Raw genomic sequence first — 72089 nt, forward strand, 5'->3', positions numbered from 1 at the left:
ACCATCATAATATTGGCAAGAATAATCAGGAGCACACGGAGAAAACCATCATAATATTGACCAGATTAATCAGAAGTACTCGGAGAAAACCACCACATGTTTTCCTTGATATCATAAAATTACAGGAAAAAAATATTTAAAAATAAAAATAAATTAATAAAAAAATAAAAAAATAAAAAAATTGCATAAACAGTTTCTGCTAGCTTGTAAACTTATCATTGTTGAGCAAAGATAGAGTTCTTGTACAAGCCAGAAATTTATGCAATTTTTTAATTTTAGCAAATTTCCAACAAAATTTCTTGGTAAAATTTCCAAAACAACATAAATTGAAAACTACAACTTTTTTGAAGTGAAACTTCTTTAGGCGCGATAAGAGTAAAACCTTGAGGCCGAATTTTAATGCAGCGATTTCGTGAAATATTGTTGTGAAACTTTTATGACGTGAAAATAACAGAATAGTTACTTGAACAAAGATATATAAAGAGAACACTATGCTATATACGTTGTTGAGAGTAGTATATGAATCTTCCTCCGAGCGCAGGGTTCAGTGTGTAGAGCCGACAGCCGGTCCGCCATCTTGGATTGTGACGTCACGGCGGCCATCTTGTATGGTTGTGACCTTGACCTTTGACCTTGACCTTGAAATTTGACCCTCAAAACTTGCCAAAATTGTCTAAAATTGGGCAAAATTTTCCCAAAATTCCTTAAAATTCGGCAAAATTTCCATTTCTGTGGAAAAAAATTCCGTCAAAAATTCTCAAAAAATTCCACAAATAATAATTAGGATTTCAAAAATACTCAAAAGTCGTTTTCCCCTAGAAAGAACCCAAATTCCTAAAAGCGGCTTAAAACTCCTAAGAGCTAGCCGCTTTAAGCCGCCGAGGTAATGACCTTGAAAAAAGGATTCCATGGCAACCATTTTGAAATATGACGTCACCGTTGCAATTTCCGTTACGGCCGCCATTTTTAATATTTTTATTTATTATCCGATTTTAATGAATTTTCTTTTAAAAAATTATAAAACAATTCACTAAAAAATTAATAATTTTTTATAAAAAAACGTACATTTACGACACTGAGCTCAGAGTCCTCAGTCCGAACCCGGCGAGGGCAAAAAAAAAATGGCGACCAATCCTTTCCTCTCTGTGGCTGCAGGCAGACTGACCCCCACCACTTATGTCAAAGTATATATATCTTCACCTAGTATGACGTTATGTCCACCATCTTGAAAATGGCGGTACCACGTATGTTAAAGTCTCCTCCAGTGTTGACGTCAGGGTTCCAGTTGTAGATGGTTCAACATCCATAGAGTTCGACGTTAAAGACGGTAAAGATGCCATCAAGGTCTCAAGAACAGGTAATTACGCGACTTATGCACCAGAAGAAACAAACTAGGTGATCCTTACACCGCCGACGTCAGTAACAAACTGAGCGTTGCTGTCTAGGACTCGCTTATATACATGCACCGTATGGAATAATACGCTAGTCAAATCAAGAACCATTTACTATAATACTAGAGTCAAAACAACAATTAAAAAAGAGGATCATATGATCTAAAAAAATTCGATGAGGTGTTATACGTTCTCGTCTCATGAATTCGATCTCACCAATATACGATAGGCTCCAATATACGCTAGGCTCCAAGAGCTACGATTCGCACCATCAGATCCAAATGCGGCCATAGCTACAATTCGCACCATCAGATCCAAATCTCCAACACGCAATGTACGCAATGTACGTGCAATACACGCAATTTACACGCAATAAATGTAATGAACACACAGTACACACAGGAAACGAAATTAAGAAATAGTACACACACAGGAAAAAAAACGGAATGTACACACACTACACACAGAAATTTTTTAAGTGAATTTTTTTTATATTTTTAAAAAAAAATCCTTAAAATCGGATAATAAAAAATATATTAAAGATGGCGGCCGTAACGGAAATTGCAACGGTGACGTCATATTTAAAATGGCTGCCATGGCATCCTTATTTTCAAGGTCATTACCTCGGCGTCTTAAAGCGGCTAGCTCTTAGGAGTTTTAAGCCGCTTTTAGGAATTTGGGTTCTTTCTAGGGCAAAACGACTTTTGAGGATTTTCAAAATTCTAATTTTTGAATTGTGAAATTTTTTGAGAATTTTTGACGGAATTTTTTTCCACAGAAATGGAAATTTGGCTAATTTTAAGAAATTTTGGGCAAATTTTGCCCAATTTTGGACAATTTTGGCACTATAAAGGTTCAAATTTCAAGATCAAAGGTCAAGGTCACAACCATCAAATATGGCCGCCGTGACGTCACAATCCAAGATTGCGGACCGGCTCTCAGTTCCACACCCTGAACCCTGCGCTCGGAGGAACATTCATATACTACTGTTGAGCTCATTTTGTTCTTCTTTTTGAGCAATAATTAGAACCCTGCCCCAAAAAAAATTAAAACCAGATATAAGTATAGCTGAATGAAAGAATATGACAGAAAGTGTGCGCATGAGCTTGTTACAGAAAATAGATCGAGGTATCCTATACAGTAAGTTGTGAATTCCTTTTATATTAGCAATCAGTGCGCGCGCGTTCCTCCTTGTTCAACCAGCAGCGTAGAGAGCGCTGTTGAGACAGTCCCTGCATTTCCCGCATTGTTAGCGCTACCTGTTATGAATTTCATATTTCGTTCAGAGATTTGGCGTGTTCCAAATGGCAGAATTGTTTGAAGAAACAGTAACACTCACAATTTTTCTTAATGGTGTAAGTATTTCAACAGTGAGTAAAATTTACTGTTAATTAATCGTTATTAGAAAATATTCTTCTCTCTCTCTCTCTCTCTGTGCAGTTTTACCTCTTACGCTGTTCTTACTTACTTGTCAAGGATTTAAATGATAAAATTTGTTTAACTTCTCTCATGTGTACTGTGTTACACGTGCTCTTTTAGGTAGATTTCAAATAAATACTACATATTGTAGCCGTTACTATGGTGCCACTTCCGGGAAAAAATTTGATATAGTTTTCCGTTTCATGGTCCTTAAACGCCAAAACCATTGTCAACTCAAAAAATTATGTCGGTATACATACACATATATCACACTATTATGGACACGTGAACTGCCGCAATTTTTCACAAATTAACTGATACATAAAATCTAGTCGTGGAAAATCTAGGTCGAGTTTGTTAATGGGCAATATCCGAACAAAGGGGTAGAAATATTTGAAAATATTTTTTTTAAGAAATCACTGTATCTACCGTAATATGGAAAATATCACATTCATTTGAATGTTTTGGAACTCGTAGGAGTAATACCAAAACTTTGGCTCAATGAATTTTTATACGACCAATCATAACTGCAGGCAGTTGAAAAAACAAGGGTTGGAGGACAAAAAAAAAATCTTAACTCCCTTCGTAGGCACAAAGTCAAATTCGTACAAATTATTTCTTAATCTGGTAATTTTTATCCAAAACGTTTGACTTAAACAATGTTTGATTAAACGAATCATTTCTGCAAGGGGTTAAGAAAAAGGGGGTGAAATTAAAAATAAATCCCAACTCCCATGGAACATTATCAAATCCGTTAGAATTGTATGTAGACCAGAAAATTTTTTTTTATCTAAAACTTTGTTTTGATAAAATTTTTGATAAGACGAGCCATTTTTGCAGGTGGATAAAAAATTAAGATTAATTTAAAAATAATATCATATATTTTGTAACATGTACACTCGTAAATCCGTTATGTTTTTTTTTTTAATATAAAACCTTCAATTTTTGTCTTTAACCTTTCGTCTGAAATATTTTATATACTAGCAACCATTACTGCATAGGGTGGAATAAACGAGGGTTAAATAGCAAATAAATTATTAATTCCCTTAGTAGGCATACCACCATATCCGTTCAAATTATTTGTAAATATTATAACTTTTATCTAAAACGTTTGTCTGAAACAAATTTTTATAATATGTACTGTTACGATTTAATGATGTTGTGCGAGAGAACTATATTCGTAGTGGATAGTCGAATTAAGTTTTATTACACAGTTTTATTGATTAAATAACATTTATACTAAACACAAATCACTGACACTTAAAAATGTTTATCAAGTCACTCGATGTTCACCAGTTCCGCAGTTTTCACTCCTCACGGCACTCACTGCCGCGCGACTCGGTCACCAAAAGTCCGTCGCCACTCTCAGGGGAGGGGGGAGGGGGGAAGGGGTCTCTCGCCCTCTTCCCTGCTGTCGCACTTCCCTTCTCTTGGAATCCGCTAGGTACAGCCACTCTCTGCCGTGGTACCCTCGCCGCTCCAAGAACTCACGCGCCCTCAGAAAAACTGTCGCGGAGGCCGGCGTCACTCCATAAGTACCTCGGGGCTGCCCTTCCCGAACCGACGAGAGCGGCTGTGACGAGTCGCGTCATCCCGGGACCGACCCGACGTCCGAACAGTCCAGAAGAGCAGCGTCAATTCGCGCTGCTCCGCGCGGCGGCCCGCGGAATTCCCCAGGCCGCTCAGCGATAGATGACGGCGCCGAGGCAGGACGATGCCTGGCGTGCGGAGGAGAGAGAGAGAGAGAGAGAGAAGAAGGGTATCGACGACCCATGTAATCCGGCCAGGAACGCGAGGCATGCCTCGCGTCAGTGGAGGCCACGTGACACGCACCTGACGCCAGCCATCTCCGGACCCCGGGATTGCGGTCTGGTCTCTCGCGTTCGTAACAATACGAATCAGTACTGCAATGAATACGTCGTTAAATTTGCTTCCATAGTGAGAGGCAATTAAAAAAAAACGAACGATAACAAAATCTGGGGATACAGTTTAATATTGCAGTTACATATCTATCATATCCATCCAAAATTTAATTGCACCACTGGATAGCTAAAGAATCAAAGAATTCGTTACGCTAAGTGTGGACATTTGAGACGCATCGCGCGCGGTGGAAGGGGGAAGCGCCGCCTTTTTGAGGTCATTTCGCTGCGTTTCGAGAATTCCATTTAGTATAACTTTTGACTCGGAGAAGCTACGACGTTTGCTTGAGTTTCAATCGTCAGCTCTCACCGAAATCTATAAAATGCATGTATAAAAAGTTAGTGTAAAATAGTTACAGTGAATATATATATGGCGTTAAAATAAAAATTAGCGTATTTTATATTTTGTATAGAAAATATTACCTGTATCGTACACGTATTCACGTACAACACACGGCCGTGTCCATGACACAGCCACACCCCATTTTTTTTTTTTTACATCGAACACATAATCCAACGTAATTTATAAAAATTACACAGTTATCTGACATTTTGAAGAGATTTTGCGTTTATTTTTGTAGTGAATTCTTCGTTGGATAGTCATTAAATTTAGTGTAATTTACGACGGTGTGTACTATCTGTGTATCTTTCGCACCACGTGGGCAACGAAAGGCGCGATCAGTGGTTGTATCACAGACGAACGAGAATAAAGAAATTGCATGGAAGTTGTGGGGGAAGGCAAGAGGGAGTGTTGTCGTGAAGACTACCACAGGCCGCCGCAGTGACGTCTCTGATGGTTGCCGAGTTGACTCCACTTGACGGCCGAAACCCCCCTTTCTGCAAGACGGCTCGCTCCAGACATGCGTCCACTCTGGCCCCTTGTGGACAACCCCCCTCCTCCCCCCACAAACTCAAAAATAAGCTCAAAATAAACCCCCCTCCCTGGCGCTAGGCCCATGCGTCAAGCTCATTCTCTTACAAGGCCGAGTGGGACTGCGCCATAGTATGCCGACAGCGACTGGACAGAAAAACCCATTACATTGATCTCTCTGGTGAAATGCCTTAACTCTGACAACAGGTGAAATACAGACGGTCGTTTGACCAACAGCGATTTCAATGAAAACCTGAATCTTAAAGAAAAAATATATATTTACTCCGGAAAAAGGTAGTTAAACGACAAGCAGTATGACAATCGTTTAACCAACAGAAATTTTAAAGAAAAACCTGAAAACCTGAAAATCTGTGAGAAAGTTAACTCTGGCAAAAAAGGCAATTGATCGACAGGCCGTAACACTACAGCCATTTTTCACCGAAACGTCATATGATCGAATGCGATTTGGAAAAGACTGTCGTTTCTCCGGCATTTCGGTTGAATGACTTTTTGGTCTGCTGACTGCTACCCCGCCTGACTAGTGATTTTGATTTTCTTTGATATTGGGCTTCATGTCTCACAACTACATTGACCGAGGATATTGGATAGCAAAAAAGTAACGGTAAGTTTACTGATCCAGCATTGCGATATTTGCGCCTGGGGGGAGTGGGGCAGAGAGAACCATGGAAAATAGAGATCAGGCTGACAGTTACGGGGATTTGAACTGTGGTTCTCAGGAATTCAAGTCAACTGTATTTTTACTTATTTTTATGATTAATGTTGATGAGGTGATTAGCACAATGACTGGCTAAAATAACTAGTGTATCAAAAGGAAGACTTGGGGCGGTATTCCAAGATGTTCAGGTAAGGTAGCGTATAAGCACTAACGTGTTGGGATACAACCGTAAATCGTGGGCCGTATTTCAGAACCTGTCAAAACCAAATCCCAGAATTGAATAATCGGCAACAGTTTTTGTAAACGGTGCCCTGCGCGAGACTAAAAAAAGATTTCAACTCATTCCAGCCGACGTTTCGCAACCATCGATACAATTGTTTCAGCATGAATACTTTAGGTGGCAGCACCATCACACGAAAATAGAACCGCCTGATTTTCTCGAGAATTTTTTAAGATGCTATTATTTCTTGTAATGACCATTTAATTGTACAATTTGTACAACAGATAGGTCATGGATAGGACACCAAAACCCTTTCCCTGAAAATAAAGGACTAACCGTGACCTATCGTGAACTCGGAATACGATCAGGAAACAGATGTAGCATATTGAACACCTAAACCCTTATTTTTGTGTCTTGGAAGACCGACCTAGGACCACCCGAGAAAAATCAGCAAGTAAAGGGCAAAAGAATGGTACTGGAATGGGTTAGCAAAGTTGCAGTACCCAACCGGAATTCACTACCACTAATTACCAGCATTATAAATTATATTTTAAAAACGTTTGCAGGATCTCGTGGCCATTGCCTAAAGTATTTTGACTTGCGGGTTTTAGCCGTGTCAAAGGCGAAACGTTCACTAATGTTTCGGTTGACACCGCAGTCGCCATCAAGAGGGTAACAGTTTCCTACCAAGTCTCATTCTACACATGGGGCGTATATTGAAGAGGAGACCTGAAACTGAAGTTTAAGTGACTCACTCAGTGGACTGTATTTCATGTTGCATCCCCCAGTTTTATCAGCGTTTCCTTATGGTACCTGTGGCCAAATAAGAAGCTTATTTCCTTCTGGCTGGCTCGGTACATGGGGTTTCTGTGATTAGTTGGAGTTGCTGGCCAATCAGTGGCCTCTTCTCTTCTGGTTGGCTGGACAAACTGGCCATTCAGAGCTGCATGCAGAGCTTGGTTTTGAAGGTTTCTTACGAGAGGTTCCCAGATCATATTCAGTTTTTATCCATTCTACCTGTTAATGTTTGGTAGATTTTAAAATATTTCTATTGCTTATCGTATGTATAGTTTCCCGATATTTGGGGGATATTGGCTATTATGTTGCACTGGTCGAGTTCAATTTGTGTCTGGTTTGCATGAAGTGTTATGCTATGAATGCTCGTAGGTTTTCGTGTTTGTAGTCACTGTTATGTTACGTAATCAATCCTGGTGATGTTTCGCTGCCAGTTAGTTCTTATGTATGCACTTTGCCACCTGAACATTGAATTTTGTAAACTCTGGCTGGTGTCCTGTGTTTTACTGGTTTCAGGGACTTCTCAGCTGCAGTCAATCAGGAAACGCCTACATCTCAGGCGAAAGTATTTAAAGGCAGGAGACATACCAAGACTATCAGTAGGCGACTGTTACCCTGATGATGGTGACTGCAATGTCAACCGTAACGTTTGTAAACTCTTCACTTTTGATGTGGTAAAAATACAAAGTCCAAGAAACTTCATTATAAATAACACCTTTTAGCCGTTACATGTGTTGCATGATCAGGCATATTGCACATTCAGCTCTAGTTGTTCTTACATAAACAATCTGGAATTTTCGTGGGCAGAGATTTTAATTCCTCAAAAGCACATTTTTATTAGCATGGGGAAAGATTGTCAAATGATCCTGTGGTGTTTATTGTGTAGTAATGAAGAAAATAAACACAGGCTCATTTAGCACCAGACTAGCAATTTATGTAATCAAAAAATATTTTTGTGTATTGTTTGTGTATATTCAGCTGTCAAAGTGCAGTTTGCTGAAACTCCTGACAAAAAAAAATGGGGTGTGGCTGTGTCATGGACACGGCCGTGTGTTGTATATGAAAACGTGTACGTAACAGGTAATATTTTCTATACGCTATTTTTTTTATTTGAGCACCATATATTTTCACTGTTACTATTTTACACTAATGTTTGATACATGCAATCGATAGATTTTGACTATATCTGATGACTGAAACACAAACGTTCATCCTAGCTTCTCCGAGTCAAAAGTTATACTAAATGGAAATCTCGAAACGCAGCAAAATGACCTCCACCGCGCGCGATGCGTCACAGTCCTCACTTAGCGTAACGAGTTATTTGATCCTTTAGCTATCCAGTGGTGTAATTAAATTTTTGGATGGAGATGATAGTTATGTAGCTGCAACAACAAACTTTATCCCCTGATTTTGTTATCATTCGTTTTTTTTTAATTGCCTCCCACTATGGAAGCAATTTTAAATATGTATTCACTTCAAAAGTAACAACTTTACAAAATCGATTAATCGATTATTTACATCGATTGTGTCCATCACCACCAGGGAAGAAGCAACTCCTCTGGAGGCGCCAGTAGTTGCTGCCTACGCCGCCACTCAGCGCCACTTGAACTCTAGCCCCTACGTCAAACAACAGTCGCGGGTTTTAAACTCACTCGCTCACTCTCTCCTCTCTTTCTCTCTCTCATATTCTCTCTCTCTCTCTCTCTCTCTCTAACCGTCACGTTTCGCATCCCCAATTCCAATCTTGCGGGGAGCCGCGCTAATGTAGTCTTCTGCGTGTGAGCAATTTGCTCGTTAGGGCAATTTGTCCGTGAGCATTCCTCCTACGCCGTCCCGGACTGCGCGTTTCCTGATGTGTGGCATCTTATCTCTCGGTATAGGGCATTCGGTGGGAGCAATTCCGTGAGTGGAACGGAAGTCCGTTGCAAAGGAAATTTGTAACCTCGGTGCTGCCATCTGTGGTGGATGTCACGAACCAAAGTTTGCAAAACCAAAGGGAAACTTTATAGTATTAACCGTCTACTGAATTATAACAACATGTAAATTATTCTAATAAAATCCCTCATCGAAAGTCACGTTGCAAAGCCGGAGTTGAAATTATTTTTTTCAAGTTTTTTTCCCGCTGATTTCCGGTGCTATTTCATTATATAGTTTGAAATAAAACTATTCCATATTCGACGTAGTTGCTCCGTCAACGAATTCTATTGGCGAATGCGGAAACTACGTGTGATTCGAGTCAATACAGTTGCAAAAAAAAATTTCGTACATTTATCATGCTCGACAAATAATTTAAGTATTTCTGCGTCACATTTTGTGTCACGAGTTTCGTATTATAAGTTTATTTTCAACATGAGAACAGATGAATTTGCTCGTTACCGAGGTAAGTTGTAACACATCTCTCGCGAGAACTGAATGACTAACTCACATTTTTGACGTGACAGCGTCTAATAAATCGATGAACGCTGGCTGCACGTACGAAAAAGTGTCCCGTTACGCTGTGTCCCGTTACGCTCATTGTACGCTTGCGCCGCATCTATCTCTCTTCCACTAAATCGGATCTACCATCGATTTGACTTTTTCGAGGCACATTAAACTTGAAACACTCCCATTCGTTTCCTACTTTTCCTATCATCGTCCTATCCTTAACAGAATAACACAGATTGGAAGAAGTTAAATAGCAAACATGTATAAAAGTTATAGTTAAAATACCCTGTTCGTTAAAGTAATAAACATATTTGAGTTAATGAGTTCAAATAAGATTAAATTTATCAATTAAATTGTAGATTTTTTTCACTCATTCTTTGTATCCATACAAAAAAGTGATAATTCAATAAAAATGAATAAATTTTATTCATAAAAGTATGCAATCATTTATCAATGTTTTTTTATGACGTTGTCACGTTAAACTATCGTCCGTAAACCGACTTTATAGACAACCATTTTTTTTTAAATTTTAGAAATGAATTTTTTCATCCTATAACATGGTCCATTTGAGTCCAGTTAATTCCTCGTCATCTATGAGCATTATTTCGTTTATCGGTGGCTACAATTTACAAAATATTTACATTTTCGCTAAGAGAGATTACGTGAGTTCAAATTTTTTGGCTTCAGCGAACAGCGAAATTCGTTACAATTAACTGTTATATGTATTGGGAGTCAATCGAATGTTTTCTTTTAATAACCGATACATTAATTTTAAAAATCGTTTCCCGCACGTCACTATATAGCAGTAGAGAAGATACTGTAAAAACATCGCTACTTCCAGTGTTGCCATGTCGTATGAATGTCCCCATTTCGTGAGAATTGTCGTGAAGCATAATATTAGAAATTCGAAAAAGGAATATTTGTTTTAGTTTCAAATGCTTTAGATATGAGCAATTCATATTTGTGAGATTTTTTATTTTAATACTAAATTAGTCTTGACTTTGTACGTTAGATGTAACAAAATACAACATTAGGCATATACAGCTTATCAAAACCAGCTGTTAGACACCATAACACTTAAAATGAAATAAACTTTCCAGACATACTGCATCTTGGAAATTAATCAACGTTTTATAGTAAATATCCAACCTTCTACGTTCTTTAAAAATCACTTTCAATGTTCAATATAACATTATTCAGGGATTCATTAAAGTCCCATGCTAAGGTACAACTGTGCTGTCGCTAATGTATGCTTGAATATATGTGAATGTGTGTGAATTATTATTAGTGATTATGGTAATCTTTTTAGGATGCATAGTATGATGTTGGTAATTTTATTATATTTACTATTTCAAACCTTTATTTTAACATAGTAAAGTTTACAGCATTAAGTAGTTTTTAATTTTTTTGTCCTTTATAAATCTTGTATAATATTTTTCTATTTCAGTTTTTTATATATTAAAAAGTGTTTTGTTTTACTCCTGGTAGTGTATGTAGTTCATATCGTACTATTTTCGTAAAAAAAAAAAATACTCAGTATTATCTCATAAACCGTATTTCATATATGTAAAAATAACCAAAGTTGTAATATATTTATTGTAGTATTAGAAATTATTTCTTGGCAACTGGTTTCCAAAGGAATGTCCAAAGGAAGGTCCAAAGGGAGTCGATTCGAAGCCTTTCGGGATCTTGGGCGTGATTGCTAACTGCGAGAGATTTCATACCACATGCGCAGTTGCCAAACTTCTCCGCGATTACAGTGTTGCCAACATCCGAGCCATTCAACGTCGCTCAACTGAGGATCGTCCGAGGTCCTCCTAAGTGCCCGCCGCCTGCCTGGACAGAATGGATGATCAACTGCCTAAATTGCCGGCTAAATTGCCGTTCTAAATGGCGGCGCCCACGCGGGATTCTCTTGCGCCAACTGCGGCCGTCTTCCATCTTCCGTCCGGGCGGGGCCTGACCTTTCCCATGCGGTGGCTCGCCACGCTAAACCCTGGCCCAAGGTCAGTTCCTCGAGGCCCCATCCAGGCCCGCACCACAATCACACAGGACACGGAGACGGATCACGTAAACGGAGACGGATGAAGTAAACGGAGACGGATCACGTAAACGGAGACGGATGAAGTAAACGGAGACGAATCACGTAAACGGAGACGGATAACGTAAACGGAGGCGGATCACGTAAACGCAGACGAATCACGTAAACGGAGACGGATGACGTAAACGGAGACGGATGACGTAAACGGAGACGGATGAAGTAAACGGAGACGGATCACGTAAACGGAGACGGATGAAGTAAACGGAGACGGATCACGTAAACGGAGACGGATGAAGTAAACGGAGACGGATGAAGTAAACGGAGACAGATCACGTAAACGGAGACGGATGAAGTAAACGGAGATGAATCACGTAAACGGAGACGGATAACGTAAACGGAGGCGGATCATGTAAACGGAGACGGATGAAGTAAACGGAGACGGATCACGTAAACGGAGACGGATGAAGTAAACGGAGACGAATCACGTAAACGGAGACGGATAACGTAAACGGAGGCGGATCATGTAAACGCAGACGAATCACGTAAACGGAGACGGATGAAGTAAACGGAGACGGATAACGTAAACGGAGACGGATGAAGTAAACGGAGACGGATCACGTAAACGGAGACGGATGAAGTAAACGGAGACGAATCACGTAAACGGAGACGGATAACGTAAACGGAGGCGGATAAAGTAAACGGAGACGGATAACGTAAACGGAGATGGATAACGTAAACGGAGACGGATAACGTAAACGGAGGCGGATCACGTAAACGCAGACGAATCACGTAAACGGAGACGGATGAAGTAAACGGAGACGGATCACGTAAACGGAGATGGATGGGGTACCAGGCACAAGACCGAAAGTCATAAGACCGAAATTTCGGTCTTATACCTTTCGGTTTTGTGCCTTTCGGTCTAGTGCCTGTCGCCAGAGTTAAGACATTTTTCCAACGAGATATTTTACAAGTGTTCGATATAATTCATGTTGGGTGCTTGGAATTGAAACACAGGCAATCGAGTTTGGTTGACTTGTTCGTTTTGTCACACGCAGATGGTGCTCGTGAAGCTTTTAGGTGATATAATACTTGTTCCGAAAACATTGCTTATTGAGATCACTTAAAAATAAGTCCTTAGAAGTAATTTAATATTTAAGTAATTATTGTTATAATGTAATATTATAATGTTTATTTATTTTCTTTTGTTGTTGGTGATTTTCAGTAGTTAGTTACAGTTTAACTGTTTTTAAATAAATATAATAGACGCATCTATTAATAACTAGCTAATAACCCGCGACTTCGCTCGCGCATTTTCTGAGTTTTAATAAAATCTTGCCTTTAAAACACTTACATCTAACAATATTTGCTATTGAGATATAACGTTTTATGATTAAACACAAATTAATATTTTTTCTTACGCTTAAAAGACGAACCAGAAAATAAATTAATTAAAATTTGTAATTCTATGTGCTTGTTTTCATTCTTAACTTTTTTTTCTTAAATCCAGAAGATTATAAATTATGTAGTTTTTTACACTAAACCTTAGGTCTAACATTCTTTAGGGGTGAATCTGAAAATAAACTGAAATAAAAAAATTTAGTTTATTTTTTCTATAAATTTAAATCTTATTTATGTAGTTTCAGAGATTATTTTTTTTAAAAATAAAAGCAATAACTGTCCCATTTCAAACCCATTAAAAGGAGAATTTTAAAATATCTAAAATAAACTTAATCTAAATTTAAATGCAAGCTATTTATTATCTTTCTTCTAGTTCAAATTGATTTGGAACTGTAACAATTCGAAATTAAAAACATTTATTTTTAAACTTGGTTCAACAGTTTTTCACGCATTTGGTCTGAAATATCACGAAATAATGCAATCAGAGTTGGTAGTATATGTTTGTCTATTTTTTCCTCCAATAATATTTTAAAATGTTGGGTTTCTTTCTGAAATGTAACTAAAAACCTTTAAACCACAATTATCTTACTTTTCGCCCTTAGTATTTGATCTTTACAAAATATAAAATTTTTGTCGATAATTTTGTATTTTTCTTATAGCTTCAAACAACTGTCATAATGTTTAATTAAATTCACAGATATTATCTATACTAATATTTAAAACAAACAAAACAGTTTCAATCTTAGAGGTAAAGTTTCACAAGAAAATAATAATTAATGAAGTAAGATTTTGTATGTTTATGGTTGATACCAAAAAATCATTCAATACTATTAATTTAATTCGGAGATATAATTATTCAAACAGCATAATTTGATATATCTTTAAACAACACAACCTTATTTCCATTTATTAGGTGTTGAATTTCGCAAAACATTAAAATTATTGATGTTCGTTCCATATCATTATTATTGTTAACCGAATTCATTTTTTGCTCTGCATTTAATCCATACATATAATTATGAATATTTATAACTTACTTGCCCCTTTTTCACCCATTATGAGATGAAATTCGCAAAAAATAAATATTGTTGTTCATAGATTTAATATTTGCATTATTGTTACAAAAATCACTCAAAACATTAAAATTAATTCGGATATATAATATTTTTTTAAAATCATTCTTATCCACTTCGAGATAGTTTTTCGGTCTTGTGCCTTTCGGTCTTGTGACTTTCGGTCTGGTGCCTTTCGGTCTTGTGACTTTCGCTCTTGTACCTTTCGGTCTAGTGATTTTCGGTCTACTGCCGCGTCCCCGATGGATCACGGAAAACGGACACGAATCACGTAAACTGAGATGGATCACGAAAACGTAGAAGAATCACGTAAACGGAGACGAATCACGTAAACGTATCACGCAAATGGAGACGAATCACGTAAAAGGAAACAGTTCACGTAAACGGAGATGGATCACGTAAATGGAAACGAATCACGTACGAGGAATCAGTTCACGTAAACGGAGATGGATCACGTAAATGGAGACGAATCACGTACGAGGAATCAGTTCACGTAATCGGAGATGGATCACGTAATTGGAGACGGATCATGTAAACGGAGACGGATCACGTAAACGGGGACAGATCACGTAAACGGAGACGGACCACGTAAACGGAGACGGGTCTCAGTGAACTTTTCCCTTTTGCGTCTGCCACTTACACAATGCACAGAAATGTCACAAATGGTAACCAATGAGATTCCATTTCCATTTTACGAAATATTAATTTAATAAAAAAAATCATGCTTTGAGCACGGGTAAATTTACGTTCATAATAAAAATAACCGACAAATTAGTAATGGAACACTTGAATTTTTTGTGCGTGAAACAGATTTTAATGTATTTACAACATAAACAAACATGGCTACCGCCGCAGCCAAGTAACGGTTCATATTGCTCATCATTGCCGAGCTGATCCGTAGGGTCCGTATCCGCCTGCGTGCTGTTGTAGAAACGCTGCTCCGTGAGATCCGACTACCGTTTTCTTGCCATTGTAGAAAGGGCCTTATAGGCTACGCAAGAAACGCAACACGTAAAATGTTCGACAACGATTTTATTTGAATACCCGTTTCGTTTACAAACCACGCAAGACGGAAAAAAACGTAAGTCTTCGTTATGATAATAATCAGTTGAGCGACTTTTTACACCACTGATTTAACATTTAGTGAACTCTGTTAAAAAAACTTTTGGCAAAAAAAAACATATTCAGGGTAAGTATCGAGTTAATATTTTAGAAACAGGCCTTAATAATAAGTAATGATGAAAAATAAAAAAGAGCATGGCGTGTGATACCAAGCCTTAAAAGAGAGGGACTGAAACCGAGAACTCCTTCTTGGTTTTAACAGTTTTTGGAACTTTACAATTTTCAGTCACTTGATTTTCTAAATTGGTCTGCGTCGAAACATAATATTATAATTAAGTGGAAAAGCTGATGTTTTAAGTGTTTGGATGATACAATATATTTTCCCTGTTAAGTAATTGGTGACTAGTAAAAAAAATTTCAGTTTTAATTATGACTACAACTGTGTTAGAATTATTGTGAATGGTCACTATGATTTTTTCTCTGTATGTGCCTATTTTTATTTATTTTTTTGTTTTGAGAAATCATTCAGCCCTGTTTGTAAAAAAAGTAGTATGTAACCTCAATTATTTCAACATAATATTAATACATTTTAAAAATTACCAGAATTATGTTTTAACTACACAGAACAAATTTTCTGTACTTTTACAGAAGATTACTTTGGAAACCAGTTGCCAAGAAATAGTTACTAATACTACAATCGAGACTTTGTAACTTTATACATCGCATGGATATGGTTATTTTTGCATATAAGTTATAAAATACGTCTTTTTCGAGATTAATACTGAGTATTTCTTACGCAAACTGGTGCATAACGTTTTATTTTAATTGACGTTTCATTCAAGCATAATATTTTTAGACCATGGAAAATATAATCAATTATTGAATGATTGGCTATTATTTGGCTTTATTATGCCTTTTTAATGTGCGCAGTTAATACTGGAAAGACATTTAGGAAACGTTTTACACTAAAAACTATTAAAGGTACTGGGACAACACAAATCGTAAATGCCTAATAATTAAAGACCAGATAAATTCGCGGCTTCATTTTGCGATAGGTTAGAATCCAAATGTGTTTAACCTTTTGTTGCTTCAGTGATTAGACCACATGTTTTCTGAAGGACTCTGTGCCAATGAATAGTCCTCAACAAAAGATGTATCGAATCAAAAGCATTCTAGTTAATAGTTGTTACGAGTCAGTAGCCAATGAGCAGATGTTATTTTTCCGAGTGCATAGAGGATCTTGGTGTCTATCCTGTAGGTCATTGAATTCGCAAATTTTTCCGGTCCCTACTAATAATCCGACCCAGGATTACAATGAACACGTTTTATAGTGACAAAATTATTTTCATGTAAACGTGCAAATATATATATAGGCCCTATATACCTATATATGATATTTTACATTAATTCATCTGTTCCATTTACAAAAAAGAATTACCGTGTAAGTTTAATGGGTTGTGTAATAATATTAAACAACGTATGAACTAAATTTTGTTAGAAAATAACTGTTTGTATAAAAAAATTGACTGTTTCTTGGCTTTTGTGTTGAGGCTATGTATGTGGAAACGGTAATGCGCCAAACTTTTGAGCGTGCCTTAACCACTGTTGCCTGATTCTCCTGAAGATGGCCGCGACAAAACATGCCGAATCGTTGGACACACCATCATTCACACGAACGTAATATCAACCCCAGAAGACAAGATGTATCTGGTAACTGTGTCCACGAAAGTTTACAAGGAAAAAAAAGTTATTTATTGAAACAGTTTTAAGTACTTAAAGCATTTGAATTATTGGTTTCCAATTTTAAATAAATCCAAAAATTTTAGCATTCAAAAATTTAATATAATTAATATATGAAGGGAAAAAAATCAAGATGGCGTTTGAACATCCCGTGGCCTAGTTTGAAACAGGGTGAAAAAGGACGGCTGGCTGGGTTCGTTAAAGGGATGCTGGATGTCGTATTCTCCGGAGATAAGGGGAAGTGGTTGGCCCACTGACCCACTTAACAGCTGTGCCGTTTATCACTCGCCTCTTCTGGCCACTCGACTGAAAAGAAGAAAAAAAAACAAGAAGAACGCACATTTTTTTGTAAATAGAACATTAACATTCATGTAAAAATACATATATTTGAACATTTGTACATTTACATGAAAACAACTGTGTCACTACAAAAAAAAATTTTTTTCGCAGTAAAACTGGGTTAGGATTCTTACCTTGTGTTGTCCTAGTAGATATTAGTTCAAGTTATTCGTAAATCGCTCCCTGAATAGTTTTCCAATATTAATTGCGGACGTTAACAAGCATAAAATAAAATTAAAATTTACTCCAATTGCTGAATATTCTATTCTATTTGCCACGGTTTGAATAAATTACGCTATAATGAAATATCAATCAAAATAAAAAATATTGCGCCAATTTTCGTAAGAAATATTCAGTATTATTTTCAAAACGCGCTTCATTTATTCGAAAATAATCATAGCCATGTTTTGTAAAAAAAAAGCTACCGTACCTTTCTTGTAGTATTACAATCTGTTTCTTGGCAACCAAAAGAATCTTTTGTAAAATCTTTTTGTCTGTGGGGATTATCAACGTTTATTTTTTTCTGACCAAATGCTGATCTCTGAAATATTCCACCATCAAGATTTCGCGGCTTTTGTCAGCATAGGAGTGTCACACGGCACTGCGAATACAGGCAACGTGTCCCAGATCACATGCATTGGCACATAAGAATTACATAATGCATCCAAGCGCGGCTTCAGAAGGGGGGTGGTGGGGGCGATAGCCCCTCCCGAGACCAATTATATTTATTAGTGTACATTTTAGTTTACTTAAATATTTAATTTCATATGTTAAACTTTTATCTCATCAAAGGTTGCATGGAGCTACTAAGGTTCTGTATTAGAAACCTGTAATTTGTAAATAATATTCCAAGGCCAATATCTGACCACTTTCATTTTTTGCAACTACGACCTTTCTTTGTGCGATATAGCCCCTCCCGAAAAGTCATCCTGAAGCCGCCATTGAATGCATAAAAATAAATACCTAAATACAAACCTTAAACCAATACAGCACGGCGATCGCATGCATGCATCGCGACTCATGCAAAGGTCACGTGAACACCACGCTTCAGCCGTTGTACCACACGGGAGTGTAGTTTGTTCAGGTGATGCCCGTTTGCTGCATCACCTATGTCAACCTGCGCTCCGCAGAGAATTACATCACTCCGAACCCAAAATATACAGCATGAGTCCGGATTTCCACATACAAACTTAGTCTGCTGTTTCATTACGACAAAATAAGTTGAAAAACATCTGTATGACATATGGTCTAGATCTGTTTCCCAACGTCTTTGAATAATTAGCTAAACAACATTTTTTTTGTAAATAATAAAGAAAGTATTTAAACTGGAACACTTAGAGTATGAATTATGTTTAATTGAATGAAGTTCTTCCACCACTGAAAGTTTTGGAGCTGTCACAAAATTATTTTAGTAAAATAAAAAGCATATTTCAAAATTGGTTGTCTGTAAAGTCGGTTTACGGACGATAGTTTTACGTGACAACGTCATAACAAAACATTGATGAAATGATTGTACACATTTATGAATAAAATTGAATCATTTTTATTGAATTATCACTATTTTTTATGGATACAAAGAAGGACTGAAATGAAATCTACAATTTAATTGATAAATTTACTTTTATTTTCACTCATTAATTCAAATATGTTTATTACTTTAACGAACAGATTATTTTAACTATAACTTTTATACATGTTTTCTATTTAACTTCTTCCAATCTGTGTTATTCTGTTAAGTATAGGACGATGATAGGAAAAGTAGGAAACGAATGGGAGTATTTCAAGTTGAATGTGCCTCGAAAAAGTCAAATCGATGGTTTTTCCAATCGAGTGGAAGAGAGATAGATGTGGCGCAAGCGTACAATGAGCGTAACGGAACAAAGCGTAACGGGACAATGACTGTAATGGGACAATGAGGCATCCTTTTCCGGCGTTCATCTATATATTAGACGTTGTCACGTCAAAAGTATGTGAAAATAAAGGTGTTACCCACAGTTATTCCAATAATATAATTTTACTACAGCGACAAAATTCGCCGTGGTTGTAGAACTTCATTCGCCGACTTTCAATCTTCCAACTTTAATAATTTCTCTGTTATTTACAATAAAATTGTTTGTTCAGCTCCATCTTCACCAGCCTGGGGAAGAAATTTAGACCGTTAGTCATTATTAGAGACCGGAAAAATTCGCGGGTTGAATGACCTCCAGGATAGACTCCAATATCCTCTACACACTCGGGCAAATACCAACTGTTCATTGGCTGCTGACTTATGAGTCGTCTCGACCGAGTGGCCTGTTATTCGACAATTCTATGAGTGAGGGTCTCTAATTGGCCCTCAGTCCCCCCCATTAACAGTGAACCAATGACAAGCAGCACTAAGGTATAATTATTTGAATTTTAGCATAACACGAAATGAACCCGCAAATTTTTAAGGTCTCTATCTTTAACTCTCAACTCCGAGTTTAGATCCGGTGTTAGCATTAGAACTGTGACAATTTCAATATAAATTTCTAGGGGCTGGCATTTTTCGCGAATAAAGCTGAACGCTTACTAGACTGCAACAAGGTATACGCGCACCAGCGGTTTCTTCCTTGTGATTGGCGGCCGTCTGCGAGAGAAGTCGTTGCCTTGTTTGCACGAGCCACTAAGGACGAGTTTGCTTCCACACTGAATTAGTGTGATTGGCTGTTGTAACAATCGACATGCACCTCAAAGTAACTCACCCAATCACGAAACACAGACGATGCTACAGTGTTTTAACTTTCAACTAGTCTCGGAATCTATTCGCGAAATGTTCATGGCCCTAGTGATAACACTTTTTTTCTTATCCCTCTTATCTGAGAAGTTTCACTCCTAACGCGCGTGTTGGCCACACATTTTATGTTTGTATAATTTTTTTCATACCCCCTCGAATCAATTCCTGTACCCGCCACTGACGACACAGAACGACACAGAGACTGGGGCTGGCGCAGGGACAATCCCCCCCCCCCCCCCCCCAGAGGGATCTAGAGCGAGAGCCGTGAAACATGCAGCGCGGTGCTAAAAGCGCGCTAAATTGAGCTGTATTGTGTCCAGTGTTGTTAACTCCTACAGTGTTTTCCCCCTAGGACCAACTTCAAATCCCCCTAGATGTCGATTAAAAACCCCTAAAGTTTTCATTGCACACCCTGTTTGAGAGCCAAAATTATTTTCTCTTGAACCTCATTTTGCACTTTCACTATAGATTATGCGTGTTTACATTTTCTTATTTTTCTGCCCAAACAGAGCGTAATAATTTTGAAAAATAATAATCAGTATCTACAATTTTATATATGTACGAATATAATTTCGTTTTAAAGAATACATATTGAAGTTCCGGATCGGTCTCCCAACATTTCGTATATTTTGGCTTTTTTTTTTTGCCTTCTGAAAAAGATTTGAACACGAATAATTAATTATTTTTTGTTTTTTTTTCTTCCATTCCTTGGCATCACAGAAAAATATAAACGACTTACTTTGCAATCCAATAAAACTCGCGAGCACACAACAAACTACCAGACACAACCTCAGGGTGACAACTTAGGTACAACGTGAAAACGTTGAGCGGTAAAAGTAAAAACGGAATTCTCTTGATCAGCTAGTTGTTGTTGGTCGTAGTGCGAAATTCAGCCACCAGCGCCACTTGTGTTGTTGTTCTTTTTTTTTACTTTTGTTTTCAAGATACACACTTTAATTTCACGGCCTCAAAAAATTTTCTTAAATAATGTACCCGCAAAAATTCCCCCTAAAGCATCCCCCTGAATAAATGTACCCCATTGAAAAAACCTTTATATCTTGGTCCCCCTTTAATTTGAGGGGGAAACCCCCCAAGTTGGCATCCCTGATTGTGCTTTCCCGCGAAGGGAAGCCTTCTTTTCACAGACGAGAGAGCCAAACTCCCGATCGTGCATCTTCGAAGGAAGGGGGGGGGGGGGTATTTTTTTGTTCATTGTAAATGTGTTGATAAAAGGATACTAATGGTTAGAGACCTGCAAAATTCGCGGATTCATTGACCTCTAGGATAGACTCCACAGTCCTTTAAATACTCGCGGAAATGACACCTGTTCATTGGCTACTGACGCGTGAGACGTCTCAACTAGGCTGTCAGTAATTCGGCACTTTCTTGATTTAGTGTTTCCCATTGGCTCACAGTTCCCCGGATAAAATGTGGGCCAATCGCAGAAGCGGTACGAAGGTATAGTTGTTTTGATGCTAGCCTATCGCGAAATGAATCCGCGAATTTTGCATCTCTCTACTAATGGTTAGAGACCTGCAAAATTCGCGGTTTCGATGGCCTTCAGTATAGGCTGCACATACCCCTGTACACTCGGGCAAATAACGCAAGTTCATTGGCTGCCGACTTGTGAGTCGTCTCAGATGGTTTGTCTGTGATTCGATCCTTCTTTGGTTGAGATTCGTCCAGATGATCAGTAAGCCAATAGCAAAATTACTTAAGAGGTATATGTGTTTGAATTCTAGCCTATCACCAAATGAATCCACGAATTTTGCAGGTCTCCCCTAATGGTCAATTAGGTTAGGTTAGCTACATTATAAATACTTTAAAACATTGTGGACTGTTTATTTGGTTAGGATAGCTTCATTAAAGATACGGGGGAAAACAGCTAGCATGATGAACTTCGGGGAACTTCGGGTTTTGGCTCTCTCGTCAGTGAAAAGAAGGCTTCCCTTCTGCTAACGTCAGCAGCCCGCTGGCGGCGAAGGAGGGGGAGATGGCTGTAAAGGGGGGGGGAGGAGAAGTGGTGGGGGTAGCAAGGCTGGGCACCGCTACTGCTGGCTCGACTGCAACACGATCTAGCGGTCGGGCGGGGAGGCTCCCAGCTGACGCGACCAGGCTCTTAAACTAATTTGACGCCCGTGCAACGCACGACGTGTATCACGTACCTCTCTTCCCCCACCCCCCTCCACCTCCCTCACTGACACTTCCTTCCAGACACCTTCATCCAGTACCTTGCATGTGGACGCAGACATTTTAACACCGTTAGAACGTATGTTTTAAATTTGTGAAACAAATCAATTCTCAATGATAATGATAAGTAGGGGCAGGCATTTTTCGCGAATAAATCTGAACGCCTACTAGACTGCAACAAGGTATACGCCCACCAGCGGTTTCTTCCTTGTGATTGGCGGCCGTCTGCGAGAGAATTCGTTGCATTATTTGGCTGAGCCACTCAGGACGCAATTAGGTTCCGCAATGAATTACTGTGACTGGTGTTTTAACAATCGTCATGTACCTTAAAGAATCTCATCACCTAGGATCACGAAACACAGACGATGATACAGTGTTTTAACTTTCAGTTTGTCTCGAAATCTTTTCGCGAAATATGCTTGGCCCTAAAGATAAGTAGACACCTGAAAAATTCGTGGGTTCTTTTCGTGTTATGCTAAAATTCAAATAATTATATCTTAGTGCTGCTACTGCCATTGGTTCACTGTTAATCTGGAGGACTGATAGCCAATTAGAGACCCTCACTCAATAGAAGTGTCGAATCACAGGCCACCCAGTCGAGACGACTCACAAGTCAGCAGCCAATGAACAGTTGGTATTTGCCCGAGTGTGTAGAGGATATTGGAGTCTATATTGGAGGTCATCGAACCAGCGAATTTTTCCGGTCTTTAATGATAAGTCGCGTCTGTCATAAAATTTTTGCACTTTTATGCTGCCAACTGACTAGAAACCTTGTATTTTTGAGAAATTTTATGTTGAAAAAGTTTATTAGTTTGAAGATAATGCACACTAGACACATATTAATCATTGAGCTACGTTTTTTTAAATCTAATTTTTATTTCGAATATATTTTTCGCTTTTCCGTGCGTTATTAATTGCACTTTTGTGTCTCGGTCAATTTTTGTTTCAAATACCAAACTTTAATGCGTGTTGAAACGCAAGTTAACATTATGTAGAAGCACCTAAGCAAATAAACAAACTAAAAAAAAACATACTTTCAGATAGATTCTGTCCGTTTGTCGAAAGTTAAAGCTTTTTGAGGTATTGATAGACTGACGGATGGGATTTTTTAGGCCATCTAATTTGCTGAAGGTCACGTGACGGGTGACGTACATATGCGACGGTTTATTGTGAGACCAGCTTAATAAGACCCACTTAAACCTATATTTTAATTCCCAGTAAGAAAAACTTTACAAAAAAAACACAATACAAAGGTAAGATTTTTTTTCTCGAAACTGTTATTCGTTAAAATAACTTTCTTTACAAATTACAAATTTTAAAACAAAGTTTTTTTTTAACAAGATAGGGAAAAAATTATTTAATACATTTTTAATTTGGAAAAATAAACAATTGCTTATACGGTTATACGTTATACAATAGTAATATTTTCTAAACCTCTGCATTTTGTTTTGTTCGACAAATATTTACTTAAAATGATGTGATTACTAGTTATTTATTTATGTTTTAAATTATATTTTAAGAGTTCTTAAAACAAATCAACATTTTCTAACGAAATTTCAGAAAAAAAATTATCATAATAAATCTCCCCATGAACTTAAAATTTTGGTGGGACAAGTGTTTGTATAGGTACATATTTGTTTATTTATATATATTTAAATAAAAAAATTCTTGAACCGATTTAATGAATAGTCTAAACACCTTAAACTATATATGTGTGTAGGTAGGTGTGTGTGTGTATGTGTGTGTGTGCGCGCGCGCTTGTGAAAAAATTCCTCAGACAATTTTAATGAAAGTCTAAACTTTAATAAACACTCATCAATAGTGATTATAGACTTGCAAAATGCGTGTTATTTTATGGCAACAGGATGAACTCCACTATAGTGTAGTGTATATTGTCAATTGACTGCTGCCAAATTTTAACCTGCCAGCCGGATCGCACGCGATTGGGTTATTTGTATTTAGAAATGTTTATATTAACCTTCAGAGCGTTTCGTCCAGCCTCCAATAACACTATGCGACATTTTAAATTTTCTGAAACGATGTTTTGAGATTGTAGAAGTATTTTTTAAGCTGGTGTCAAATATGATTTTACTTTTCCTGTATCACGTAAGGTTTTTATACATTTCAAATTTGAGTTGTTTTTTTTAAGGGGTAGTAGGACACCCCGGTCCTGAAAGCGTTTTCGATGCTAAATTGCGCATAACGTCTTTAATACTTTGTTTATAATGATGATTGTGGCACATAACTTCGATAATGTAAATGAATTATTAAAACTTAAACCATTATAAATGTTACGTTTCAAAAGAGATAATTGCTGAAAACTGAAAATTAAGTTGGTATTGCACCAATTTTCTCTCTTGCAACGTAATATTTTTGTTGGTTTCACTTTTAATAATTCATTTACATTATTACCTAAATTATTTGCTTCAATCTTAATTATAAACCTAGTATTAAAGATGTTATGCGCTATTTAGCATCCGAAAACGCTTGTTCAGACCAGTGGTAAATAAAACCCCTTAAGTAAATGACATTTTAGGGCAGTGAATAATTTATTTGAGTTTCATTTAAAATCATATATTTTATAACCCAGTATGAAATTTCAATGCACTTGCATTACAGTGAACAATAATACAATATATTATAAACGGTTTAAAATTCTATGACCGTTACGAAAACACAACGGTATCTGTCAATTTAATTCATCGTCTTCGCTGATTTCACATCAAGATCTGTTTGACGTGGGTTGAAACTTCACAATTTTTCCACAGTCCTTGTGCGGTTCCCAGTTTATGTCTTATTCTCCAAGTTTTATGCCGAAGTAAGCGCAATAGACATTTCTCACAAAACTACTGATGTCTTGTCTTTGCTAAGCAGTTACATAACTACCACAAATATAACAGAACATGTTTAGGTTATTCAAACAATAAAAGGAACTCATTTCTCAAATATAACCTTACACTACAGCATGTAAACAATGAATTACTGTTTCCCTCCTAAAGCCAGCTGGATGTAACAAGTGTTGCCAACTATTCATTTAAACCAAAATAAAATTTCCCTTCACATTTAAAATTGCCTTCGTAAAATTTTCGTTTCCTCAATTTGCCAGAAGAAAAAAAAAACAACTGCGCGTGATAGGGAAAAATGTATTGCACATCAAGAATCAGCGCAAACTAATACTTTATCTACACCTAAGATCAGAGAGTCATAAAAAATCACGTTGCCTAGTGTAATGAAAGTGATGTTTGTATTTCTCTACTTATTTATTTGTAATTATAGTTTATACTATTATTAAATTAGTCCGAAATTTTTTTGTCATTCTTACTTACTACACATAAAAATATTTGTCATATAGATGTAATTTATTTATTAAATTTTCCGTCTGCGATGGGACGAAGGGAGATACGCTGTATATGATAATGTGATTACCACCAGCGTCAAGGGAAAATACAACGATAACTTGTACAGTATTAGGCCAAATTGTTTACTAGTTTTGAAACCTAAAATTTAAATATATATATATTTATAGTGAGTCAGCATCGCCTTTAGCCCTACCCTAGTCTCGTTATATGTTTACTCTGGAACATACTCGTATTAAGAATTTTACCTTATGGAATTAGTTTGTATCTTATCAGGGATTATTAAAGCCTAACCAACCCCCTCACACACACACACGTGAACGGTTATCAGTTGACTCTGGTCCAGATGGCAAACGTTCACTCGTCAGAAAGGACAGTAAAATTTTTAAATGGTAATGTCAACGTAGTCTTTCGTTGACTTCACTCGATAAATTTATTATTAAGGATCGGTAAAACTTGAACTGTCATTGATAATAATTAAGGCGATTTCGTTTTTTTATAGGCTAGCTCTCTTGCATTTGCTGTCGATTCGCAAATTTTCTTAAGAGATAAATCTGCTGAAAGTTATTTGCGAGCTGTAAAAGGTCACCCAAGTGATCGTAATTATTATCACTTGCATGTTTGTTTTTTTACCTTCATTATAAGATATTTATTAGCTATAGATCTGTTGAAAAAATTTGAGACTATTCAAAAAATGTAAGAGACAAAAAAATGAAATGAATGAGTGCGTCGCTCATTTATGGTCAAATACCAGCAAGAAACTGGATTTATGCTGTAGTAAGGAATATCTACACAGAAAAAAGTTTTTGTACATTTACAAAAAAATATTCCTTTTGAAGACACAGTTACCAAGAACTAGTGTGTAACACTACAAAAAAGACATTGTATCTTTGTAAAACATAAGTCTGTGGTTTTCGAGATAAGTCGTAAGTATTTTTCATGAAAATTGGCTCATAATTTTATATTTTTATTAATTTTCTATTAAAGAAAATTTATTTAAACCTTGGAAAAGATAATCGAATATTCAACAGTTTGACATTATTTTGTTTCATCATTCTTATAAACCGACTTAAAAAAAATAGGAGAAATTTCTCAATTCTTCTGTATATTGTTTCTTATATATTGTTACGAACGTGAGCAAAGCCGGAACACGTGCAGCTGCAGAGTTGGCTGGCGGCTGCGCGCCCGGTAGATAACAAGGATTCTCGCTTTCCCCCCCTCCTTCCCCCCACTCCCGCGCGGCGCCCAGCCTTTGACAATAACTGAAACCTGACAGCTGCGGAGTTACTCGAGCCACCGACACGTGTTTCGAGATATTTCTGCCGTCGTGTCGGCGCGAAATGACGCGACTGGCTCCAGCCGCGCTCGTGAGTTCCAGAAATTACGGCTGATATATAAAATAGGACCTCAGCCTCAGGAGAGAAGAGTTCAGAGAGAGAGTTGAGAGTCAGAGTTCAGGCGGGAGCTTTCCCGCGGTGGAGTTGCCGGGGCAATAATGTCGCGGGCGCGGCGGAGTACCGAGCGAAGTCCCGAGCGAGGTGTCGAGTGGGATCTCGGCGAAGGCAAGTGCATCGGCGGCGGCGGAGTGCGGCGACGGAGACCGACGAGGGGCACTGCGGCGAGAGTTGCGCCAGAGGTGCGGCCCAGCGAGGTGTGTGGATTGTAAGAAGCGAGTGACTGGTGAAGCAACTTTTTTAAGTGCAATTGATTATTTGGAAATTTTATAAGATTAATTGTAAGTAACATAAGTAGTGGCCATCAATAAAACTGTGTAGTGTAATAAATTCTTTAATTGGGCTATCCTTTACGAACCTGCGGTAAATCGTAACAATATGTTTGGGTATAGCTTTTTTGTTTATGAACAGATTTTAATGATTTTTTTTTGTGTTGGGTTTAGTATAGCTCCAAGGTGGTGCCATTTTAATTTCATTTTTATTGGACCTTGTACTTCAAAGATACACAATGGAACTTCTTAAATAAAATATGAAATGAATAGTGATTGAGGTATTGCTAGGTTTGTGACAATCTTATACAATATATGTACCTAACTATGGCCAAGGACGTATTTGACTGGACTGGACTACAAAGGTTAACGACAAACAGAACGAATTTTTAGACTAAGATATTATGGATATTATGACAATACTATAGGTAGGTACCTTACTATATAACTAATCAGAAACACATAGAAACTCTTTAGCAAATAGCATCGGTGAACTGATTTATTGTGATGAATTAAACTATTTTTAAATATGTGTATAAGTAAAAAATAATTTGTTAGTATAAAATCTAAATTACAGGACGAAGTTAGAATAAGCAATCGTACATATCATATCTGATAATGCTATTTCGTCATGTGGCCTACTCAATGATTTATTTGATTCTAAATCGGACAATGTTATTCCTTCTAAAGTTTTCACACGACTAAGAGATACATACACCTGGTCTTTAGCGAATTTTTTTTTTCCTAGGTCAATAACAGTTTTATCAAGTGCAGTGCCCTGTAACTCGTGCACCGTGACTGCCCAGCTTAGAATCGAAGGTAACTTTCGGCGCTCGACGTCTACGTATCCTTAAATAGCCTGAAATGTTGCAACAACAAGAGTTATCGCAACCAAGCCATCTACATCATTCATTATTAGAGACCGGAAAAATTCGCGGATTCATTTCATGACAGCCTGAAATTCAAATAGTTATACCTCATTGCTGCCTCTGCTATTGGCTCACAACTCACCTGGACGACTCTAGGCCAATGAGGAACACTCAACCGAAGCTGTATCGAATCACAGGCCGCTACGTTGGGACACCTTCACAAGACAGCAGCCAATGAGAGGGTGACATTTGACCGAAGTGTACGTAGAAATATAATTTTCATCATATAGGTAATTGAACCCACGAATTTTTCCGGTCCCTATTCATTATGCTTCCAGTCGTATCATCATCAAATGTCATTAACACACGTTCAGGTAATTCGCCTTCTTCAATTTGTTCTCTCCGAAGATCAGGACACTTTAATTTCTTTACAATTCCTATTGCTTTATTAACAAGCCGATCTGAGACCGATATATTTCGCCTTAGCGTGACCCTGATCTCTTCAGCCAACTTCAGTGTTGATAACAAACTTCCGCAGTTATTGACATATTTTGGAACTACAATGTTTGGTGGCGTCTTTGCATAGGTGGCTATTTCACGAGACTCATCTACAGCTTTTATGGTGTAAACTCTACATGTTTTCGTATTTGCTGCTGTCATGGTATCGTTGTAAGCATTCACTTGTTCCACAGTGGGCTGGATTCGAACTGCAACTCCGTCAGGAAACTCCCCTGTTAAAGATATTCTGCGACATTCACATAGCAATGGCATCTGATTGGCAGTTAATTCACCAAATCGCAAATTAATTAACAGATCGATGAATTCACTATCATTTAGTTGGCGCATATTTATTGTCATCTCAGAAAATGAAAACTGTTGCGACAAATTATTTTCTGTTGCAAAACAATATGGTTGTAAAAAAACACCAGTGACCTTTGACAGGAGGCAGTGGCATAGTGTCACCAAAGAGTAAGATGTCAACTCCGTCAAACAATTTCTCGTTGTATTTGAAATTCCTGTAGATGTAAATGAATAATTCTCAAATTCTGGTAGGAGAACACTGAAATTTCGTCTATGACTGATCAATTTATATGGCGCCACTTGCGTCTCTCTTGTTGAAACTTCTGTCTAGCCAGACTTTTAACTGTAATGGTTTTGTCTTTTTCGATAGGAAGTAAAAATACTGGTTGAAGAGTCTTGTCAAATATATGTCAGGCAGCATCTCTATTTAAGGTTGTAACTTCCACAAATTTTGGTTTGAGTAACACGTGTGGCTAATTCATGTGGTACAATAGAAATTCCAGTCTTATTCAAATAAGCTTGAGGCAGAAATTAAAGTTTTTAATAGTATTTGAAAATCGAGAATACGTCACTATCCTAATGATCGAAACTAATTCTGGAGGCAAATTAACACGCTGTCGCAGGTTAAGTAATTTTTTCATACGACACGTGGTACATCTGCAAAACCGTTAATGGGTGTTCAAAATTGTTCAACACCTAATATATTTCTCGAACGGTATGCTGTTGCTCTTAAATAATTTAATCGACTGTCCCTTTCTTCTGAAGTCTCATTAATCACGCTCTGTGAGGAATAATTATGTAATGCGCTTAATTGCTGTGATTGTGGTTTTTTCAGATTCATTTTCTAGCCGCTCACGAAACGATGAGCGTGTTCTTCCTCTGATTCATTAGAAAATCGGTCGCGAATTCGACTAAGTCAATGAGCAAAGTCTTCCTCTGTTTCACTGGCCAATTGGCTGCTAATTAAACTAAGTTGATGAGCACGGTGTTCAACATCTGCATTTGTTAAATTATTAATATATCACGGGGAAAGCGATCTTGAATTTCGTTGTTTCTTAATTTATTTAATTCAATAACTCTCACACCCGACAATCAATTTTCCTTCTGCTGTGTACTTTAATTCTTTTATCTTTTAATATTTCTGTTTCTATTCTTTTCTAAGTGTTTCCGTCTTTTATCTTTTGTTTCAACTATCCGTCGTTTCTTCATTAGATAGGTGTATTTACAAGGACCACCCATAACTAAAAATATGACAATAACAAATTTAAAAAAAACTATTTCAAAATTTACAAAAGTAACATAAGTTCACTATAAAGTAAAAAATAATAATTGTTTTATACACCAAATTAATACTTAATTGATTTTTTTTGTTTATTGAAATTAGTTTATTGTTTATTATGTAATTATAAATATCATTGGTTTTGTAATTTTGAAGTTGGTCCCTAGTATAATATAAAAATTAAATACCATTTGTATAAAATATTATGTATAGCATTCATTATTTTTATCGCACACACACAATGACTACAGAACTAAAAACCGGACACTGTCTGATAACCATGGCAACCACTGCCCGCGCTCCTAGCGACAGTTGTTTACTAACTGGCATTAATCTGGTTTTAAACAGTCGTTGAAATTTAGTGACCATAAATAAATATTATAGTGTACTTACGAATTTAGTTTTCTTTATGCGCGATGAGATTAAATTTTCAATGCCAATATTTGATGCAACATTTTCGTGAAATATTTTTGGGAAAGCGAACAGGGCAGAGAACAGGTATTTGATTTGGCCAAAGAGATAAAAATAGCACTAGTATATGTAAGAAGTTGAGGTTTGAAATGCCACGGAGGTTTCACTTCTTATCACGTGAACAGAGTAACACGCATCCTGTTATTTTACATTTCACCGACTTCAAAATTTTAAAACAGTTAATGATAACATAGTAAACAATAAATTCATGATTAAAAAAACGAAAAAAAATAAAGTCATAATTTGAGTATAAAACATTTATTTTTTTGCGTTTTAGTGTACTTATGTTTCTTTTGTGTATAGTGAAGTCAGTTTTATTTAACTTTTACTATGTGTGCAGTTAATACTGGAAAAATATCCTTGGAACGGTTTAAAATAACTTTAACTACTTATTAGACGTACTGGGAAAACAAAGCATAAATGCCCGGGAAATAATCTGAACCCAGTGTTACTGCGAACACTATTTTGAATTGATACAGTTGTTTTCATGTAAATGTACAAATTTACAAAAATCATTAGTTTAACATGACTATATCTGATCCATTAACAAAAAATAAAAGGTACCTACAGTTTGCACATGCATTCGAGTTTGTTTACTTACAATTTTCCTCTTCCTAGGCAGAGAAAGTATCATCGAACAAATAACTAGGGGAATAATAATATTAAGATCCAATCTTCACACCTTTTTCTAGATTTAACAAGAAAACTACAACGCGTTAAACATACAATGGTGGAGTAGTAATGCCAATTCAAGAGAAATGATTTACTTATGGAGCATTAACGCCCAATTTTATCTCATTTCGCTTGGGTTTCTATGTACAGTAGGTCAATAAAGCAATAACCACTTACACTGTAACTAACGCACAACGTTTACACAAATTTTCAAAAGTCAAAAGAAAAAAAAAATTGAAAAAAAAAATTGGTCCTCTGTAAAGTCGTTTTACGGATGATAGTTTAACGTAACAACGTCATAACAAAACATTGATGAAATAATTGCATACTTTTATGAATATAATTGAATCATTTTTATTTTAATAATAAAAGAATAAATACTTGAAATTATACCTACTAGTAATCAGATTTTTAAAATGCAAGAATAATTAACCTTTTTTTTGCCGAAATTGTTGTTGTAATAATCAATAAAAACCACATTAACTTTTCACTTCACTTTATAAACAGTCGACGAAACAGTTCACGTGTAGATGACTTGTAATTAATTTTAAAAACTGGCGTTTAGCTATAAAGTTTAAATATAATTATGAACACGTTTTCATATAAATAAACTATAATCAAATATCTATCATCAATTATATGAATCACCATAATTTTTTAGTCAATTGTAACATAAACTATTATTACTGCACTCGCCGACAGCGTAACGGAACACAGCGTAACGGAACACAGCGTAACGGAACACAGCGTAACGGAACAATGAGCGTAACGGGACACAGCGTAACGGAACAATGAGCGTAACGGGACACAGCGTAACGGAACAATGTACGTAACGGGACACTTTTTCGTGTGTGCAGCCGGCGTTCATTGATTTATTAGACGTTTTCACGTCAAAAAACTTTTATTCCAGTGTATAACATGACGAAACAATATAGCTACAGATGCAGAGTGAAGAGCCTACTACGCAGCATAGAGGCAGAATCCGAAAAGCATATTCTTAGTATACGCTGGGATATCTAGAAGTCTGTCAGTATTTCATCTCTGTTTGTTTTTCTTAAATTTTCATTTTTAGTTATCTACTCCTCGCTGTGAATGAAGCCACGCGATCACGCGCGTTGTTTGTTTAGATCTCCAGGCCTCGTGTTGTTTTTTCCTTGACCTGAAAATAAATTTCAGGTCTCCATCCTTCGAAATCGCTCCATTTCCACACTACGAATAAAGAAAGAAAACCTTACTGCGCATTATCCACGCAGTAAAATCGGTTAATTTACAGCAAAAAAAAAACCATAACTTTTTTTCTTCAGAATAACTTCTTCAAGGACTATCTCAGCGAATGTTAGTGAGGTGGAATGATAAATGCGATGCCTGCTGGTGCTTCTAGAGCGATATCACCTCTATGCGCAAGCCTCTGAACAGACGCGCAGTCTTTGCGTCGTGCATGGCATAGAAATAATATTTTGAGAGGTGGCCCAAATATTTTATTGCACTCTAGCAGGTAAAAATTAAACTAATATGGCAGCAGCGCACTCTTGCAGAAGGAAATAATATTTTGAATTCACAATGGCAGACTCCATTAGAAGAAAACAAGAAGGCCGTTGTGACCTCATAATGGCTGATGTAACATCTGCTGTGGAATTAGTGGTGGGAAGTCAGTCTGGCAGGAGCTTCCGTGGAGGAAGAATACGTCGCCATTTTTAATCAAAAATGACATCGCCGGGTCCGAACCTAAAATCTTTTTATAAATATTATTACAATTTATCAAGATGATGGAAATTTTTGAAATGGCCAATGTTATTTTTATTAAAATTGTATTATTTAAATGTTTATAAATTTAAAAAGTTTCCTTTAAAAATCGAGTAGTTACTCATTTTAAAGATGGCGGCCGTAACGAAAAATTACAACATTTGGGGGTTAGGGCCTTCGATTCCAATATGGCGGAAATTTATAGAAACCAAACTGGCGGAAACCAAGATGGCGGGTCCAAAATGAATGCCGGGATCGAGTTCAAGGTCAGGGTCATCCAAGATGGACGCCGTGATGTCATTAATTCAAGATGGTGACACTTACGAAAAGTGCAGTGATGACATCATCGTTCAAGATGTCCGCCATGACGTCATATTCAAGATGGCGGTCGGCTCCGGCTCCTTACCCTGCCTGCACTCTGCCGCACTACTGAAATTAGTTATTTGAGACTATTATATTATATTATATTTAAATTGAAGTTTCATGCAAGCATATTTTTCGACGTGACAACGTCTAATAAATCGATGAACGCCGGCTGCACGCACGAAAAAGTGTCCCGTTACGCACATTGGTCCGTTACGCTGTGTCCTGTTACGCTCATTGTACGCATGCGCCGCATCTATCTCCCTTCCACTCGACTGTTTATAAAGTGAAGTGAAAAGTTAATGGGGTTTTCATTGCTTATTACAACAACAATTTCGGCAATAAAGGTAAATTATTCTTTCATTTTAAAAATCTAATTACTAGTTTAATTTCAAGTATTTATTCTTTCATTATAAAATAAAAATGATTTGATTTTATTCATAAAGTATGCAATCATTTCATCAATGTTTTGTTATGCCTTTGTCACGTTAAACTATCGTCCCTAAACCGACTTTACAGACAACCAATTTTTTAAACCATGGAAAAGATAATCACATACATAAAAATTAGTCTTTACTTTGTTGTGGCATGCTTATTATGTGCGCATTTAATATTGGAAAGCTAATCAGGAAAGGTTTACAAATAACTTTCATATATAACGGTACTGGGATAACACAATGCATAAAAGCCCGGGTAAAAATCCGAACCCAGTATTACTGCGAACCCATTTTGTATTGATACAGTTGTGTTCATGTACATGCACAATGTACAGAAATCTGTAATTTTAAATTAATAATTCTGTTCCGTTTACAAACAAAATTACTATGTACAAACTATGTCATGTATGTGTTATTTGGGATGTAGTCTTCGTATGTTACGATGCTGGTAAGCTATGTATTTTCAAAAAGATTTTTTTAAGGCTAAATTGCATACCTGATGGTGCCTCGCAGTACCGATCTGAAAAAAAAAATACAATTTGCAGAGTTTTCGGGTGATTGTGTAGACAATTTGTCTTTGGCGTTGATGAATCCTCAATTGTGTTGTGACTATGGCGGTGTTAATATGAAGCGAAAAAAATGGATGGTTGTGGATTTCTATGAAAATATAATATTTTCTGATCGGTAGTAAAAATAAAGGACATAGGTCGGGGGAATGTCAGGGAATGGTTTTGGTGGTTTTTGCTGGACAAATGTGTATCTACTTCCCTTTATTGCAGAACTTTAATTTATTTGTAAGACTGAAAATCATCTTGTGAGCACGCTGGGAAATAATTGTTTTAAATTTTGACGTTTAATGTAACATTGAAATTGGGGTAGAGCACGAATAATAAATAAAACAGTGTGCCAGAATGAACGAACGAAATGATGAATGCATTTATGAATTTAACTTATCGTCTTTTCAATACCGAGGCCATTTAGAGACATAGATAAATATGCAGGTAGCCTTTGCTACACTGTAAGAACCAACCTTTAACCTCCCTTCTTCAAGACGACCTAACCACTAAATCAAGATGGCTGACTACTTTTCTAAAAACCAAGTTTGTTAATACAACGTCTACGTTAATTTAGAGAGTATATGAGCTTGTGATGCTTGTAAATAATTTTAATTTATCATTATGAGCGTGTACGAATAGTACTGTTGCATATTTTAACATTTTAAATATTTCCAAGTGTTAGACCACTAGAGCATCTGTCTCAGAAATTGAACGAATGGTTTAGAATACCAATTTGAAATGTAGCTAACAAAACCTAACCAAATTTTTATTCAATTTCAAACTTTTTAATAACGCTGACTTTGTGCAAACTACTATTCACAGTATTTTTAATGTAGGTGACCTAAACCAAAATAACCAACTGTTCTAAGATTTGACTGTACTTACCCTACTTTATCACTCTTAAAATCATTAAACTGCTGGTAAATTATTTGAAGTAGGTATCACAAAGCCCTCTTAAGCGAATGATTCAAACACACGTCAGGAAGTAAAAAAAAAAAAAAGTATATTCGAATGTTTATTGTAATTAATACTTTTTTATGAACTACAGTATCTTATTTGTAGGAACTACTGGTAATTTAATAAGGTTTGAGTGAGGCTTGGGTCTTTTTTTTTACTTAATGCTTTAATAATGATACACTTGCCTACATAACGTTTTGCATAGTTGATAATAACACCCTTAAAATGTTCAATAAATTAGATATTTATAAACAAAAACTGGTGTTATCTTAGGCCTATCTGTAGCAACATATAACTGAACATTGCTTACTTTTTAAATGAGTGTAAATTTGGAAATGATTTTTGAAGTAAAACTTTTTTGGGCACAATGAGAGTAAAATTTCAAGGCCAAATTTTAATGTAATTCTTTTTGAGAAAAATTGTTATGAAATGTTTCTGGCGCGAAAAGAACAGAGAATAGGTACTTGGCCAAAGATATTTAAAGAGAGCACTATGCCATATACATTGCTGGGCTTGTTTTCGTTCTCCTCTTTCTACGATGATTCGTCCCCCGCCAAAAAAAACTGAGAGATATATATTAACAAAAGAATAAGGCAAAGAGTGTCCTCATGCGCTTATTTCAGAAAATAGATATAGGTATCCTATACAGTTAGCTGTGAATGTCTTGACTTTTATATTTGCTACCAGCACGCTTGTATTCCTCCGTGTCCAACCAGCAGCGTAGAGAGTGCTGTTGAGACAGTCACTGTATTTTCCGCATAGATAACTATACATATTATGAATTTCATATTTCGTTCAGAGATTTGGCGTGTTTCATATGGAATAATTGTTTGAAGAAACAGTAACACGCACAGTTTTTCTTGATGGTGTATTTCAACAGCGAGTATATTTATTGTTAACTCATCAATATTTTTTGATCAATAATTATTGATATCCTGAGCATTTAATTTGAAGTGAGTAATTAAGTTGTTCATTCATGTGAATTTGTTAATTTTCTTTTTAATCATTTTTCTAATATATACAAAAAAGTTAGTATTCTTAAATACTTGAAAAAGATATGAAAACCAAAAAACCCCACGCTGTGATATTTTTATAAAATTGTCTTCTTTCTCTTTTCTCTCTTTTCACACACACACACCTACACACACACACTCTCTCTCTATCTATATCTCTCTCTATCTATATATCTCTCTCTCTTTGCCATTTTACCCCTTACGATATACTTACAAGTCGAAGTTTAAATTTCCAAAGAAGTTTCACTTCTATCGCGTGTACTGAATTACACGCGCTATTTTTTGTTTACATTATATATTATATTCAGGTTACATACACATACTAGTAATTAATTAAACAGGTTACTATCAAATCCTTGAGATATTATATGAATTTGTTCCATGTGAAATAAAATTCATTTCAAGTGGTAGGCTTATCTGTAGAAACTGCTCTGTATGAGAACAAGAAATAAATTTGAGAAAAAAATTATTTTTAATATGGTTTCTTGAGGCAAATACAATGGAAACTGTGGTGTTGAGTCAGTAACAGGTTAAAAACACGTATTTTGACTAGGTCTCAATAAAAATAATAATTATGAACATCGAATTTTCGTTTTTTACAATTCTCAATTATTCATCAACTGCTTTTTTCTTTTAATCAGACTATCTCCTTCCTTGGTCCACTCCTGTTTTAATAGAAAATCTCTATTAGACTGATTTTCGTAGCAAAGTAGAGAGGATAAAATTTTAATTTTATTAACATAATTAAGTAAATTAATGCTGCAGGTAGACGAGTATGCCCTCTACAGTTTGAATTCATCACCCTCAAGCATAACAGCTCGATCTTAAAATGAGGAAATAGAGGTAAGGGATGGATCTGTATCTTAAAATATGATATTTTAAATTTTTAAAGAAATAAATGTTTATCTAAAAAAAATCTCCATCAATTAAAAATGACTATTTCCGTGAAGAACAGTGGATAATATTTTTAATGTTGAATATATAATTAACGTACTTTCAACACATCACCAGTATTGACTAATTTTCTTTGCTTACAAGTACACCTTTTAATGACCAACGAATCGAGCAGAAAAAAAATATATTGTAGTAAAACTAAACCCTCTTGAGACAATTCAACTCGTGACATTTTTCCCTGTAAGATAGCGTGCCAACTTAAAAAAAAAAAATTAATTCAATGATTTCTTTATTGAAATCGCTAATATATACGTCGTACATGCATAACTGAAGATGTGAATATGAAATGCCGACGTAACGTGGCTATTACTTTTTTTTGTAATTTATTCAGTACGTTTAGAAGGAATAAAACGATGTTTAGAAAGTACGAAAATATTGTAGTAGTATATGAATGGGGATCCGAGCCCAGGCTTCAGGCTGTGGATTGTGATTGTCGGTCCGCCATCTAGGATTGTGACGTCACGGCGGGCATCTTAAATGTGCGTAACGGGACACAGCGTAACGGGACAAGTAGATCATGGCTGTCATCTTGGATCCGCCATAATTAAATCGAGCGCCCCACTCATTATGATGAAATTTTCGTCTCTGTCGCCATATAGATTTTTTCTGTTCCGCTGGAGGCCGTCATCTTGGATACCGTCGAGTTTGTTTCTGTTGTTTGTTCCTAGATAGCGCCAGCGGCGCTCTTGATTTTTTTCTGTTCCACTGGAGACCGCCATCTTGGATACCGTCGACTTTGTTTCTGTTGTTTGTTCCTAGATAGCGCCAGCGGCGCTCTTGATTTTTTTCTGTTCCACTGGAGGCCGCCATCTTGGATACCGTCGACTTTGTTTCTGTTGTTTGTTCCTTGATAGCGCCAAGTTAGCTCTGTCACATCACAAAAGGTCGATGTTCCATTACCTACCAGAGTTATTATGGTCCTTATCGACATATTAAATTTATTTTTTTATGAAAAATATATTGGAAGCGCTGTGATTCGAACCAGCTCAGCTCTGATCTCTAGGTTGGAAAACATACATCGTTAACTGGTCGGCAATCGAGACATTTACCAGACTGAGAATTAAATAAGGTATATACACAAATAACATGCATATTCGGACTTGAAATTTTGTTTTAATTTTAAGTAACAATAGCACTTCCTGTTCGAGACAGAACCACCATCTTGGATTATGAGGTCACCGTTGCAATTATCGTTACGCCCGCAATCATTAAAATCCGCAATTTTATGTTAGAAAATCGGGAAAAAATTTAAAAATCATAAAAAAATTATTAATCGAATTAAATAATAAAAATCTTAAGAACCAATGTTTCAGTTATCGTTACGGTCGCCATATTGGATTATATAAATGTTGCATGTTTCGTTTCGTCCAGCCATCTCGGTTGAGTACGATGCCATCCTTACTTACACTTTATGTTACGACTGCCATATTGGATCCTATTAATGTTGCAATTATCGTTATGGTCGCCATCTTGAAATTTAGATGCTGTAGCCTCGTGGCTACGGACTGTGATCGGGACGAGTAGGATCGCATTTCAATGAAACACAGTATAGTTGGAGGCGTCCTTTATTGGCGGCAGCGAGAACGCGTACAAAATGCTATGACCAACCCTGTGCGCGTGGCTGTGTTCCGAGCCGGACTGGCCCGCCTCTCGGGTCTTCCTCTCGCTGCGTGCCAGACCCCCCAGGGCGGGGGTGGCCTGCCAGCCTAACGGTACTCCTGGGGGGGGGGGGCGCGCATCCTGCCAGCTGTACGCTCGCCCGCAGGGAACCCGTGAAGCCGGAGGGCTCCGGTCATCGCTGCAGGCAGCAGCGACCACGGCCGCTACAGCACCCCCGTGCCAGTGATGTGCCACATCACGAAAAACCGCCCTGCAGGCGGTCGGGGAAGCGAACACGACGCCCGGCCCGCGTCACGGGAGGCGCAGGGGCAGTCGTGGTGGGCCCCCGATGTTGCTGGGGAGGTGTTTCCCCCACAGGAGGGGGGGCGACTGTGGCTGGTGGCTCCTGGTCGGCCAAGATGTAGGCAGGCTTGAGTCGATCGATGGAGACCGTGGTGCGCCGGCCATGCATCAGGAGAGTTGCAGTTTTCGGAGTTCTGCCGAGTACCGGGAAGGGGCCCTCGTAGGGCGCGTGTAGGGACCCCTTTTGCCCCTCGCAGCGGACGAAGACCTCAGTGGCCGTCGGAAGGTCCCTGGAGACAAACGGCCTTGTCCCACCATGCCGCGAGCCGTTAACTGGCCGCAGGTCTCGGAAGTGCAGGCGGAGGTCCGTCACCAGGCCGGGGGCATCGAACTGAGGGGCGTCCGGATGTTCTCCGAGAAATTCCCCCGGTAGGCGCAGGGGCTGGCCGTAGACCAACTCCGCAGCGGAGGCACGAAGGTCGTCCCGCCAGGCGGCTCGAATGCCGAACAAGACAGTAGGTAGGACATCTACCCAGTGCTCGGTAGCATGGCACCGGATGGCTGCCTTGAGCGAACGGTGCAACCTCTCCACCATCCCGTTGGAGGCCGGGTGGTAGGCGGTGGTCTGTAGGTGAGTCATGCCTACCAAGGCGGCGAGGGCCGCGAACAGGGAGGACATAAATTGTCGGCCTTGATCGGTGGTAGCTCTCAGGGGGGTGCCAAAACGTGCCACCCATGTGGTGTAGAAGGCTCTGGCGACTGTAGCTGCCTCGATGTTCTCGACAGGCACGGCCTCTGGCCAGCGGGAGAAGCAGTCAACCATGGTGAGGCAGTAGCGGAAGCCTCGGGAACATGGGAGAGGGCCGACCAGGTCTAGATGGACATGGTCGAACCTGGAGGAAGGAGGTATGAAAGATCCTACTGGCGAGGAGGTGTGCCGTGCGATCTTCGACCGCTGGCACGGTATGCAAGATCGGGCCCACAGTCGACAATCTGCTTGCATGGATGGCCAGACGAACCGTTGTGAGATCAACTTCCCTGTGGCCTTAATGCCCGGGTGCGCCAGCCGGTGCACCATGTCAAATGCCGCTCGGCGGAATTGTGGGGTCAGGAAAGGTCGAGCTGTCGGTGTGGACACATCGCAGTAGACTTCCAGTGGCGAGTCCGGGATCTTGACCTTCGTCAGCCGCAGGCTGGAGTCGCACTGCAGGAACTGCCGCAACTCCTCATCCGCTGCTTGAGCCTGCGCCAGAGCATGATAGTCGACCGGAGCTGTGACCGATTCCACCCGGGACAAGGGGTCCGCCACGGTATTGGCCGAGCCGGGAATATGGCGAATGTCTGTCGTGAATTGTCCAATGAAGTCGAGGTGCCTGGCTCGGCGTGGAGAGCACTTGTCAGAGTTTTGGGCGAAGGCGAATACTAGAGGCTTATGGTCCGTAAGGATGGCAAAATCCCTGCCCTCGACCATATGGCGAAATTGCCGAACAGCTAGGTAGATGGCGAGGAGCTCCTTGTCATAGGCTCCATACATCTGCTGTGCCGGATCCATCTTCGCAGAGAAGAACGCCAAGGGTTGCCAGTGGTTGCGTACCTGTTGCTGGAGTACCGCTCCTACTGCAAAGTCCGAAGCGTCCGTCACGAGAGCCAGGGGGGCGTCGGGGATAGGGTGGGCCAGCAGGGTCGCCGAGGCGAGCCTGGCCTTACAATCTTCGAACGCTGTGCTGCTTGCGGCCGTCCAGACGATGGTATCTTTGCCTTTGGCTGCCCCTCGTAAGAGCTCATGCAGGGGGGCCTGCGCTGCCGCAGCCCTAGGAATGAACCGTCGATAGAAGTTCACCATGCCAGTGAACTGGCGCAGCTGCTTTGCTGTGGTAGGCTTGGGGAAGTCCAGGATAGCACGGACTTTCTCTTGCAGAGGTTGGGAGCCGTTGGCTGTGATGGTGTGTCCCAAAAATGTGACGCAGGACTTGCCGAAGACGCACTTGCTAGGGTTGATGAGAAGCCCATAGTTCGTGAGGCGGTCAAAGAGCTCAGTCAGATGCTGCAAATGCTCAGTCTCGTCCTGGGAAGCCACCAAAATGTCATCCAGGTACGACACACAAAAGTCGAGGCCTCGGAGGACCTCGTCCATGAACCGCTGGAAAGTTTGTGCAGCATTGCGGAGGCCAAAAGACATGAACGGGAATTCAAACAATCCGAATGGAGTGGTTATGGCAGTTTTGGGGATATCCACCGTGGCGACTGGGATCTGACTGTACGCTCGGACTAAATCGATGGTGGAGAAGATGGTCTTGCCATGCAATGAGTGCGAGAAGTCCTGAATGTGCGGGATGGGGTACCTGTCCGGGATGGTGCGGGCGTTCAGCAGTCTGTAGTCCCCACAAGGTCGCCACTCTTCTCCTCTCTTGGGCACCATGTGGAGGGGAGAAGACCAAGGGCTGTCAGATGGTCGGGCTGTGCCCTGCTTGATCATAGCCTCGAATTCCCCCCTGGCCACGCGCAACCGGTCTGGAGCCAAGCGGCGCGGTCTGCTGTGCACCGGCTGTCCTGGCGTGGTGTTGATATGGTGCACGGTGGAGTGCTGCCCTGGCTGGGGGAAGCCTGCAGGCCGTGTGAGGCTGGCGAACTTGTGTAGTAGCTCGGGTACGGCGGAGGGGGTGCAGGCGTTTTGACACTACAGACTTGACTTGAGGTAATGGTACAAACCGAGGTGAGAGAAGTAGTGCTGTCCACTAGGTGTCGATTCCGGATATCAACTAGCAAGCCAAAGTGGTAGAGAAAATCTGCCCCAAGGATGGGCTTAGTTACTTCGGCCACCACAAACCGCCAGACCAAGTCCCTTCGAAGTCCTAAGTTGAGGGTGAGTGTGACAAAGCCATAGGTTGCGATCTGCGAGCCGTTGGCGGCCACCAGGGAGTAGTCGGACTGAGGGCGCCTGCCTGGCATGAGGGTACACGGGTAGACACAGATATCGGAGCCAGTATCGATGAGGTACTGTACCTTGGTAACCCGCTCTGTGATGAACAGGCGGCGGCCGGTAGGCAGGGAAGAGTTGCCGGCCGCCATCAACGCGTCCCCTTGTCGTTTCCCGTCTGGTACGTACAGGGCGTGGTGCACCTGTGGGCTGCGTCCCCGAAACGGCGATGGTACCAGCAGGCTCCTGGCGGGCCCTTACTGCGGGAGCGGGAGCGGTATCCCGCGGGCGGCGAGCTGTCCGAGCGACTCCTGCGCTGCGCACTGCTGGTGGCAACTGCTGCGATCTCTTGCCGCAATATCGCGGCCATTTCCCCGATCTTCGCGGACATCAGGGCCGCCATCTTGTCCACCATCGCCTCCATGGAGGACACTGCAGCCGCCTGCGGCTGGGGGTTGGTATCTGCAATGGCATCGGCCAGGTCGGCCAACGCATCCAATGATGCGTTAGTCTGCGTGGCCAGAATCGCTTGGGTAGGCGATGGGAGCCGACCCAGCCATAAGGATCGCAGGAGGTCATCTGGGATAGCTGTCCCTGCCAGGCCGCGGAGGTGTCGGAGGAACTGGGATGGACGCCGATCGCCCATCTCTTCGGTCTCCAGCAGCTGCTTAGTTTTCCTCGCTTGCGAAGCACTTAGCCTCTTGACCAGCTCCGTTCTCAGTTTCTCATATTTGCCCGTGGCTGGCGGTTGCGTGAGGATGTCGCGCACCTTGGTAGCATAACGGGAGTCCAGGTTGCCCGCCACGTAATGAAATTTCGTACTGTCTGCGGTTATTCCTGCAATCGCGAACTGGTTTTCGACTTGCGCGAACCACATCTCGGTATCTGCGGACCAGAACGGCGGGATGCGAACCGCCACCCGATCCACCGCCGCAGTAGGAGGTACTGTGTCTGGGTCTGGCATGGTTTCCGCGGTGGTCCCGAACCGCCCAAGTCGCACTACTCACGTGAGGGAGGTCTCGCACCGCGTGTGGTGGGGCGAACGCGCGAGGTGGCGTGGTAGCTCCGCGGTCGCGCGAGGTGGCGCGGTAGCTCCGCGGTCGCACTAGGTTTCCGCGGTGGTCCCGAACCGCCCAAGTCGCACTACTCACGTGTGGGAGGTCTCGCGCCGCGTGTGTTGGCGCGAACGCGCGAGGCGGCGCGGTAGCCCGCGGTCGTACTACTCGCGGTCGCGGGCGCGTAGCGCGTGTGCGCCGTCGCTCAGGCGCCTCCGCGCAAAACGCGACCCGAACCCGCATGGAGATCACGTCGGGGTCACCACTGTAGCCTCGTGGCTACGGACTGTGATCGGGACGAGTAGGATCGCATTTCAATGAAACACAGTATAGTTGGAGGCGTCCTTTATTGGCGGCAGCGAGAACGCGTACAAAATGCTATGACCAACCCTGTGCGCGTGGCTGTGTTCCGTGCCGGACTGGCCCGCCTCTCGGGTCTTCCTCTCGCTGCGTGCCAGACCCCCCAGGGCGGGGGTGGCCTGCCGGCCTAACGGTACTCCTGGGGGGGGGGGGGGGCGCGCATCCTGCCAGCTGTCCGCTCGCCCGCAGGGAACCCGTGAAGCCGGAGGGCTCCGGTCATCGCTGCAGGCAGCAGCGACCACGGCCGCTACAGATGCCATCTTGGAAATCCGAAATTTTTATGTTAGAAAATTGGAAAAAATTCCAAAATTCATCAAAAAATTAACTTAATAGAATTCTGATTGATTATATCGATTCCCGTCCTTGGTTCGAAACCGGTGAGAGCAAAAAATAAAATAACTATAAGATTCTTCCTCTACAGAAGCCACCTACAGACTGACCTACCACCAATATCAAGGTATATATCGTTATCAGTAATATTAAGGTATACATCGTCAGCTGGTATGACGTCATGTCTGCCATCTTGTCTTCGTCCGCTGGAGACCGTCATCTTGTTTTCGTCTGCTAGAGTGTGCTGGCGACATGTTGATATAATTTTCTGTTCACCATACCTTTAACCTCGTCTGTTGGCATTGAACTTTGTCATTGACCTTGAACTTTGACCTTGACCTTGAAATTTGACCATGACCGCTTGATGTCAATTGTTGTAATATTTTATTGACAGATATTGGTAAAAGTAGAGTCATTATGGAAATATCTTAAAAAGCACCCCACGCATTTTTAAATTTAAATAATGGTTTTTGATATTCACACTATTCTTAATTTAAATTGATTTAAATTTATGTTATACTCTTTATTTTAGTTTGGTTTTCTATTAAAGCGTGTATTGGTAGTTTTTTAAACTATTTATTTTTACTTTTTAGTCTGTTTTTCTATCAAAGCATGTTTTTTAATTTCATAAACTATTATTTTTTTAACAGAAGTACAATAATACAAACTAAGGTAATTACTTAAATTAGATAATTTACACTTATCTATGGCGGTATTAGCTACTTCAAAAATGTATAAAATTACACATACAGAATTTTGCGATTTTAAAAATAAATTATAGCCAAACATTTAAAAAAAATATTTTAACTCGACAATTCGACAAGATATATGATGCTGGTAGACCACACACAAATTACTTGTAAAATGTATATTGTAAATAATGTGTATTGTCACCATAAAATTCTTGCCAGCTAGTTTCGAATTTTTTTTAAAAAAGTATAAAATATTTTTTACTGTATGTATTGTTTTACCGTGTAGGCTGTTCACGGTAAGATTAGGTCTTTTGAAATCAACATTTGAAAATTGTCCCTACCTGACTGTATGTCCCTGAAACTAAACATACTCGCCGACAGTTATAAACTGCGTTGTGTTAGTATTGTCGAGGGGAAACTATTTTCATATAACTATTTACAAACAAATTGTACCAGCGTACTGTTTATAATTTGTTTAGGTATTTAATAGCAACCATATAAATAAACTGTTTTCTATTGCACTTCGCAGTACGCATTTATCAGTGTCCGTATATGGTGACCTTTGTTTTTTTCCAGAAACATCAATGCTGTTGATATGAGTACACAGAAATGTGCATATTCCTTTAAAGGTAGAAGTATTGTTGATATCGGTTTCCTTTTCCAACTGTTAAAAACCTCAGATGATCACATTCCCTTTCATTGTTCATTGAAAAATATGATTCCCATTTCTGAGAAATGCATAAACAGTTTCTGCTAGCTTGTAAACTTATCATTGTTGAGCAAAGATAGAGTTCTTGTACAAGCCAGAAATTTATGCATTTTTTTTATTTTTTTTTATTTTTTTTAATTTTTTTTTATTTTTAAATATTTTTTCCTGTAATTTTATGATATCAAAGAAAACATGTGGTGGTTTTCTCCGAGTACTTCTGATTAATCTGGTCAAAATTATGATGGTTTTCTCGATGTGCTCCTGATTATTCTTGCCAATATTATGATGGTTTTCTCCGTGTGATCCTGATTATTCTGGTCAATATTTTAATGGTTTTTCCCGTGTTCTTGCAATCATTCCTGTGGTTTCTTCAAGTGTTTCTGACTATTCTGAGAAACCGCTCTCTGCATGGATTTTTTTTTTTTTTTTTTTTTTGGTCTAATGAGACATGTCATTTTATTTGGAGTTACATTTAATTCGATAATTTCTGCTACTAAATCAAAACTTGCAATATTTTTATCAGGTGGAATTAACAAATATCGTTACTCAGTCAAATTAATATTACGCCATGAGACATCTGTGGAGCACCAACATGCAAGACGAACTTCCTTTTCCTTGGAGTCTAGCGAAGCCATCCTTATTTTTGCGATCGTTAGTTAGCATCCCGAATCCCGCATAAAAGAACTAAATATTATTTACCTGCAAGCAACATGTGGCGACATCTGTTGTTGAAAAGCAGAACTAAATGCATAAAGTACTTTTGCATGAGATATATTAATTCTCGCTGATGAAATATGAAAAAATTTCTATTTAAGTATTGGATCTAATTTAAAACACTCAATTGGTATCTGGCATTAGTCTCAGTAACTAATATGAATTCCGATTTGGGATCTGAAGCTGTATCGAAAGAACATATGTGTAAGTTTTGCAGTAAAGAGTTTATCTTGAGAAAGAATAAAAGACAACACGAGAAGAATGACTGTGTTAAAAATCCACTGCGCAATATGATAAGTTGGGTTCGATGTAGCAAGCATAGGCGTGCGCACGGTAGGTGCCACAGGTGCCTTGGCACCACCATTAGGGTTAACGTTATTTTGTTTTTTACAAGCAGAAATAATACATACTTACAAAAATCCGTATTATTTCCAAAAAAAATTATGTTTTCCAATCGTGTCGAGTTACAGATATGTGCTCATAACACTATCAGTATATCAATTATCAATCGAACCAACTATACACACGGAAACAAGCCAGTTGCAATTACTTGTGTTGTACACGCGGGCCGCGGCTACGAAACTTCTGAAATGTAAATACTTCTCCTAGTTCTCCTCGAATTACATAGAATGCGCGCTCGATGTCCACTGTTCAATCCACTCGGCAGGCGCACGGAATAAAATTCGCCGTCCGCCAGGGTTTATTTAAAAAAAAAAAAGAGAGAGTTTAGTTAGTTGATAGGCTTACTCGATGACTTATATGCATTCGCCGACAAAACATTTTTGTTGTATTCCAAAAGTTAAAACTTTGCCCACTCTTATTTGTGTATTTTTATTATTTTAATATTTTACATATTTAAGGTATGTTACAAAAAATCCCTTGATTTTTTTGATTTTAAAACTTAACATTTGAGAATGTTTTTTCTAGCATTGATTTGGCGTCTTCAGAAAACATGTAAGTACGGTTTTTAAAAGCCACCAGCATGAATTCCGTGCAAACAATTTGTGCAATTTACTTTATGGTTCAACAAAGCTTAAAACTGTAAATAGTTTAGTAGTTTTCCTGGTGATTATAACGTTCAAAGCCATAATTTGTCATAAAAAATGTTAAAATTTTACATCTGTGTATTTAATGATTTTTTTTTCGGAAACACCTTAAATAGCACCATTTTGCGCTTTCAAATCCAAATTTTTCCGGGGGAGGACCCCCGGACCACCGCTTTAGGTTCGGGGTCCGTGAATGACAGGACTGTTGTGTAATCTGGCACCACCACTACTGAAGTCCTGCGCACGCCTATGGTAGCAAGTCGTTTACGCGGAGAGAGAGCCTAAAAACACATGGCAGAACTTGTAGCGCCAAGCCTGCGTACAAGCTAGAGGACAACGATAAATCTACTAGCCTAAGGAAGAGTGATCTGCATTACGACAATAATTTTCTTGGCTCTTCCGATCTCGACAAAGAACTTAAATTGAAGGAGGTTGATGATTTACGGAAGAATGAAGACAATGGATGAATCCTTAACGTGAAAAGTGAGAATATATTCCAGCCGAATTCAAGTAGATCTTTCCTACTTTGTAAAAATGATGGACTCCTAAAAAGGAAGCATGAAGATGATGAAGCCACTTCAACATCATCAACATCGAATTATTACGGTAAATTGGGTGAAGATTCCTTCTACGGTGATTGTTACAGTGACTCTGAGGCTGTTGACAAAGACATAGACTATGATGAAGCACCTAAAGCTGCCAAAAACGAAGATTATGGCGGTGTCCTGAGACCGAAACGGTGGAGACGACGTGATATATTAAATAAATCTGATCAAGCTTGTGATGATCACCGTCTCAAACATGAAAGTTACCCTGAGGTTGGTGGTAAAACGGAAGACACCAGAGATCATAATATTTATTATAAAGGTGCAGGGAAGATGGTGGTAGAAGAGAATGATTACACATCATGGAAAGATCCAAACATATTGGTTGACCGGCTAAGACTTCTACATGGTTCGCTTTGTGCAGGAAAATATTCGTGCATCAAAGAAATATCCTTCATACTCAAGGAACTGAGGAATGCTGGCTACATACAATAGTGGCTTGTTTTACTTGCATTTGTATAATGTAAAGCAATAAAATAAATAATTTAAATTATAAGAATTTAATGTTTTTATTTCTTGTATTCTGATTTATAACTAAGATTTAGATCTTGTAACTTGTGCTTCCTTTTTGCCTATTTTTTTGTTGATGAAGCTTCCAAATGTGCTGCCTTTTCGATGATGGTGCTTCCAAATGTGCTGCCTTTTCGTTGTCGGTGCTTCCAAATGTGCTGCCTTTTCGTTGTCGGTGCTTCCAAATGTGCTGTCTTTTCGCTGTCGGTGCTTCCAAATGTGCTGCCTTTGCGTTGTCGGTGCTTTTAAATGTGCTGCCTTTGCGTTGTCGGTGCTTCCAAATGTGCTGCATTTACGTTGTCGGTGCTTCCAAATGTGCTTCCTTTTCGTTGTCGGTGCTTCCAAATGTGCTGCCTTTTCGTTGTCGGTGCTACCAAATGTGCTGACTTTTCTTAGTCGGTGCTTCCAAATGTACTGCCTTTTCGTAGTCGGTGCTTCCAAATGTGCTGCCTTTGCGTTGTTGGTGCTGTCAAATATGCTGCCTTTTCGTAGTCGGTGCTTCCAAATGTGCTGCCTTTTCGATGTCGGTGCTTCCAAATGTGCTTCCTTTTTTTTTTTGATGGTGCTTCTATTTTTTAATGTTTTTTTGACTCTAGTATTTTAGTAAATTGTTCTTGATTTGACTAGCGTATTATTCAAACCGATTAATGTTTATAAACGAGTCCTAGACAGCAGGACGCTCAGTTTGTTACTGACGTCGGCGGTGTAAGGATCACCTAGTTTGTTTCTTCTGGTGCATAAGTCGTGTCAATTATCTGTTCTTGAGACCTCGATGGCATCTTTACCGTCTTTAACGTCGAACTCGGAGGTTGTACAATCGTCTACGGGAACCTTGACGACAGCTACGATGGAGAAGGTGCAGATCCCGTTGACAACGCCTCTGACAACACTGGAGGAGACTTCGATATGTGCTGTTCCACCATCAGCTGAAGTTTCATCAGCATTGAATACTTCAATTAATGAAGAGCGTACTTCGCATCAGTGCAAATACTGTGGTGCATCATTTACTATCACCTCAAATGCTCGCAGACATGAAAGAAGCGGTTGTTCTAATAATGTTCAAAGAATACAATTTCAGTGCAATAAGTGCAATAAACTAATTTCACGTCTCGATAGCTTACATCGTCATTATAAAAAATGCTCCGAGACGTATAATGAACATGGATATTGATTTGCCTCATGTGTTGTACCAGCTAATGAGACTATATAAGTGCTATGAACTTCAGTCCGTCTCTGGCTGTGGTGATGAACGGATCGGATAGACATTTAAAGTCATGTAAAAGGCTTAGTCCGTACAATAAGAAGACTGTTTGAATCGTGGAATCCAAAGGGCTTTGGTAATTTCTCAGTGTTTTTTTTTGTACTTGTAGTAGTGTATTGAATTTATGTAATACATTTTTTTTAAAAGAACTTGTGGTGTTTTTACTATCTCAAACCTAACACTTTATTAGTATTTTTTTAATTAAAGTTGTTTTGTATCGGCCAGGGATCGAACCAAGGACCTTAGTAGATCCAATCAATCATTATATTGATTACAAATTTATTTAATGAATTTTGGATTTTTTCCCGCTTTTCTAGCTACATTATTACATGATTTCAAGATGGCGGCCGAATTTTAAGATAGTGGGGGGCACTTCCATAATAAATTATTACTGCACTGTAGCGGGTTAGAATAAAATTATCCAGATGGAAATGTACTCTATAATACAAGTACACACACAAGATGGCGTACTCTGGCAGGTGGTAGCTCCTGGTAGCATGTACTGAACATAAAATGATGGATCCATGATGGACGACAAGGACAAAGTCAAATTTCAAGGACAATGTCAAATTTCAAGGTCACGGTCAAATTTCAATGTCTAGTTAAATTTCAAGGTCAAGGTTAAATTTTAAGGTCAAAGTCAAAGGTCAAGGTCAAAGTTCAAGGTCAAGGTCAAAGTTCAAGGTCAAGGTCAAAGTTCAAGGTCAAGGTCAAAGTTCAAGGTCAAGGTCAAAGTTCAAGGTCAAGGTCAAATTTCAAGGTCAAGGGCAAAGTTCAAGGTCAAGGACAAATTTCAAGGCCAAGGTCAGAGTTAAAGGTCAAGGTCCATGTTCAAGGTCAAGGTCAAAGTTCAAGGTCAAGGACAAAGTTCAAGGATAAGGTCAAAGTTCAAGGTCAAGGTCAAAGTTCAAGGTCAAGGTCAAAGTTCAAGGTCAAGGTCAAAGTTCAATGTCAAGGACAAAGATGTGGTGACTAGATACCTATACTAACATGGTATCAGCACACTCTAGCAGACGAAAACAAGATGGTGATCTCCAGCAGGTGATTTCAAGATGGCGGTCGTCACGAAAAAGTGCAACGGTGGTGTTAAGGATTTTTTTATTATTCAATTAGGTTGATTAATTTTTAATGATTTTTAATTTTTTCCCCGTATTTCTAGCATTTAAATTACGGATTTTCAAGATGGCGTCTAAATTTTAAGATGGCGACCATAACGATAATTGCAACATTAATAGGATCCAATATGGTGGTCGTAACATAAAGTGTAAGAATGACATGGTACTCAACCAAGATGGCGGGTGTAACAAAATATGTAAAATTTATATAATCCAAGATGGCGACCGTAACGATAACTGCTACAGTGGTTTTTAAGATTTTTATTTAATTCGATTATTTAATTTTTTTAATGATTTTTAAAAATTTTCCCGAGTTTCTAACATAAAAATTGCGGATTTTCAAGATGGCGGGCGTAACGAAAATTGCAACGGTGACGTCATAATCCTAAAAGAGGCTTATCGGAGGCTGTAGTTAAGGATGCTTAAGCCTATATCAGAAATTTGTGTTCTTTCTAAGGCAAAAGACATTTGTGGTTTTTCGAAATCCTAATTTTTCCTCGAAACGGGAATTGTTCCCTCGAAAACGGGAAATTTTCCCTCGAAAACGGGAAATTTTGAGTCATTTTGAGTCAATTTTGAGGAATTTTGAGGAATTATGAGTCCAAGATGGCCGCCGTGACGTCACAATCCAAGATGGCGGACACCGACACCACAACCACGCGCCGGCGCCTGTTTCCGGAGGAACATTCATATACTACTGGTGTGGGATTATGTTTTTTTTACAAATAAAATTTAAACATTTATTATCTAGGATGATCCTTTAGATTTTATCCTATTTAGTATATGAAAAGAAAACAAAATTGTGAAAATAGTCAAAAAGCGCATATTTAAATCTTGCCTGCGTAGTTTCCTTTAAGTATTTTTATTGGCCGAATTTGACGTGTTATGAAAAACACATGACAACGGTACAGTGTTTTCAAGAAATGCAATGTGTTTATGTGTCGATTTGCTGTTTGGCATTGGTAAAAGTAAACCTCGCACTTACAGATTGTAATGTCTGGAGTAGGAATGCAACGCAAGGCTAGCTAAACAAGATCTTATAAACACCATAATTACTGAAAATAAGATAAATTTCTATCTTTTTTAATTTTTTATTATTTTTTCCCAATATGTTATTGGAAAACTATTTATACTGATACACTTATCCATAGCGCTGAGATATAAAAACAAACCAGTTATAAAACTAGGGCAAAATCATGTGTTACTAGGTCTATACAAACTAATATCAAAACAGAACAGAATGACACGCAGACGACACCTTCTGACTGGTGCGGTGGGTTACCAATAGTAGCCGTGACAAATCACACGTCTGAAATGCGAGGCTACTGAGCCTTGGCCAGACGAAAGGATTTTCCCTCCCGGTAGCCTGTGAGATAACAACTTACAAGAAGGAAGAGGGGGAGGGGTGCAGTCCATAAATACCGGTTCCATGCGTTGACGAGGGGTGAAGGGTAACCAAGGGGCGAAGGAAAACCTACCTCCCTCGCTGGTCTAGAGAGGGGGTAAGGCATTGTGTTGTGAATTCTGCTCATCTTTCCACCCCTCAACGGCCAGAGTGCCGCAAGGACAATTTCTCATGACTGAGGCCGAGCCTTAAAGGCGTATGTTTTCCAACCTAGAGATCAGAACTGAGCTGGTTCGAGTCACAGCGCTTCCAATGTACTTTGCATAAAAAAAAAATATGTCGATAAGGATAATAATAGCTCTGGTAGGTAATGGAACATCGACCTTTTGTGATGTGACAGAGCTAAGTTGGCGCTATCTAGGAACAAACAACAGAAACAAAGGCGACGGTATCCAAGATGGTGGCCTCCAGTGGAACAGAAAAAAAAGAGCGCCGCTGGTGCTATCTAGGAACAAACAACAGAAACAAGGTCGACAGTATCCAAGATGGCGGTCTCCAGTGGAACAGAAAAAAAATCAAGAGCGACGCTGGCGCTATCTAGGAACAAACAACAGAAACAAAGTCGACGGTATCCAAGATGGCGGCCTCCAGCGGAACAGAAAAAAATCTATATGGCGACAGAGATGAAAATTTCATCATAATGAGTGGGGCGCTAGATTTAAAGATGGCGGATCCAAGGTGAAAGCCGTGATCTACTTGTCCCGTTACGCTGTATCCCGTTACGATGTGTCCCATTACGCACATCCAAGATGGCCGCCGTGACGTCACAATCCAAGATGGTGGACCGACAATCACAATCCACAGCCTGAAGCCTGGGCTCGGAGCTCCATTCATATACTACTAATTGTATATTTGTATTTCGAAACTATTAAATATCAATTATATATTCTCATATAATTCATATAGCTGATGCCAACATTTTAATCATAAAGTAAACACAAGCATACAAATAAAAGAATATTTCCTATTGGCTTTAAGCCATGACATTACCGTGACGTCACTCCACCACGTGTACGTTCGGGCGATGTTCGACTTTTCTCTCTATAAAGTACTAAGCTAGCCTCTTCTGATTGAAGTGAACAATGTTAAATTTTTTAATGTATATAGAATTGAAATAATCCTGTAAAATTACAGATATTTGTAAATTCTTACACTCTCGTGAAAGTAAATGTAGGTATTGTTACAAAAAAATTTTTTTTCGCATAAATGCTTATGGTAAGAATCCGAACCCATTATTACTGTGAACACTATTTTGTATATATAATATTATTTTTGTACATGTAGAAATTTAAAAATATTTGTAATTTTACATAAATATTTATGTTCCATTAAAAAAAACTAATTACAGCGTGTATCATGGCACCAATCGCTGCCATGAATGGCCAATCCTCCACTTAGCAATGTGATGCACGCTTCCTCTCCCGCATGGCTAACAACCTGCAAGATTAGAGCGTATAGGCTTCTGCCTGAGACGCACTTAGAGTCTCTCCCTAACCCGGACCCCTCCCAAACACACTTAGATTTTAGTTAGGTTAGAAAAAAAAAATTAGAGTGTAGCACGCCGAGGTCACAAGTGCCAAGAAAAGTTAAACTAGGTTTCGTTACGTAATTTTATTTTGACGTGACAACGTCTAATAAATCGATGAACGCCGGCTGCACGCACGAAAAAGTATCCCGTTACGCACAGTGTCCCGTTACGCTGTGTCCCGTTACGCTCATTGTACGGTTGCGCCGCATTTATCTCTCTTCCACTCGATTGGAACAACCATCGATTTGACTTTTCCGAGGCACATTAAACTTTAAACACTCCCATTCGTTTCCTACTTTTCCTATCATCGTCCTATCATTAACAGAATAACACAGATTGGAAGAAGTTAAATAGCAAACATGTATAAAAGTTAAAGTTAAAATAATCTCTTCGTCAAAGTAATAAACATATTTGAATTAATGAGTTCAAATAAAAGTGAATATATCAATTAAATTGTAGATTTCATTTCACTCCTTCTTTGTATCGATACAAAATAGTGGTAATTCAATAAAAATGATTCAATTTAAATCATAAAAGTATGCAATCATTTCATCAATGTTTTGTTATGACGTTGTCACGTTAAACTATCGTCCGTAAACCGACTTTACAGACAACCATTTTTTTTTTTGTGTGATCTAGGTGGGGGAGTGTAGGAAGAGGGGAATAGGGGTAGGGGGTTTGAGGGGAATAAGACGTCATGACCCGGAGGAAAACAAGCAGCACCGAGACACAGAGGCGAGGAATGTGGGTTCGCTGTTAGAATTGAGGGTTGGGTTGGAAGAGGGGTGAGAAGGGTAGCATGTCGGCCCCTCTCCACAGGAGGACGTGGGAGCAGACTGGTGACGTCAGAGCGACTTCGGACCAATGGGCGGGTCCGGGCGCCCGCTGGTTCGATCTCCTGGCGATGCAGACATCGGGGCGCCAGACGAGATGCCGTCAAAAAAAAACAGTCCTCTCTCGCCCTCAATCGTGCAAAACAACAACCGACAAATCATTCGCTAAAACAAAGCTTGCGTAAGCATTCGTTCACATTCTTTTAGAATTTTCATTCTACACAGAATTTAATAATGATACAAGAAAAATATTGTAACTTTGTACAACCAATGGTTATGGTAATTTTTGCATACATGAAATTGGTTTTTATTTCTTTCAAAAATTGATGCATAATTTTATATATTAATTCACGTTTGATTAAAGCATTTTTTTAACCATGGAAAATATAATCGCACATTCAAACATGTGAATTTATTTTGTTTTATCATGCTTATTATGTGCGCAGTTAAAGATATTCAGGGAACGGTATACCAATAACTTTGACTATTGGAGGTACTGGGACAACACAAAGAATAAATGCTTGGGCAAGAATCCGAACCCAGTATTACTGCTAACCCTAATTTGTAGTGATACATTTGGTTTCATTAACATGCACACATGTGCAAGTATCTGTAGTTAAATATAAATATTATTGTACATTTACAAAGCAATTACAGTGTAGTCAACAGAGTAATTTTTACAGACGAACACATTAAAATTGACTGTTCTTAACAGTGCTACCTATAGTCTACGTATCACTCTGCTGTTACTTTTACCACTCATAACAAAAAAGTTATCTTTTACAAAAGATTCCTTTGGAAATCATTTGCCAAGAAAACGTTTGTCTTACTACAAAATAAATTTAATTTGTAAAACACACTGCTGTGGTCATTTTTGCCCATATGAAATAATTTTTTTTCAAACAAAACTTAATATTTCTTCTCGCGCTTTTGGAAAAAATTTTTAAATGATGATGGATTTTTTTACATAAGCGTAAATTATTTTTAACTGTGTCAAAGATAATCTAATATTCAACTGTTAGACTTAATTTTAGTATGCTTATTAATTGGCATAGTTAATACTATAAATCTTTTCAGGAAATGGTATACAAAGATTTTTAATTATTGAAGGTACTGGGACAACACAAAACATAAATGCCAGGGTAAACTCAATTCAATTCAATTCATTCAAAAGTCTTTATTTCATCATATTGGTAAAGTGGCACTGTAGCACTCAGTGTTCTTTTCCCAGTATAAACAATTTTCAAGACGCTTTACATGATAAACAAATGCACATACAATATAAAGAAAAGTTACAATGTGCTAAGTATAAACATGAAGGAAACAAATCTTAAAAAAAAAAAACCTTTGGCATAGTCCAGGAGTTCGTGGCTCAATACTGGTTAGTTAGCTGGTCACGGTACGTTTACAATTTGAAAATGTAAACATAAGTTTAAATAAATAAACAGGCACACACTAAGATGGGCTTACATGGCGGTACCTTTCACCCACAAATCGAATCAAAGGGCCATTTACACAAAAACGACACAGGACTATTTACAAAAAGGACGAAATATACAAAACATAACTGTACACCGTCGGCGAGGAAATTGTTTGTAGACGTACAGTTGTTTTTTTGTAAATGTACAAATTTACAAACATCTGTGATTTTACATGATTATTTCAGTTCCGTTTACAAAACTTTTTTTTACAGTGAACAGTGTTTCATCAAAAACTTCACGCGGTTGGCAAGTGTTTTGGATTGCAAGTGACATTTTGGAAAATGTTGTACAGTTGATGCCACTTTTGATGACTTTCAGATCTGAGATAAGGTACATGAGACAGTCTTTGGAACGACAGAAAAACGCAGAGAAGTTAAGGCAGGAACTGACTATAACCAATGCGCTGTGGCTGGAAAGCATATGGGAAACAGACCCCCACAAGAATAAAAACACAGCGTTATGAAACACAACTCTGACGAATGCGATTTAAAAAAATATTTCACCGTAGCGTAACCTCGTTGGCGGTTTTCGTTGAAGAATTTTGATTGTATTTCAGGTGTTAGAGTTCTCATTTTTTTAGTTAATAATATTTTTATACGAGCTTACCGAAGTTGCTATTGTTTGACATAAACACCGATAGTTGATAAGTAATACCAAATTGGTAATATTTCAATATAGAATTTTAAAAAAATTTGTTGTCTGTAAAGTCGGTTTACGGACGATAGTTTAACGTGACAACTTCACAACACAACATTAATGAAATGATTGCATACTTTTAAAAATAAAATTGAATCATTTTTATTTTAATAATAAAAGAATAAATACTTGAAATTATACCAGTAATCAGATTTTTAAAATGCAAGAATAATTAACCTTTATTGCCGAAATAGTTGTTGTAATAATCAATGAAAACCACATTAACTTTTCGTTTAAATATAATTATGAACAAGTTTTCATATAAATAAACTGTAATCAAATATCTGACCTATTATTACTGCACTCGCCGACAGATGCTACTTTTTTTAATAATAAAGTAATAAATACAGCGTAACGGGACAAAGTGGGTACGGGACACAGCGTAACGGAACAATGTGTGTAACGGGACACATCGTGACGGAACAATGTGCGTAACGGGACACTTTTTTCGTGCGTGCAGCCGGCGTTCATCGATTTATTAGACGTCACGTCAAAAATTGTATTCGTCCCAAAAAGAAAATATATATATATATTATTCTACGAGACAGAAATACACTGTTAGCAATTACAGTAAATTTACGGGTTTTCCACAGAATAATTAACCTGAAATAAACTAAGTAATCTGAGATGACTGGTTCTTCGTAGATTTTACACTGGTGTAAACCGGGTAGACACAAGCGTGTAATGAAAAAAAAATTTTTTTAGCTGTATATCCAATAATATTATAAATGTTTTTTAATATAATAACATTACTTTTGTTGTTTCATGTTCAAAATACGTTAATACAGTACAGTAAATTTTTGAAAATCCCTGGATAATTTCTAACGAGCGTTCTTCGTAAATTCAAGGTGAAGGTTTTTAAGAGTGTATGTGACATATTTGATAATAATTTTACTAAATAACCGTTTATATTAAATTTCCATACGCGTTACATGTACTAATTGTTATAGCATTTTAAGTCTAGTACGCTGACTTTCGAAGCCAGTGCATCTGACTACTGCTTGTGGCAAGTACACGACTACGGCTGCTGCACCTAATATGCAGACTCATTCCGATTGGCCAGAAACTCCACCAACCACGGCCGCCCGCGGGCCAGTCACAGTTGCGATTGGCCCTGTGTTAATACTGTGGCAAGAACACCCGCCCATCGCTTAGCAGATTATTTCTACTGTGTCCAACTCTCCTTCCGCAACCATCCTTCTGTTTCCTGTAACCAACCTGCTTGTAATTAATGCATGCATTTTTTGGCATCCCGCATGTCAGTGCCCAGGGTTTTCCCTATGTCTATGCAGGTTTTACCTGGGCCAAACTTATCTAGTTTTAGTCTAGGATAGTCAGTGAGGGTAGTTAGTCATGGCTGGCCAATCCCCTTCCTAGCACATGATGCATGCTACCCCTCCTGAATGGCTAACACCCTGCATGATTAGAGCGTATAGGCTTCGGCCTGAGAAGCACTTAGAGTCTCTCCCTAACCCGGACCCCTCCCAAATACACTTAGTTTTTAGTAAGGTTAGGATAAAAAGAACACCAGGTCCCCGGTTGTCAACCATCCTTGAAGATGACTGCAACAGGGAAATGCCGTAAAGTAAGGGTAACACATCTATTTCTATGGACGTGGCTCAAACCCACAAGTCATTAGATAGTTACCTTATTTTTGACGTGACGTCTTATAAATCGATGAACGCCGGCTGCAAGCACGAAAACGTGTCCCTTTACGCACATTGTCCCGTTACACACATTTTCCCGTTACGCTGTGTCCTGTTACGCTCATTGTACGCTTGCGCCGCATCTATCTCTCTTCCACTCGATTGGATCAACCATCGATTTGACTTTTTCGAGGCACATTAAACTTGAAACACTCCCATTCGTTTCCTACTTTTCCTATCATCGTCCCATCCTTAACAGAATAACAAAGATTGGAAGATGTTAAATAGCAAACATGTATAAAAGTTATAGTTAAAATAATCTCTTCGTTAAAGTAATAAACATATTTGAATTAATGAGTGCAAAGAAAAGTAAATTTACCAATTAAATTGTAGATTCCATTGCACTCCTTCTTTGTATCCATACAAAATATTGAAAATTCAATCAAAATGATTCAATTTTGTTCATAAAAGTATGCAATCATTTCATCAATGTTCTGTTATAACGTTCCGGAAACCGACTTTACAGACAACCAATTTTTTTAACAGTTCATTTGTCTGTCAAATCAAATATTTTTTTATGTAGTTGGAACAGAAATATTCATGTAATAGCAAACATATTTGAAAATTTGTAAATTTACATGGGAGTAATTGTTATCACAAAAAAAGTGTTTGAAGTAATACTAAGTTCGGATTCTTTCCCGGGCATTTAAGCTTTGTGTTGTCAAAGTACCTCCAATAATTAGTTATTTGTAAACGGTTCCCTGATTTCCATGGTTTAAATAAATTGTTCTTGGATGAAACATCAATAAAAATATAAAATTACGGGCCAATTTTGGTAAGAAATACTCAGTATTACCTCGAAAATCGTATTCCATAAATGCGAAAATACACGTGATGTCCAATGTTACAATATCTTCCTTGCAGTGTTGCCCCCTATATCTCGGCAACTGGTTTCCAAATGAATCTCAGGGGCGCAACAACTAAATTTTCAAAGGGGGGGCAATATACCTTTTTATAAAGAATCATCGATCCCCCCTATTGAAGCGGGGGGTCCCCCGGGAAAATTTGTATTTCAAGGTCGAAAATGGAGCTATTTAAGCAGTTTTATTATCTAGAAATTGATTACACAGCTAGTGGAAATAACATATCCGACTTGTACAGCACTTTCTTTGCCCCCGTTTGCCCCCACTTCAAGGTTTCAGAAGGGGGGGGGGGGCAAAATACCCTTGCCCCCCCCCTGTTGTTGCGCCCCTGAATCTCATGTAAAAGTACAGGAAATGTAAATGTTTGGGTCGCTGCCGACGAGAGGGGTTGTTTTGGCGTAGCGAGCGGTCTCATGGGACCGATGCCTGTGCTACGTCACCCTGGCTAGGGGCGAGAACCCGACCTTGCTGGTATTTTGGCGGGTCGCCAAGTGACCCAGGCGTGGAGACAGCAGATCAATATCCCCCGGGGCATGTCTGCCCGGCGGGGTCCCGGAGAACTGACTTGAGCCTCTGGGGCGTATCTGCGCGAGGAGGTATATCGCCTGCAGAGGCGGTATTCCGAGACGTTTCGGGGTAAGGTTGCTGATGAGCACTACCTCGTTGGGACGCATCCGCAACCTGACTAGCGGGCCGTGTTCCATAATGAGTCCAAAACGAATCTCAGTAAGGATACTTGGGACACATCCGTAAGCTAACTCGCGGACCGTATTCCATAATGATTCCAAAACGAATCTCATTAAGGAAACTCGGGACACATCTGAAACCTGACTCACGGGCCGTGTTCCATTATGAGTCCAAAACGAATATCAGTACGGAAACTCGGGACACATCCATAACCTGACTGGCGGGCCGTATTCCATAATGAGTCCAAAACGAATATCACTAAGGTAACTCGGGACACATCCGTAAGCTAACTCGCGGGCCGTATTCCATAATGAGTCCAAAACGAATCTCAGTAAGGAAACTCGGGACACATCCGTAACCTAACTAGCAGGCCGTATTTCATAATGATTCCAAAACGAATCTCATTAAGGAAACTCGGGACACATCCGTAACCTAACTAGCAGGCCGTATTTCATAATGAGTCCAAAACGAATATCACTAAGGTAACACATCCGTAAGCTAACTCGCGGGCCGTATTCCATAATGATTCCAAAACGAATCTCATTAAGGAAACTCGGGACACATCTGTAACATGACTAGCGGGCTGTATTCCATAATGAGTCCAAAACGAATCTCAGTAAGGAAACTCGGGACACATCCATAACCTAACCCGCGGGCCGTTTTCCATAATGAGTCCAAACCGAATCTCAGTACGGAAACTTGGGACACATCCGTAACCTGACTCGCGGGCCGTATTTCATAATGAGTCCAAAACGAATCTAAGTAAGGAAACTTGGGATACGTCCATAACCTGACTGGCGGGCCGTATTCCATAATGATTCTAAAACGAATCTCATTAAGGAAACTCGGGACACATCTGAAACCTGACTCACGGGCCGTGTTCCATTATGAGTCCAAAACGAATATCAGTACGGAAACTCGGGACACATCCATAACCTGACTGGCGGGCCGTATTCCATAATGAGTCCAAAACGAATCTCAGTAAGGAAACTCGGGACACATCTGTAACATGACTAGCGGGCCGTATTCCATAATGAGTCCAAAACGAATCTCAGTAAGGAAACTCGGGACACATCCGTAACCTAACTAGCAGGCCGTATTCCATAATGAGTCCAAAACGAATCTCAGTACGGAAACTCGGGACACATCCGTAACCTGACTCGCGGGCCGTATTCCATAATGAGTTCAAAACGAATCCCAGTAAGGAAACAAATCGGCCAAACTTTTCAATAAACGGTGGCCCCGGCGCGAGGCTAGAAACTGGTTTTCAGCGCATTCTAGTGGACTTTGCGCAAATCATCGATGCGTTCGCATTAAAAACACCAGAGACAGCAGCAGCAGCATGGCACAGGCGCCTGCATGCTCCCGCAGTGCGATAGCCGTGAGTTCTCTCGGGGGGTCAGAGCCGGTAGTTCCAAGACGAGACGGGAACAGCTGGGGTCACCTGGGTGCGAAACCATGAATATGGAAGTGAAGGGTGAGAGTAGTACCATTGTAATAGTATGTCCGGCTCCAGAGTTCAAGTTGTGTTGCTGCTGTTTTTTCCGCCATCTTGGATTGTGACGTCACGACGGCCATCTTGTATGACCGTGACCTTGACCGTTGACCTTGAATTCGACGGCCATATTGGATCTGTCATATTGGATGATGTCATAATTCAAAATGGCGGAAAACAAAATGGCGGAATGTTCGAGAAAACAAAATGACGTCATCCAATATGACGGGTCCAATATGGCCGTCGGGGTCAAGATCATGGTCAAGGTCACGATCATCCAAGATGGCCGTCGTGACGTCACAACCCTAGATGGCGGTAAACACCACAACACCACACGCTAAATCCTGGCGCCGGACATACTATTTCATACTACTGGTGAGGCGGGACAGTGTTGCCGGCTCTCTCTCGTATCAGGGAACCCGACCGCGTGGCTGTGCGCCAGAGCATCGGCTGTGCTGACACACGTGGCTAGCAGACTCCTGGAGCGAGTGATGGCCTCTTTTGTGGCGGGGGGAGGGGGGAGTATTCCAGGCGCCGTACTGAGCGGACTTAAAAAAAAATTCCAAACGACAAAAATATACACTATCTTCCAAGGCTGATGCACACTCGCTGAGTAATCAGTCTACAAACTCGGGCAATTAAAGCAGCTGGCAGGCAGTACGACTGGAACAGCTTACATTGGGATTCAAACCAGTTTTTTTTTTCAAATATCACTCATTTATTTCCTCCTACTTCTTTGTCCGTCGCATTGCCCTCAGCAGCACGTGGGTTCGAGTCCCTACCGCGTTCCCCGGCGAACAGAAACAAAATTGTTAACAACACTTTAGAAGTAACTCAGACATCATCTGTTTCACAGACAAATATTCTGAGCTCTTAGTGTATAGGACCATAACCATAACCTAAAATGATTCTTATTAAACAGATCATCTCAATGAGATTAATCAAAATGATAGTTACTAAAGAGATCATCTCAATGGTAGTCATCAAAATGATAGTTACTAAAAAGATCATATCGATGATTGTCATCAAATTGATAGTTATTAAACAAATATCCTCGATGATAGTCATCAAAATGATATGTATAAAACAGATATCCTCGATGATAGTCATCAAAATAATAGTTATTAAACATATATCCTCGATGATAGTTATCAAAAAGATAGTTATTAAACATATATCCTCGATTATAGTCATCAAAATGATAGTTATTAAACATTACATCTCGATGATAGCCATCAAAATGATAGTTATTAAACAGATCATCTCGATGATAGCCATCAAAATGATAATTATTAAACAGATCATCTCGATGATAACCATTAAAATGATATTTGTTAAACATTACATCTCGATGATAGCCATCAAAATGATAGTTATTAAACAGATCATTTAGATGATAGCCATTAAAATTATAGTTATTAAACAGTACATCTTAATGATAGTCATCAAAATGATAGTTATTAATCAGATATCCTCGATGATAGTCATTAAAATGATAGTTATTAAACAGATATCCTCGATGATAGTCATCCATTTAATAGTTATTAAACATATATCCTCGATAATAGTAATCAAAATGATATTTATTGAACAGATCATCTCGATGATAGTCATCAAAATAATAGTTATTAAACAGATATCATCGATGATAGTCATCAAAATGATATTTATTAAACATATATCCCCGATGATAGTCATCAAAATGATAGTTACAAAGAGATCATCTCAATGATAGTCATCAAAATGATATTTACTAAAGAGATAATATCGATGATTATCATCAAATTGATAGTTATTAAACAAATATCCTCGATGATTGTCATCAAAGTTATAGTTATAAAACAGATATCCTCGATGATAGTCATCAAAATAATAGTTATTAAATAGATATCCTCGATGGTAGTCATCAAATTAATAGTTATTAAACATATATCCCCGATGATAGTCATCAAACTGATAGTTAATTAACAGATCATCTCGATGATAGTCATCAAAATGATAGTTATTAAACAAATCATCTCGATGATAGTCATCAAAATGATAGTTATTAAACAGATATCATCGATGATAGTCATCAAAATGATAGTTATTAAACATATATCCCCGATGATAGTCATCAAACTGATAGTTATTAAACAGATCATCTCGATAATTGTCATCAAAATGATAGTTATTACACAGATATCCTCGATGATAGTCATCAAAATTATAGTTATTAAACATATATCCTCGATGATAGTCATGAAAATGATAGTTATTAAACAGATATCCTCGATGATAGTCATCAAAATGATAGTTATTAAACATTACATCTTGATGATAGCCATCAAAATGATAGTTATTAAACAGATCATCTCAATGATAACCATCTAAATGATATTTATTAAACTAATCATATTGATGATAGTCATCAAAATGATAGTTATTAAACATATAACCCCGAAAATAGTCATCAAAATCATATTTATTAAACAGATATCCTCGATGATAGTCATCAAAATGATAGTTATTAAACATATATCCCCGATGACAGTCATCAAAATGATAGTTTTTAAACAGATATCCTTGATGATAGTCATCAAAATGATAGTTATTAAACTAATCATCTTGATGATAGTCATCAAAATGATAGTTATTAAATCCTGAAATATATATCCTTGATGATAGTCTTCAAAATGATAGTACATTTGGACAGCACAACGACATCACAGGCAAACGCAGTTGCCTCAGTAAGCCTAATATAATTTTGGGTTTGTCTGTCGCTGGGTTGTCCAAGATCGTTTATTTGTCTGTTTTTACAGTTCTTGTTGCAACTCTCTCGTCGTTGTCAGCCCAGTATTTTTGTCTGGGCTGCGAATTTTATCATGGTTAACTGCTTCCACTTAATTATGTGTGCAGTTTTTGCATTTAGATTTGGAAAGCAGCTAATTTTAGCCGGTTTTCTGTTTTTTTGGATTATTGTCTTTGTCCGTTCTTTTGTTTTCTCTAAGGCGTACACTGAAAATCGGCAGTTGCACTTGTCCAAAAAATTGGTTGTCTGTAAAGTCGGTTTACGGACGATAGTTTAAAGTGACAAAGTCAAAACAAAATATTGATGAAATGATTGCATACTTTTATGAATTAAATTGAATCATTTTTATTGAATTATCACTCTTTTGTATGGATACAAAGAGGGAGTGAAATGAAATCTACAATTTAAATGAAAAAATTTACTTTTATTTGCACTCATTAATTCAAATATGTTTATTACTTTTACGAAGAGATTATTTAAACTTTAACTTTTATACATGTTTGCTATTTAACTCTTCTTCCAATCTGTGTTATTTTGTTTAGGATAGGACGATGATAGGAAAAGTAGGAAACGAATGGGAGTGTTTCAAGTTTAATGTGCCTCGAAAAAGTCAAATCGATGGTTGTTCCAATCGAGTGGAAGAGAGATAGATGCGGTGCAAGCGTACAATGAGCGTAACGGGACAATGTGTGTAACGGGACACTTTTTCGTGCGTGCAGCCGGCGTTCATCGATTTATTAGACGTTGTCACGTCAAAAAATCAACGTTTTCAATCAAACAACGGTTAGGTGTTTCAATGAATGTAAAATTACCATAACACTTAAGAAGTGTATAAATGCCAATCCTGCGGCTGACTTCTGGCTGTAGATTGTGATTCGCGGATGGTGGATGGTGGGTTTTTCCTTGGTATTCCCGTTTGCTCCATCAATTCAATCCGCCAATGATCCATTCTCATCTCTTCACCACTCACCGTCCCTAATCACATCAAAATCGTCTACACGGTGAGCAATAATTCAAATATTAAATTGGGTTACTCGCATCGAAAAGAGAAACGAGAACATAAATGTATTAAAACATTTTTTATATATTTTTGTTATATGGTCACGTAACTTTGATTAATTTTAAGTTTTTCTTATTTTTTTCCGTCACGAAATAATAATTTTACAGTTTTCAATTATATCAGACTTTAGATACACACAACAATCGAGTATAAAACAAAGAATTATCACATAGAAATTTGGAAGGTTTTATTTTATCAATATGTACACTACACCTTAAGTTAAACTAAAGCTTCCCTGTACACTAATTTTTTTTCTTTTACGTTGTGCAGCAATTTAGTGGAATAATTAATTCGAAAAATGTGCAACCTTATTTATCACTCACCTACTTATTCCTACGTTGAAGGCAACACAGAACTATTTTTGAAACAACTGAAAAATTATTTGAAAAACAGAGTTACTCAAATTATTGCATGGGATTAATATATTATAATTCAAATTCATATTTATTTAATTATTAAATGGGGTTTATTTATCTATTCATAAATTAATAATTATTTGTAATTTTTAAAGTCAACAATCAAAATACAAGTAATAATAGGCTACTTGTTAATATATTTTAATACATACGTTTTGAGGAATCGAAAGCTGGTTTGGAATTCAAGTTAATAGGAAGTAAGTTTTTTTTAATTCAAAAAGAGTCTTATAGAATCGAAAAAAATAGGTTTAATGTTACATTATTTGGTTTATGTACCTAATTTGCCAGAGGATAATTTAATAAAATTAGATGGAATTATTCGAAATATCATAGATATGCTTTTAGATTTTTATTTAGCATCTCGAAGAGATAATGTAAGAGCCGAAGTAAAATGTCACTCTGGCTTAACATACATATAGCACGATCTGCGAAAGACTTCGTAAATACATTGTTAGAAAAGGGTGATAAAAGAAAATAATGGGACGTAATAATGAAACATTGCAATATTGGAGAGAGAGAAAGGGTATATGGCTGACGCAATAAGTAGGGAAATCAAGTTTAGGAGCTTTTGGCGCTATACCCACATCACATGAAGAATTGAATGTAATTGCCAAACTTCCTTTCAACAGCTGCTGCTCTTTTTTCTTCTTTTTTTTTTCAGGCACTACGCCAGCTACGAGGGCAGTCAAAATGTCAACTCTCCGCAATATCTTCACTGCGAGCCAAAATCGTAAACTAAAGGGTTTTTGTTGAGAGAGGTACAAAATTTTAAAATAATATTACGTTAATGATATAAATGAGTTACAGTCGTTTCTAAACAAACAGACATTGTTGCTTAGATCAGGTGTGCCAAGCATAAAGGTATTAAAAGCAATCTGGCCAATTAAGTTTAAAAAAAAAACTGTGAGTCTTTTAGTACTCGCCAAAGAGTGAAAATTCTAACCTCAGTAACGACCAACTTAATGACTTGATGTAAGCTTTTGGACATATGCCATTGCTAAGCACATATATGTCTGTAGAAGAAAACTTCAACAAACACAAAAGAGAAAAACACAAACTAAGCAATGCCTGAGGACGGGGGTAGATAGCAGTTCCAGAAACGTCGCTCGTTTCTGTTTTTGAAAACTATTGTGATTGTTTCGTATTCTCGTTTTGTCGTGTTTTTGTCTCGTTTCAACTGTTGTAAAACTATTGTGTTTGTTTCGTCTCATTTATAACAGAAATTTTTTTGCTTAATTTGTGTTTTTGTCTTTTGTGTTTTTTGTAGTTTTCTTCTACAGACATACATGTGCTTAGCAATGGCGTATGTCGAAAAGCTTGAAATGTTGCAAATACACTTATTATACAAGTCTCAGACACGAAATTTAACGCACGATTCTATCCCTTTAAAGGATAGTGGTCTCTATTTCAACCACATACAATAAGCGCAAAAATAATGTATTTTTCACTTACTTATTCAACCTTATGCACCTGGAGTGTTTTGCTAAATGGACAGTGGTTGTTGTAGAAAACACCTCTAGGCTTCTTATGTTGGCATGCCTTGTGGAGAGGAGAAATTTCCCGAGGTGGTCGCTATGCGTACCACCATCCATTGCTATCTATGGTTTTGTGTCTAAACATGTGTTTGTTGACATATTATTAGCATTTGCGTGAAAACGGAAGGCAAATAAATGGTGAGTTATTGAAGCATATGTTGTAACAAGTTAAAATTATATATAAATTCAAATGCATCAACATTTGAAAACCCAGAATATGAAATTTTAGTCCGTAACCTAAAAGAATGACTTAACAATTTTGTTTTTACATCGTTTTATAATTTACACTAAACAAAACTGTAGCAGCACAATGCAAGATAACGACAGTAGTTTGCAACTGTATATATTTCTGCTGGTTATAAATATTCAAATAAAAGTTTTAGGTATTGTGCTTTCGAGTTATAGAAATATATATATGTGAGAGTGCAGAGATATTTTAGGTTATGAAACACGTTTATGCGAGTTTTATTTTTATTTTTATAGGCATACAATTGTTGTTCTCCATTGTAAAAACTAACTTATGACTCATTTATAAGTAGTGTGAATTATTATTTCCACTTATTATACCAAACATTTTTTCTAAATACAGTAGTTTTTGTGTTTTTTAGGTATCTTGCAGCTATCAGTATTATGCATTTTTATTTCATTTAGGTAATTTTATATCTAATTACATGCCTATTTTGTACAGAAAATGGGCGAAAGAAACACAGCCAAACATCTTGAGTCTATGAGCCAGGAAGAATTACTGTCTTTCATAAATTCTGTTTCTGATGAAGAGGCATTTGACTCCGAGGCAGGAGGAGATTCAGATGCAGACGATGAGCTACCAGCACTACAGCCGAGTAAAAGTGGAACAAGTAAAATATCTGTGAGAGCATCAGCAGGTATTTCCGACACAGACTTGGATTCTGATGATTCTGTGAACGATCCTGATTTCATCCCTGAGCTACCAGAAAAACTGATGCGACTTTTAGTACCCTCTGAATCAAGTAGTGATTCTGATGAACCCGATAAACCTTGTGAAGTAATGCGATCACCAAGTTCTACGCATAATTTCCATTTTGTGAAGAATGCAAGGAATGCAAAAGAATTTTCTGTTTACAATTTTACACTTCACTTTGGCCCAAAGTGTGAGGTAAATTAAAAATCTCCTCTTGAAATATTTATTACAATTTTTACCTTTTCAATTTTTTAAATGATTGTTGACCAGTCAAATTTGTACGCTCAACAAAAAGGGGTAGATTTACATTTGTCTGTCACGGAGTTTAAAGCTTTCTTTGGTATTTTGATAATAATGGGGTTCCACTCTTTACCAACAATAAGACTCTACTGGTCATCAGATCTAAATTTCCATGTTACTATAATAGCAAGTATTATGTCTTTGAGACGGTTTCTGCAAATACTTAGATTTCTACATCTTAGTGTCAACGAAAAAATGCCGGGAAGAGGGAAATCTACATTTGACAAGTTGTACAAGATCAGGCCTTTGATAAATTATATGAACACTGTATTTCTCAATTGTTTCAATCCAGGTAGATTTATAAGTGTAGACGAAAGCATGGTTGGTTTCAAAGGGCGCTCATCTTTGAAACAATACATGCCACTGAAACCAACCAAGCGTGGCTTCAAAGTATGGGTTACTGCTTGTTCAACGACTGGATGTATGCTAAGTTTCAGCATACATGAAGGTTCATTAGGTGAAAATGTTGTGATGGCACTTACAGCACATATCCAAATGTTAGGGTATTGTATATTTTTTGACAGATTTTTTACCAGTTTCCCATTATTATTCAAAATGTTATCAAGAAACACTTTTGCCTGTGGTACAATAAACCAGAATCGAAAACATTTTCCAAAACACAGCCTACAATCGGACAGAAAAATGAAATTGGGAGAAAGTGATTTTGTAAAATGGAAAGACTGAGGTACAAAACCAGTATCTTTAGCTAGCAACATGCACAACCCATTAGCAAAGACTCAAGTTTCTAGAACAAACAAAAAAGGTGAAAAGGAAATGAAATCATGTCCACAGGTAGTTGCAGATTATAATGCATACATGGGGGGTGTAGACAGGTTCGATCAACTTCTTTCAAGTTATTCCATATCATGGAAATCGCGTAGATGGTGGGTCAAGCTTTTTTTTATTACATATTGGATTCAGCAATTGTTAATTCCTTTATTCTGTACTCTGAACCCACGAAACTTTCTGGCATGAGGGGAACAAAACCCATGTCACATCTCAATTTCAGAAATATGTTAACTAATGAACTTATTGGTAATTATTGTTCAAAAAAGACACCAGGTCCTAAAACAAGCCCAAAAATTATCATATCAAAAGCAAAATTTTCTAGAAAAAGCACATGAGTAGTTGGAAATGGGGGGTTCAAGCACAGGCGCAGGAGCCAGGAGCCCGCCATCTTGGATGACGTCATCGGCGGCCATCTTGGATGACGTCATCATGACCTTTGACCTTGACCTTGTCAATCTATGCTAATCTATGCTAATCTATGCCAATCTACGCTAATCTATGCCAATCTATGCCAATCTATGCTAATCTATGCCAATCTATGCTAATCCGTATGCTAATCTATGCTAATCCATATGTTAATCCATGCTAATCCATATGTTAATCCATGCTAATCCATCCGCCATTTTATATTTCTAGAAATTTCCACCAACTTCGAATCGTGACGTCACCGTTGCACTTTTCGTCACGGCCGCCATCTTGGATTCGAATTTTTTTTTTTCGAACTTTTGAAATTCGATGTAATCATCAGCCGCCATCTTGTTTCGTCTGCTGGTGGCCGCCATCTTGTTTTCGTCTGCTGGTGGCCGCCATCTTGTTTTCGTCTGCTGGAGGCAGCCATCTTGTGACATCATATAGTTCTGTTGGTCGCCACCAGATAGCACCAGGGATTATTTTATTTTTTCTTTAACTAAAATATTTTCAGTGCCGAGGCTGGGATTCGATCCATGGGACGTGAAAACGTCCAGGATGTCGTGGTTACGAGGCGGACACCTTGACCACTAGACCACGAGACCAATTGGGATATGGTGGAATAAATAATCTATATATGCCACGTACTGACGTCAAGTTTTATGATAAAAGGGGGGAGGGTGTCTTTGCCTTCCCAAATGCATGAAATTCAAATTATTATTATACCATCGCCATCTTTAATTCCAGCACAGACTACCAGATGGCGCCAAATTCAAATATTAGTTAGGGAGTCGGCAGGCAGGTGTCGCATGCCGCCATCTTGGTTCTCAAGTTGGCTGGTAGATGTCGCTAGTATCGCGCGCCAAATTCAAAAATTAGTTGCCAGAGGCGCCGCCATCTTGGTTCTCAAGTTGGCTGGTAGATGGCGCCACCGTCGCCATATTTTAGTTCATACAATCGATACCAGATGACGCCACCATCGCCATCTTTAGTTCCTAGTGTTGCTACCAGAGTGTGCCACCATCGCCATCTTTAATTCTTAAAGTTACCGCCGGAGCGCGCCACCATCGCCATCTTTAATTCATAAAGTCGCTACCGGATGGCACCACTGTCGGCCATCTTTAATTCAAGGTATTGTCGCCGGATGGTGCCAAGTTTGAATTTAAAAACCTACAAGTGTTATGCAATGTGTAACCAGTCGAGACAAGTCGGTAGCCTGTATTCACCAAGTTCTCTGTTGCCGTCACTGCCATCCGGGTATCTGACGAGTCCTAATTAATATACTCGTACACATCCTACCTCTATGACCTCTACAAACAAACTGACCGTACCTACTCCAAAATGACATATATATTACACCCACATGCAAACATTTGATAACCATCAAGAATGTCAACATACAAAAATATATTAACCATCGCTGAAACAAATTTCCCAACATTAATTACAATAAAAAAAGTCCGGTAAGATACTGTATTTTGTCTATAATTCAATAAATGATGATAGAGTATTAATAAAATATTGGTGTTGTGTAGAGTCTCTCTCTTCTTCTCGTAGTGGCGGAAGACATCTCGAAGGTAGTGTTAGAATTTATGTATTAAAGCAATCACTCTAGCTGAGGAGGTTAATAACTTATAGTTACAACTTTTTAAAAATACTCTGAATTTAAAACAATTTTTAATAAGAGGGACCATTAAATGGTTTTTTGAAATTAAAGCAAACAACGTAAATGTTAAACACATATTTATTTAAATCTTATTACAAACAGCAAGGGGTAAGAAAAAACACTGATTTAAAAGAAGTAAATAACGAGTAATAAAATCACATAATATTCACACACTGCACATCATAGTTACAAAGGCAACATAACCTATTTACATAAACCAGAGACCCAATACCTAAATATTTATTATAACTACAAGTTACATAGGGTAAAATATACTCTGAAATACATATTAAAGAGAAAATTGATATAAATAACATTATACTTTGCTCAATAGTTCCAGAAGTAATGAACGCACTGCTACACGAGCAATTTCAACAGTTCTTTCATCACTAGTGTTTTCTGTGGAACATACTTGAGTGGTGTCTTCACTGATCGGACCTAGATGACTGAGATCTCGGGTTCGACTCTTGCGAGATGTAGGAAGGCGAAGCTGACGCCTGCGTTTATGCTGGACTGCTACTGATGTAGTAGGTGCTGGCGATGTGGGACTCATCTGGGTACAGCTAGATGATGTCTGGACTGAAGAAGTCTGACCACATGCAGATGCTGGCGGTGACTGAATAGTTGGTAGGTTGAATGCATGTGCGAAAACCTCTTCAGGCGTTGCAGGGAGAACTGTATCGTCTCTCATCATATTCACACTACAATTTCCATAGCCCAGACAGTTGATAACTTCTAGAGGCGTATCTTGAGGTCCTGGGTTTAA

At 38.4% G+C, this 72089-nt stretch overlaps 1 protein-coding gene across 1 annotated transcript; it reads right to left on the bottom strand.

Annotated features, from left to right (window-relative positions):
• Positions 1 to 42478: 42478 nt before the first annotated feature.
• Positions 42479 to 43291, bottom strand: LOC134540923 (uncharacterized). The gene has a single exon (XM_063383996.1). It carries the CDS (start codon positions 43289 to 43291, stop codon positions 42479 to 42481), a length of 813 nt encoding a protein of 270 aa, XP_063240066.1.
• Positions 43292 to 72089: the final 28798 nt, after the last annotated feature.

Source organism: Bacillus rossius, chromosome 17 (genome assembly GCF_032445375.1).
Source record: "Bacillus rossius redtenbacheri isolate Brsri chromosome 17, Brsri_v3, whole genome shotgun sequence".
In the NCBI taxonomy this organism is placed as follows: domain Eukaryota; kingdom Metazoa; phylum Arthropoda; class Insecta; order Phasmatodea; family Bacillidae; genus Bacillus; species Bacillus rossius.

Coding starts and splice junctions, on each gene's coding strand:
- LOC134540923 (XM_063383996.1), bottom strand. CDS start 43,291: ATGCCAGACCCAGACACAGTACCTCCTACTGCGGCGGTGGATCGGGTG.